At 36.0% G+C, this 72089-nt stretch overlaps 1 protein-coding gene and 1 pseudogene across 5 annotated transcripts; both read left to right on the top strand.

Moving 5' to 3' along the window:
• Positions 1–10097, top strand: part of LOC137005424 (NACHT, LRR and PYD domains-containing protein 12-like) — a 109047-nt pseudogene extending 98950 nt beyond the window's left edge.
• A 16731-nt stretch (positions 10098–26828) lies between these two features.
• Positions 26829–59071, top strand: LOC137005410 (NLR family CARD domain-containing protein 3-like). 5 transcript variants are annotated; one of them, XM_067366292.1, is made up of 9 exons: positions 26840–26975; positions 27155–27210; positions 29975–30071; positions 30333–30446; positions 31201–31314; positions 34455–36182; positions 37306–37377; positions 40814–40987; positions 55398–59070. In XM_067366292.1, the coding sequence occupies exons 3-9, from the start codon at positions 30022–30024 to the stop codon at positions 55573–55575; spliced, it is 2430 nt and encodes an 809-aa protein (XP_067222393.1). In that variant the 5' UTR covers positions 26840–26975; positions 27155–27210; positions 29975–30021; the 3' UTR covers positions 55576–59070. The 5 variants fall into 5 exon arrangements, with proteins under 5 accessions (XP_067222395.1, XP_067222393.1, XP_067222394.1 ...); XM_067366293.1 differs by having other exon boundaries at positions 27137–27210; XM_067366291.1 differs by having other exon boundaries at positions 27113–27210.
• Positions 59072–72089: the final 13018 nt, after the last annotated feature.

Here is a 72089-nt window from a genome sequence, read left to right as displayed (position 1 = left end):
CAAAGACAACGCCAGCGGAGGAGAGCGGAGAAGCACCACCATCAGAAGACATAATGGATAACACTGATCTCTTCGTGAAGGTGGAAAAACAAAGTTCTTAATGACCTGAGGGATTTCTTGTAAAAAGATTTAAAAGGAAAGAAAAGATGAGAGTCGCCTGTTTCTGTCTATTTTAAGTTTTAATTTAAAATGTTTGTGATTTTAAGATAAAGCATAAGTTTAAATGTTTTGCCACTTGCATGAGCAAGTATATAAAATATATAAATCAATATATAAATCAAAAGTATTACTTTATATAAATATAAAGTAATGAATTGAATAAAACGTTTACATGTAGTGCATTTAAACGTGACATCTATTAAATATAGTGTAAACAAAGAGAATCGCAATGCTGACAGGCCATGTTCAGTAAAAACTTTTGGATTTGAAATAAAAATAAGTAAATTTTGTGTTTGTGATAAATAGCAACGGATCAGTTGCACACTGTAAACATGGCATATGTGAAAGCAAAATAGATTATGTGTGAAAAAGGCATTAGTGCGTGTGCACCATTGCACACAATGTTTGTAAACTTTAACCACCTCTAGTGGAGGTCACGAGTCACTGGCATCATTATTTTGGGGGTTGTGGGCTTAAAAGTTTGGTAACCCCTGCCATAATACATCAAACAAATATTCCATTGATTATTTGATTTATGGCTGTTTACTTTACATTAACTTGTGTATTAATCTGGTGTTTTTATCTTACAGTCATGACTCTAAACCTGCTGAAGTCCTCAACACTTTGAAATCAAATCTGAGAAAGAAGTTTGAGTGTTTGTATGAGGGAATATCAAAGCAGGGAAACCCAACACTCCTGAATGAGATCTACACAGAGCTCTACATCACAGAGAGTGAAAGTGGAGAGATCAGTAATGAGCATGAGGTGAGACAGATTGAGACACAGTCCAGGAGAGCAGAAACAGAGGACACACCAATCAAATGCAGTGACATCTTTAGACCTTTACCTGGACAAGACAAACCCATCAGAACTGTGCTGACAAAGGGAGTCGCTGGCATTGGAAAAACAGTCTCTGTGCAGAAGTTCATCCTGGACTGGGCTGAAGGGAAAGAGAATCAGGACGTCCAGCTCATATTTCCACTTCCTTTCAGAGAGCTCAACTTGATGAAGGACAAAACACTCAGTCTTTCAGATTTTCTTCATGTCTTTTTCCCTGAAACAAAAGAAATGGAGATATCCACTGACAAATATAAAGTGTTGTTTATATTTGATGGTCTGGATGAGTGTCGTCTGTCTCTGGATTTTCAGAGCGATGTGAGGTTGTGTGATGTGACTGAATCAGCCTCAGTGGACGAGCTGCTGATGAACCTCATTGTGGGGAATCTGCTTCCCTCTGCTCTCATCTGGATCACCTCCAGACCAGCAGCAGCTGATCTCGTCCCCTCTGAGTGTGTCCATCGAGTGACAGAGGTACGAGGATTCAGTGAGCCACAGAAGGAGGAATACTTCATGAAGAGAATCAGTGATCAGCATCTGGCCGACAAGATCATCTCACACCTGAAGTCATCAAGGAGCCTCTTTATTATGTGTCACATCCCAGTGTTCTGCTGGATCTCAGCCACTGTTCTAGAGAAGATGTTGAGTGAAGCAGAGAGTGGAGAGATTCCCAAGACTCTCACTCAAATGTACACACACTTCCTGCTCATTCAGACCAACATCAAACATGAGAAGGACTATGAGAAGAAAGTGAAAGATGAAGACATGATTGTCAAACTGGGGAAACTGGCTTATCAGCAGCTTGAGAAAGGAAACCTGATCTTCTATGAGGAAGACCTGAGAGAGTGTGGCATTGATGTGACAGAAGCATCAGTGTACTCAGGATTGTGCACTCAGATCTTCAGAGAGGAGTTGGGCTTGTATCAGGGGAAAGTCTTCTGCTTTGTTCATCTGAGCGTTCAGGAACATCTAGCAGCTCTATATGTGCATCTCTCCTTTATAAACAAGAACATCAATGTGTTTGACCAGATTACCAAACCAACTAATGGAGTTTCAATGTCTAATCTCCATCAGAGAGCTGTGGATGAGGCTTTAGACAGTAAAAATGGGCATCTGGACCTTTTCCTTCGTTTCCTTCTGGGTCTGTCAGTGGAGTCCAATCAGAGTCTCTTACAAGAACTAAAGACACAGACAGGAAACAGATCTCACTACAATAAGAAAACAGTTGACTATATTAAAGAGAAGATCAGTGAGAATCACTCTCCAGATAAATACATCAATCTGTTTCACTGTCTGAATGAACTGGGTGATCTTTCACTAGTGAACGAAGCTGAACCTCATATAAATTCTAGAGGATTACGTAATGTGAAACTCTCCTCATCTCAGTGGTCAGCTTTAGTTTTTGTGTTGTTGACCTCAGAGGAGGCAATGCATCAGTTTAACCTTGACAGATTAATTGGAGCTGAAAATGATCAGTAAGTAACACTGAGTACAATCATTACAGTCTAAAACATTATGGACAAAGATCTCAGAGGTGTTTAAATCACGGGGCACAGACTGATTTCTGGGATATTGTACATAATTTGCGGGTGCTTCTCAAATGGAGGCTGTGTCCTAGTAAGGCTACATTTTTCATTTTCATTTTAAAGTGAACTAATCATTTAATTAAAATATTTGAGGGTATTTAATAAGGTATGTAATGTATTATTTACACATTATTTACACAATTAACTTATTTTTTTTATTTTCAAATAGTGTCATACTAAAAGAACAAAATACTGCTGATGAAGTTCTTCAGAAGCTGCTGTCTGTGGTTACAGCAACCAGATCAGCTGAGTAAGTAACACTGAGAATAATCATCACTGTTAAAACATTCTAACATTTCTTACTTAATGGTTTAATAAAAAATATTGATAACACTTCAGCTTTTAAACTCTGACCTGATTTGTGATCTACATAACTGTTTTTATGACATTTGTGTGAAAATTTTATTTTCAAATATATGCACTTATAATGTATGTATACAAACATTTACATTTAGACATTTTATATATTAATTTTAATTTAATATAAACGTTTATACATTAGGTATTTTTAATAACATATAATAACATATGATTTTTCATTATTTTCATTAATTCATTTTTTCATTAATAACATGATTTTACATGAAACACATTCAACATAATCAAAGTTAATGTGTTTGATATCTGAAGCTAAAGCTGATTTCATTCATCTTCACTCTCATCACATCACATCAGTGGTGAGGCTACATTAGGCCAGGGTGACACTGGCCAACTCAGATTGACAGCTACTCCACCCAATCAAATGAGACACAAATCACATATAAATAACATATAAATGACAATAATCATTGCTCAAATACATGAATTTAATAGATGCCACTCCTGGTTAAGAATGAAAAAAGATTAATTTAAATTCTGAACTTTGAGCGATGTGTGGATTCTAAGTTAAACACCTCTGATTGGCCATTGTGTTCAAGATATCAACAGACATGTCTGTGATCGGCTACATTTCTCAATGCTGCAAAGCAGACTGTAATTAGAAACCTTTGACACTCCAACTATGATTATTTATCTTTTTTTATTTTTCATATTTTGTTCATTGGTTATTTTATTTATGAGGGAATTTTGTTGTTTTCATGAAACTGTTAGCTGACTATAAATCACATTTAACTATTCTTAATTATCCTTATTTTTATCCCATGTATTAAAAAATAATGTAATTTTAGAGTAGACATTGAAGTCAGCCCTATTTCGCCAAGGTACGCTCACTTTAAAATTTCTTGCCTCGCCACTGCATTTACACAAAGCGACCTAATCTAATGGAACAGGAAAAAGTACACAAACATATAAAAAAACTAACAATAAACATGATGATGAATAAATGTGTGCAGAAATATAAGCAAAATTAATAATAATAATTTCTGATAACTGAAGAGGAATCTCATTTAATTCACATTTATAATAATCAAGTCAAGTCACCTATATTTATATAGCGCTTTTTAAAATGCAGATTAGGTCAAAGCAGCTTTACAGTGATAACTGGTATATAATTTTGGCTGCACAGCAGCTCTTAAAATATGTACTATTTTTCTCCAGCTTGAGTAAATTCAGTATTGATTCATTCCGTTGTAAGAATCAATAGTTATTAATTTAGTTAATTTATCTATATCAGCACTGGAGTAAACAGTGATGTCATCATCCAGCTCAGTTCAGTTTGCATACAAGGGTGTTGATGCAGGCAGATAAAAACATTGTTGAATATCAAATTAATAATAATCAAATTAATCTTTTTTAAGTCTGTCTCCATCTATAACACTGATAGTTTGAACATGATTAGATGAATATTAGCTACATTATTTCATACAGACATGCTTTATTAGTATTGTTTAAACCAAGTATGAGCTACAGAGAGAGAGTGAAGAGTATGTCATTGTTCTCTACAGGTTGAGGGATTGTGGTGTTACAGATGAAGGTTGTGCTGCTCTGGCTTCAGCTCTGAGTTCAAACCCCTCACACCTGAGAGAACTGAATCTGTCTTGGAATAATCTAAAAGACTCCGGAGTGAAGCTGCTCTCTGTTGGACTGGAGAATCCCCACTGTAAATTGGAGAAACTGTGGTAAGATCATACGTGACTCTCACATGAAGCTGAGTCACTGTGAATTTTGCAATTTCAATCATTCATAATGTAACATCAAAATGAAATAAATGCAGGCAAGAACTATTATTATATTAATTACAAGCAAAACTATTGAAACAACATGATCAAATTACCATTCATCAAATTTGTATTACAACTGTGCATATTATTTAAGAGAATTAATGTTTCTTTTTGAAGCATTTGCTCTTTTTCTCCTGCTGCTGTGAGCTCATGTGATTGATCTGTAAATGATTGAACACATGACCTGCTCCTCATTAAGTTGATACTGCAGTACTGATAGTCACACTGAAAAGAAAAAAAAACACTTTTACATCAACATTTAACACCCTTTAATTTAAACAAACTCAATCTCAGCACAGTCAGGATTTACACAGTCTATTGATTTTAATTGTAAGAGAAAACTGGATAATGTAGATGATGAAATCTTTATCATATCAATGTCACAGATTTTGACATGGTGAAACACTATAGTACATCAACGACACACCTGTCTTATTCACGTGACTGCATGTTCTTTTCCCTGCGATGCTGTCAGGGTGAGACTCTGGCTGTGGGTGGTTGGTTGGCCATCAAATACTGACACAATCAAACTAGTTTGTGTGTAGCAAGCATTTTTCTGAGGAGAGCTACGAGAATTTCTATCATCAATGTCACTATTCATCTTTATTGTCAGTGTTCTGAAGGTACATAGATTTGCAATCTTACTTGTGATCTAACCATTTTTATGACATTTGTATGATAAATTTATTTTCAAATATATGCATTTATAGTGTATGTACTGTATATTAACATTTATGTACAGACTTTTAAAGAGAAAAATAGATAGTATTCAATGTATTTCACATAAATTTAAGTTTGTCAGCTATAAAAATCCTACAATTTCCCCCTGATATTTAGTGAGAGCCGCCATGGGCAGCTGACAGATTGCTCGTACCCCTCTTTTTCCTCTGCCCTGCCCTGTCCTGCCCTGCCCTGCCCCACCCACTCCCTCCCTTCTTCTCACTGTTGTCCACACACATTTAAGATGATTGTGAGGTAGACTTGAGCTGAATAATAAGACTTACTGTGTTGAGCTATATAACATGATTAGTTTGCTGTTGAATGTATCCATCCAAACAGTTGCTCACCTGTCTAATAAAACACATAATATATTAAAGCATATTTAGTGTTTCCATGGTTTCTACAAAATAAAAACCAGTTAACATGGGTATGATGTCAATGATAGGCAACGCATGGACACGGTCTGTGTCCTGGTTAAAATTGCTTATTTTTCTGGATTTAAACATTCTTGGAAACATTTGGATGTGTACACAATTCAACAAAATATATAGGACTAATGTTGTTCAAGTGGTTTTTGGATATTTTAATCCAAAAATGTTACATATTTTGCCTTTAATATTTGGAAACTTATTTATGACAGAAATTCTACAGCCACTGTCATTTTTTGAAAAATAACATTTGGGCATCATACATGAAAGAGGGCGGTTTCATGACTCTTTAATGTTAATTACATTAACCTCTCCTGTTACAATTTTTCTAGATTTTTATGTGATATACAGTTTTAATTTGTTCTCAGTTTTTATATAATCTTTCTCACATAGATATAATCTCTTAGAATAAAAGTTAAACTCACTGACATATTTACAAGTGACAAGATATTTCACAAATTATGAACATACAATTAAAAATATATATTATTCCTGCTTGAATTTGACTGCAGGTGTGTTATGATAGTGTTATGTGCTCTGTGAAACAGATCATGATCCATCTAACATGGTGATTTGAGTTTTTGTTATTGGTGTGTCATTGTTCTCTACAGGTTGAGTGATTGTAGTGTAACAGATGAAGGTGGTGCTGCTCTGGCTTCAGCTCTGAGATCAAATCCCTCACACCTGAGAGCACTAGATCTGTCATATAATAATCTAAGAGACTCAGGAGTGAAGTTGCTCTCTGTTGTACTGGAGAATCCTCACTGTAAACTGGAGACATTGTGGTAAGATCGTACGTGACTTACATGAAACAGTCACTGTGAAATGTATAATTTCATTTATTCATAAAGTAACAAAATGGAATCAGGGAATCAAACCATTATTACAGTTAGGGCTGTCACTAATTATTATTTTGACAATTAATCAAGTAATTGTATATTTTTTTGTAATAATAAAAATAAACACTGGACTTTAAAATGACTTAAAATAATAGTTGATGTGATTGTGTGATTGATCTATAAATGATTGAACACATGGCCTTCTCAGTAAAGTAATACGATCAACATTTCTCAGATCAACACTCTTAACTGAAACACACTTAACTTAAACACTTGCTTTAAACACACAAAATATCAGCAGTCAGGACTTTGATACATGAAGAACAAGAATTCGTTAATGACCATCACATCCATGTTTTTTTTTCTGTGATCATCTTTACATATTATTTAATGTGATATAAATAATTTATTATATAAGTGTTTATATAAGCTTTCCCTCTCACACAAACACACATACAAATAACATAGCAAATCTCACTTACATCAAACATGGTGATCTGTGATTTTTTAAATAATTAATAATCTGAGAGAGTGAACAGTGTGTCATCGTTCTCTACAGGTTGATGGATTGTGGTGTCACAGATGAAGGTTGTGCTGCTCTGGCTTCAGCTCTGAGATCAAACCCCTCATACCTGAGAAAACTGGATCTGTCTGGGAATAATCTAGAAGACTCAGGAGTGAAGCTGCTCTCTGATATAGAGGATGATCCACATTATAAACTGGAGACACTAATGTAAGAATTTTCATCATATTTTTATTTAAAATTTAAATGTCTGTTTTACTCACTAGAAATAAAAGGAAATTGTACCAGGTTTAGTAACACCGTGTGTGTGAATATTTTGTCTGAGATCATCAGATAATGAGTCTTAAATTCAGCTTCAGCTGTAGGTCTCTGAACTTTAAACTGTGTAATGTTGCTGTTAGAGTATAAACAACATCTGCAAAGTTAAGACAATCAGAGTTCAAAGCAAAGGGGATATTTTCTTTTAAAGAAATCACTTTTTAAAGGGTCATGAAACCCCCCTGGTTTACCCTGGTTGTTCACATCTCAAAGCTCAAAAATTTCTGTTAAAATGGGCATGTAAAGTGGGAGTGTAGAGGGCGTAAGAGGGGAGAGAACAACCAATAAAGCACAGACATACAACACACTCATTATACAGTATAGTGTATATTAATATATGAGCACGGAGAAAATGACAACAAACTCCCAAGCACAAGGGAGAAATGCGAAAGAATATTTAATAGGGCTAATAATAGGCTACTTTGATTATGTTTACGAGCACTATAGTCTTTTGTCTATTAGAATAATCGTGTTGTCATGTTCAGTCCACTGTATCAGTGTATACACATGTAATTTTGTATAATATAAGACTTATAAGACCACATATAATATAAGACTTGATGAAATATGTGTGCATACACCGTGCTGGTTAATGTTTGGTGCAGGATAATGTGTGAAATATGTTTATAAAAACTTTAAACACAAATACTTTATTCTGTATGAGCTAGGATTCATGTGGCTGGTGTTATTAAACAAATAGTGGAGCTCCACGCTGAAACCGATCATAACAATAGTATTTTTTATGTGTTCTTATTCAAACTCCAGTTCTGACCGCATCGTGGGCAAAATACAAAACAACACTTATGTGCTGTTGTGCTGAGGTAAAAATACATATAGCTCACATGTTTGAACGCAGCCAGAGCAGGCAGAGGTGAATGAGCTGCACTTTTTTGACATTTGAATTCTCCACTGTAATGCGATCTCATGCAAACATATTTTCTATTTGTGCTGGTAGATTACAGCAAAACAATCCATATGCACCCAAACCTCTGCTCTGGTCGCGTCGCAGGAAAACACATTTTTGTGTTGTAGCACTGAGGAAATGAACACCAACAATATGTCTCAGAATGACAAGAGACCGAGGCGAGAGAAGTGATACTTCCTCATGCATAAAACCACAGTTATAATCTTATGCATACTACAGCACAGTGATTGGATTGAATGTTCTTTTTCTCATGAATAAATACAGAAACTGTTGATGTCAGCATGTTCGACCAGCCCATACTTGGAGCCAACCAGCACTGCAAATCCTACCGGAAGTACACGCTGACGTCAGATTTTGTGATGTTACTCGGACTTTGCTTTTCAAATCACTCTGAAAAATGCAAAAATAACTCATTTTAACTTTTAAATAAAATTAATGAGTACCTTTAGTGTTTTCAATGATGTACAGCCTATACATATATGTCAACAGCTCAAAAAATGTGTTCTGGGGTTTCATGACCCTTTAAGGACTACAACAAATGGCTGGTAGGGACTACATTGAGCTTCTTCCTGAGTTAGTGACATTACTAACCCTAAAATTTACATAAACCCTGCCCCCGGGAACATGCAACAAAAGGGGTGAGACCATGTTGAGAAGAGATGCTTTAGAGAAGAGAAAGAGTTGTAGTGGAGCACATTTGGGAGCCTGCTTAAGCTCTTGCATCCGTATTTATTGCAATACAGTATGTAACACAAATACAATAGCATGTCATAAAAGCATAACAACATAAGTTATAACTGTAATTAAACTAGACTATACCTGTTCTATCTTCATGCAGTATATATTCTCTGGCTCTGTCTGAAATTGGCATCCGAAATGTCGCACGTAAAAAAATAAATACGACCTCACGTTGTGTCAATCACGTTTACACACTGCCTCCAAAACTTTCATCCGTCATAAAAAAAAATTCAGATCAGGTTCGTTCTGCTTAGCATAACATGAGCTCTTGAAACTCTGCCTTCTTCTTGAAAGGGAGCCAGAAGCAACAGCTCATTTACATTTAAAGGGACACGCACAAAAACTATGTGTTTTTGCTCACCCTCAAAAAGTGACAATTTTACATGCTATAAAAATATCTGTGGGGTATTTTGAGATAGAAATTCACATACACACTCTGGGGACATCATAGATTTATTTTACATCTTGTAAAAAGGGGCATTATAGGACCCCTTTAAATTTGTAGTGGGGTGTAATGATAATTTCTGCTGGTTCTGTATCAGCTGTCTGTTGTGTGAAAGTGACCTTTCTTGCCCTTTTTATTTTGTAAAGTGACTTTGAGCATCAGATAGAAGTTATATTATCATGCTTGAGAATGAAAAAATATATACTATATTGCCAAAAGTTTTGGGACATCTGCCTTTACATGCACATGAACTTTAATGACATCCCATTCTTAATCCGTAGGGTTTAATAAGGAGTTCACCCAACTTTGCAGCTGCATCCTAAGGAGCCAAGCCCAATCCCTGAAAAACAACCCCACACCATAATCACCCTCCACCAAACGTTACACTTGGCACAATGCAGTCAGGCAAGTACCGTTCTCCTGGCAACCACCAAACCCAGACGTTCATTGGATTGCCAGACAGAGAAGCGTGATTGGTCACTCCAGAGAACACGTCTCCACTGCTCTAGAGTCCAGTGACAGCGTGCTTTACACCACTGCATCCGACACTTCGCATTGCACTTGGTGATGATGTAAGGCTTAAATGCAGCTGCTCGAACATGGAAACCCATTCCATGAAGCTCTCTACGCACTGTTCTTGAGCTAATCTGAAGGCCACACGAAGTTTGGAGGTCTGTAGCTATTGACTCTGCAGAAAGTTGGTGATTTTGCTGACCCCACTCTGTGATTTTATGTGGCCTACCACTTCGTGGCTGAGTTGCTGTTGTTCCCAATTGCTTCCACATATGATACCACTAACAGTTGACCTTGGAACATTTAGTAGTGAGGAAATTTCACAAATGGACTTAAGCTTGAATTCACTGAGCTCCTGAGAGCGACCCATTCTTTCACAAATGTTTGTAGAAGCAGTTTGCATGGTACTGGATTTTATACACCTGTGGCCATGGACTTTTTTTTTTTTTTTGTATAAATGCACAGTATAAACTCAAAAATGTTGAAAAACTTATGTATACATCATATTGTTTGTGATAATTGTATTGGGTTTGTATAAATGTATTTAGTATTTCTTTTTTAAAAATATAAATGATTTACTAACAAAGATGCTGTATCCTCTTCCACCTGGTAACCAATCAGGAATGACGAGTGATCATGGGAGTCACCTGATCCCAAATGATCAGTGTCTGTCGAGTAGAGATAGAGGGAGGGTCCATCATCAAAGTCCATCAATAATAAATTACTGGATTCAGTAAACGCTCCATGTTAGTTTGACAGGTGGAGATCTGTCTCTAGTGTAGAGATGAGTCTGGACTGGAGCCATAGATATAGAAGAGTGAATGTAAATCTGTGAAAGAAACTTCATGAGCCAACAGATTAAAGCACAGACCAGAGAGACACAAATAAGTTATAAACATGAGGAGAAAACAGACACCTTCAAGTCTTGAAATAATTTGATCATGACTAAATGTTTATATACATTTTCATACGTGTCAAATGACACAAAAGCAGAAAGAAAGATGATCAGGGACATTCAAAAAATAAATGCACAATAGACTCTCTTTCACAATTACAACAAGAGCTTTTGTAATGAAAACGCTATAATGTGTCTTTCACATGATATATTCTGTCAACAATTTTAAATGATACTACTTTAGTTTTATTTGTTATATACAGACCAAGAACTGCCCAAAAAAGTTTCCACAGACATGAGGGAAACATACTAACGCAAACAATTTTATGATGGAGGAGAAGAGATATTAATGAAGAAAAACTGGTTACTGCACTTATCATTAATTAAATCAAATTGATCTAAAAACAAATGTATGGAGACCTTCCTTCCTACAGTGTTACACCAAGTGCCCTAATTTCTGAACAGAGAGAGTATTTTGACAAACAGAATTCATGATATTATTCTTTAACTGAAATATGGCACTTAAATTTAAGACAGTTCATTAATACGAATTCAACTGCTGACCAATTAATAATAAATCAGACTCAAACCAATGTTTAAAAAGCAGATTTTTGGTGTGTGATATTCTTATTATTCCAAATAAAAAAGGAGTGAGGAGAAAAGTTATGTTTAAAAACCAAACACAAGTCAAAAGGTCTTGTCTGTGAAGATTACAATCTAAGATGTATTTTGTTAACATCAAAACTGCATCTAAGGAAAAAAAATGATACCACCAAGTTGATTAAATAAATGTGGTCAGGAAAAATATTCCACAGAGAACAACTAAAAAATTTAACCAATTCATTTTAAAGGTGTTATTCAAAGTTCATTCAAAACATTCAAATAATGCGTATTGCATAATATATTATTCTTTAAACAAAATCAAAGAATATCTTGTCAAACACTTTGATAAATGGTTTTGGTACAAATAGAGCTTGGGAGATTTATGATAAACCTTCAGATTTAGACAATAAAACACAAGTATAAATGGACGAATCTCTCTGCAACCAAGATTTCATCTTTATTTTTGTACTGTTGAGAATGGGATAAAGTTAAGACAAGCATGACAAGTTTTACACCAAAGTATGTGACAACCTCCTTAACTGGGATTTCCTTTTAACACTAAAGTTAACACTCTTAAGTGGAAATATCTCACATTTGATAATATTAAGGTTGAAACTTATCTTAGAGAAATTATTTATGGTACCAATTGCTTTGATGACCTCTGCAGCATATTTTAAAAATACTGTAGTGTCATCAGCCAACTGACAAATGTTTGATTAATTTCCAAACACGTTAATAGCTTGAAAGAAGTTCACATTTACAAAAGGAGAAAGAAGCTGTGTGATGGACAGAAACAGTGAGATTTGGCACCTTGTCTGACGCCCCTAGAAAGAGAAATCTACTGGAGTCCCATGAATCATCTTATTGGAGCTGTTACACTCTGTTCAGGGTTGGAATTGCCTTTCTAAAAACATTTACAAATTTAAAGTATTCTAATTTTGCGATCATGAATTTGTGTTCCGCTGTATCGAATGCCTTATTAAAATCAATAGTATTAGGTTTTCATCGTTGAGAAGGTGACGTGACTGTAATCAACAGGGCTCTAGACTAACTGATTGCACTGGTGCGCCTAACATTTTTTCTTAGGTGCACCCAAAATTAACACCGCACTTTTTTTTTTTTTTTTTTTAAATCGCTGTCTATATAGGCAATATTGACTTGTAAATGATTAACTAACAATCTGGTCAACATAAAGTTATTTATTTGAAGCACAGTTCTACAAGAAATGTAACATACTGAAAAATTGTTGATGCTTAAAGTGCTTCACTGAGCTAAAATTTAAAGGGTTAGTTCACCCAAAAATGAAAATTGTCATTTATTACTCACTCTCATGTCGTTCCACACCCGTAAGACCTTCGTTCATCTTCAGAACACAAATTAAGATATTTTTGATGAAATCCGATGGCTCAGTGAGGCCTGCATAGCCAGCAATGACATTTCCTCTCTCAAGATCCATTAATGTACTAAAAACATATTTAAATCAGTTCATGTGAGTACAGTTGTTCAATATTAATATTATAAAGCCACGAGAATATTTTTGGTGCGCCAAAAAAACAAAATAACGACTTATATAGTGATGGCCGATTTCAAAACACTGCTTCAGGAAGCTTCAGAGCATAATGAATCAGTGTGTCAAATCAGTTGTTCGGAGTGCCAAAGTCACGTGATTTCAGCAGTTTGGCTGTTTGACATGCGATCCGAATCATTATTTGATACGCTGATTCATAACGCTCCGAAGCTTCCCTTTCTAGTCATCACACTAAGTGTTCATAATATTCCTAGTATTCCTCACTATTCAGCAGTGATTAACATTAGGACAGTTAATACGGTCATAGTTCTGTTCAATATACAAAGTAACTTTCATTTTAACTTTGTTTGAGGTTAAAAGAGATGAAAATGGAATGGGGAAATAGTCAATAAATTAATTGTTTCATTGTTTTATTTTGTATTGTATGTAATGTTTATAATAGAGCCGTTAGTCTGAGATCGATTCTTTATTATCCATGGGTTTCATGTGACGTCACTGTATGTTATCGCCGCCATATTTGTGTCCGGTCACAGCTGCACGCCCTGTTTAAGTCAATGGTGATAGCAGCTACAACTACCAGAGGAAGACCAACAAAACGCTCTCAGAAGGTTCACAACAAGTTTACAATATATCTGGGATATGTTGTGTTGTTAACCATTTTAACAGTCGTCAGAGAAACCCCGAACTACAATTTTATTTGATCCCAAAGGAGTTAGATCGGCGGAATTGTTGACTTCAATCAGAAGGGACACACCACTGGCAGCCAAACAGCAACGCACAACATTAATAACTGCTGGGACTGTCATTTACATAATATTATAACGAGAACACTATTGTAATAAAGCGTTTTGAACCCTCTATGTTGTTGTTTCAGCATGTTGTTGTGGGAAGAGCGCGTCTACTGTAGTTAAACATTGATTACACAACTTGTTCAAACTTCACTTGTGCATTAGCGTCATTTTTTTAATTTAATAAGTATAAATATCTGATTAATCTCATAAAGGATGTGTTTCGTTGAGGTAAATAACCCGCAGAGCTGATGATCATCAATAGCTTCAGTGTGAGGGCTCAAAAAGTAAGGCAAAACATTAATATGATTGGGACTGTTTTCTTATACATGATATTTTAATCGTATACACTTGTAATATAACGTTGTGAATTCCTTGGGCTTATTTGCTGTGGAGTTATTGACTACATTACTTCAAGTTCATCTGTGCATGATTTTGTGCAAATACTAGTTGTAATAGAGTACCCAAGGGATGACGTGTTTTTGTAGGCCAACCCGGAATTTAGCGGCGCATGGGTTCCCTCGGTTGAAAGCCTATGCATTTTTCCCATAGACTTTTGGAAAATCGCAGAAAATAAGCTCTGTGTTTAACAAAGGGTTATGACACTTACACGTTTTGTCTATTAAGATAATCTTTACAAGTTAACACAACATTTATAGATTTTGAAGCCTAAATAAAGTGGTCAGATATAAAAAGCTAACAGTAGGCTATAAACGGACTACAGCACACCATGGTCACGGATCAACGTCACCACCAAGCTTCCTCAAACTGTATTTAAAAAACAACTTTATTTATAAACATGCTTGCTGATTATGATCTGCGCTGTGTATGAATACTTATCCACTTTTCCATGAGAAATGCTGTCCAAATGTCCTGTTTTTAATGATGACATCTAAAGTCCCTTTTAGCAATTTGTTAGCAACCGCCGATTTTAAGACACAATAAAGATTTTTAAAAAATCACAAGTGGGTTATAACTGGTGTGTTTTATGTCATAGATCAGGGATTCCCAAAGTGTGGTGCGCGCACCCCCAGGGGTTTGCGAGCTGCCACCACGGGGTGCGCGAGAGGAAAAATGTAATGGCGGTCTGTTTTTTTAAGTGGGATTTTTCCATACAATAAAAAACATGAACAGTAAACATTTCCTTTGTAATTGCTTTTATTTTAAATAAAAAACTATAATTTATTAGTTTTTGATAGAAACGTAGAAGAAGACAGCTGCTGTCTTCTTCTACGCACTACTCTTCTTTTATGCACTGCAGGCTAAAAATAACCGTGCTTTCTGTTACTGGCTACGTTTACATGGACAGCAGTAATCGGATTACTGACCTTATTCTGAATAAGACAATATTATGATTAAGGTGTTTACATGAGTTGCTTTTAGAATATTCCATTCATGTTCCCATTTTACATGTTATAGAACATAGATCGATTAATGGCAAATGTCATTACGTCCCCACAGCACGCTGTCCGACGTTCTCTACAGAATTTCACGTATCATCACCACACAGTTCGTTCCATATACAGTTTTGGGTGTTTTCATTTTTAATCTTACGAAAGCTTCAAGTGCAGTTAATTATTTGACATGCAATACGTGCAAATATATATACGGAGCCCGCACATGACATGCAAGAATAAATAAATAAATTGTGTGCATGATTTACTAATTCGTTCCCTCGATTTATACATAGAGGGAACAAATTAGTAAATCGTTTGCACGATTTAGCCCAGGCTACTATTTATTGTCTCTCTCATGTGTGGGGCTCTGTAAATAGACAACGGTGGATACAAATTCTCCAGCAACAGGCTTCCTGTACTTTAATTCGGCAACTTTTATTCATGCCACCGCGACAAACTCAGAGGTACTAGAGATGAGGTGAGAGGAATTTGATTTGTGGCTTCTTGCTTGACGCTTGCTCTCTTGTTTGCCGTCAAAACGGTTGACCACTGCCGTGTGTGTATTATGTGTCCTGTGGCAAAATGTGGCGAAAGCTCCCCACATGACGTTAATAGTGTGATTAAGGTATGTACATGTGTATAATGCACTCCAATAATGCGACTAAAATAGGAATACTCCACCTGTCTTAATTCGATTTGTGTTTACTTCGAGTATGACTTTATTCGGATTAAGGTAATAAAACATCGCTGTTACTTTCTTAATCAGAGTATTGTCTTAATCGAATTAATATCGGATTACTGCTGTCCATGTAAACGTAGTCACTGAGCCTGTGTCTGTCACTCGTCCTCTTAAAAGTGGAAGCTTGTGCGCAGCTTTGTTGCATTATATTGAAACTTTGTTGATGTTGTTATTGTCATGTGTGTTCTGGTTATTTGCGCATGATTAAACATGAGTCCTTATATGTTGATAAAACAAAGCTTTGTTGCGTTTTTTTTTTTTTTTGAAGTGGGGATTGGGGGTGCGCCAACCCGTTTGGGACATAGAAGGGGATGCGCAGGAAAAAAGTTTGGGAACCGCTGTCATAGATCAAAACGTGAAAGTATTTAGAGGCTTTGTTAACCACAGACCTTATTTCAGGTGATTTAGCAAAAACCCATTCAAAAAACCCATAGACTTTGCGGCGTTGGAACCGGAAGTCCTAAAATGCTAACTCGCTTCCGGGTTTTGCCTACAAAAATGCGTCATCCCTGAGGCACTCTATATTTTTATTTTGTATAAATATCTGAATTATCTTATATAGGATGTGTTCTGTTGAGTAAACCTTCAGTTTATGGGTTTTGATTCTCTTCAGCTTTAGCGTGCGCAGCTCAAAACAGCAATGATTAGCCTACTACTGTAATATTAACTTTCATGTTTTCAAAAAATGAATGCATTATTTTTAATAACTAGCACTTATATTGTTCTCGTATTTTTTCATAAACACATGGTTTGGCTAATAAGGATCACGAACAATAACAGATTTTTTCCTCAAATCATCTCATTTTGATAATAACATTACTGATTGAGCTAACGTTAGGCGCGCTGAATGAACACCCATAAAATGAAATGCTTTGCTAGAAGGTTAATTAACTCAATGGAACACATCTGGTAATTCATATATATTTATACAAGATAAACATAAAATTACAACTTATATTTGCACAAAATCATGCGCGCATGAACTTGAACTAGTAACGTAGTCAGAATAGCTCCTGTTGTGGATGCGTTCATCCAGTAACAACACGCCGAAACAGCAACTACAATTCACAATATTTTAATACAATAGTGTAGACAATTAAAATTGTTATTAATATGACAGCCACAATCGTAGATAATGTTTTGTGTTGCTGTTTGAGCACTCACGCTGAAGCTAAAGATGACCATCAATGCAATGAAGCGCTGCTGTGTAGCTGCATCTCGGACACAAATATGGTGGCGGGTGTAGCAGAAGTGACGACTTTGAAACCCATGGAGAGTAAAGCTGCATTCACGTCACCTCGTATTTACCGGAATCTTGAAATGACAACACGTGATGGAGCTGTTCACGTCCTTTTGGTCCTTGGACTGGGAATTATGCGTTTCCATGGCACCACTATCAACGCCTAATAAATCAATCTACAGCGGTCAGGTGGTACATCTGGGAGCTTTCAGAAAACTCCCAGCTTACAAGCTGTAATTACGAGCTCTACGAGGATGTGAACGCTTTTTACAAGCTAGAATCTTGTAACTACAGGAATTACGAGGCCGCGTGAACGCACCTTAATGTTTGTAGATCCGTTAATCTGAGATCGCTCATGTCTCGCTTTCTCTTTTTCATCACGAGAGTATGAAAAAGAGAAAGCGAGGTATCGGATCACTAAAGTGATTATAATGCAGTTCAATGTTGAGGACATGTATATGTTGAAAAAGAGTAATAGTTTCATTAAGTATGTTATTGTGCACACGAGCACATGGTAGCCGCGGCTAAAGCATGGCTGTGTAACGGTAATGTGATTTCCACCTTGTGAAAAAACTAAAAGGCGTATCTATATATTGTAGTATGTTTCATACCGTGTATTTTTGTAACTGTTTACGAGTATACTCAACTGCATTCATGTTTTATTCACTGATAGTGAGAAAAAATTAGAAATGTTTAAGGTATGGTTATAAGTTAATTATTTGCAACACAAAGGAAGTAGATGCATTACTGTGACCAACCTGTTGTGAATATGAGTTAAGTGTGTTTAACATAAAAAGATACGAATAAATGTATCATTGTAGCATTTCATTCCCTCATCCTGCATTTTGAAAAGCACACTGGGTTCTCCTTCCTTGGGATGTACAGCATGAGAGTATGTGATGGAGAAAGAATGAGTACTTTCTGAAACTAATGCAGATTTTATTCTGTTTGAATATTCTGTCCTGTCGATGAGTAATGGAACATTTTAGTCACTCATGGAGTTTCTGAGAGTGGGATACTCCAGGTGGAGAACGCAGCTCTGTCTTGTCTTCCACTACACCTGCTCCTCTTTCCAGATCCCTCCAGAGGATCAAGGATGAGGCTGTTGGTGTGTATCTAGCACAGCATTCACGATTCAACACACGTTAACAACTCTTTAGTGTGATTCCCGCGCAGATGTTATTAGTGCTGCTGCATGCAGGCCTCACCATAACCATGTAATTATTAACATATATCGATTTTAAAGTTTTGATAATAAAAGAACAACACATACAAACAATGTGCATAAGCATTCAACAATGACGTTTTACTCATTGACTTCCATAGTATGAAAAAGTAGACCTACGATGGAAGTCAGTGGGGACCAGAAATGGTTTGGTCACCGACACCAACATTTTTCAAAATATCTTTTGTGTTCAACAGGACAAAGAAACTCATACAGGTTTAGAACAACTTGGGGGTGAGAAAATGATGACAGAATTTTCATTTTTGGGTGTACTATCCCTTTAAGTAATGTAACTTATGTTAACAAATAAAACCTTATAGGAAAGTGTTACCAATGTCTTTTTATATGTTTTTTTTTATTAATATTTATTTTTATTTCATATAAATATATACTTGACATTAAATATCCATACTCTGTGTCTTTTAATAATTTGTTTCAAAATGAACATGAAGTGAATAATTATCTCATAGTCAAATGGAAAACAATAATGTTATATTGTTACAATGTTACATCTAACTACACTGATCAAAATGAATATCAAAAAATGATCAGAGGCATTGTTATTAAATATTGTACATATATAATCCTACAAAATCCATGCAAAAATAGACTGTATTAAATCAAACAAAAGAAAATTACGCTAAAAGACTGTAGGTGGCGCGACTCTGATAAGACTCGATCTATGGTTTGCAATCATTTCCGGCCTGTGACGTGTGCACAAAGAATATACACTAACAAGAAGCGACACTCAATAGATCGTTCCATTGAAACACCGGCGCCCAGCAGCGGTCCTGCGTTTCCACCATTTAGTTGTGAAAGTCGCAGTCCACTAGTTTTTATGGCAATATCATCTGCTTTGTTAAAAAAAACGTACATTAAAGCTGAAATCCAACCTGAATGATGACAACACAGAATAAAATACTATCTCTAGTGATCATCAAATCCTTTTAACAGTTTATTTTACACACTTTGTGTTTAAGTCTTCCACTTTTTTCACAAAACCTTTGCTCTCTAGAAACCCAGTCAGTTTGGGTTAAAATTCTTTAAAAGGCTTATAAACACTGAATTATTACCAACATATGAAACTAAATTAAGGACATGCATCAGGAAAATTGGGAATGTTGGACAATAAATATATGAATATAACAGCTTGATTTAGCAGTGTTGTCTAATGTCGTTAAAGCAAAAGTGTCCAAAAGTGTGAATTATGGACACAGCAATGCATCATGTATTATAAGATCATTATGTTTGTAGCATGATCCATTAAAACGTACAATATATATTATTACTATTACTCCACTAGGTCTGAAATATATTGTTCGCTGCAAACATGATTATCTTAAATTTATTATTAATTTACTATTAATAAATGTGTAAAGTTGCATAATGGAAATACTCAATAAAGTAGGCTAACTACATTACCTCAGATGGTTGAATGGTTGGATTCCACAACTGGTAAACCGGGGGGCCAAGATGGCATTCATCCCTGTAGACACGTTTATAGGTGTCTTCAGGCATTTCAGAGATTTACATGAAACGATGCATTAAAACCCCGAAAATTTTCTTGATGTTTAGTTTAAGTGTTCCTCTTTTGCTGTGAAGTTCGAATGCCCATATGGGTAAGAAAAGAAACAGAGAAAAGGCTCAAGTTAAAGAAAGCGACATGATGACTGACGAAGGCAAGGAAGTTGACAAAGTTTCTATGGACCCAGAAATAGTTGGCCTTGCTACTCCTCTCCCATGAAGGGTAAATTAAAAGCCAACACTGACAAAAAAATTGATTCACTTCTTGAAGCTGTTGCGGAGCTTACATCGAAATGTAATAGCACATTTCAAAGAGTTGAATCCATGGAAAAGATAATGGAAGAAACGGCCTCTTCCGTCACCGCTCTTTCTACCACCGTTATCAAGTTATTAATTGAGAGCACGTCCCACAAGGAGAAGATTTTGAATCTGGAAAAAAATGTTGCCGCGTTGCAGCAAGAAAATAAGCAGCTAGAGGAGATATGTATGGGGGTGCAGAATTACAAAAGAAGATGGGATCTAAGGATTTACGGTGTTAAAGAAAGTGGTTCAGACAGGGAGAACAACGTACGTGATGTGGTTATCAAGATCCTCTCCAAAGTATCTCCAAAGATTGTGCATACATTTCCAGATGTGGTGGATTCAGTTCATAGACTAGGGCAGAAAAGAGGTGATGGTCGCCCCAGAGTGATAATTATGCAGTTCGCCATACGCCTTTACCGGGACACGGTGTGGAGAGATGCTAAAGATAACCAGTATCTGAAAGAGAATGGGCTGTTCATCAAAGAGGATCTGTTTTCGGAGGAGAGAGCTGCAAGAAAGAAGGCATGGCCACCGGTGAAACGCGCGAGAGAAGAGGGCAAGAAGGCTTTCGAGGAGGATTTGCCTTCATTGAAGGGGTACGCATCAGTGTTCCAGATGTTACCTGAGCGGATGATGGCTGACAGCTGTCTTGTGAGGAACGTTTCGATATAAATCGGGATCAGAGCAAGTGTTTTGAATATTTTGATGTTTCATGGTTTCTCAGTTTTCACTTTCTCCAAAGTTTATTCTTATAATTCTTTGTTTAGTCAGTCCCTTTTGTAACGGCTGATCACAAGTTTGGTAAGTTCAAATTTGTTTCTTTAAATGTTCGAGGCATTCGCGACGCCAATAAAAGGAAAGCTATATTTCTTTTAGCAAGACATACAGAGGCTCAAATTCTAACTTGTGCACCTCTATCAGATCACAAACTGATATCGATTCCTTTGATGGATGTATGGATAAAGGTAATGTGAATCGAGGATACTGGAAATTAAACAACACTCTGCTCTCTGATAATTATTTTGTGGAACAGGTTAAATTGTTAAGAGTGGGAGCTATTTAAATTTAAGGTCAGAGAAACTGCTATGAGAAGGGGCAAAGAATTAAAGAAAAACTAATTTAAAAAAATTACAGAGATAACAGAAGAACTTAACACTTTAATTAAAAAAAACTCAGAAGATGAAAATACTAAAATACATAAACTCAATCTAGAAATAGATAATCTGTATTCGGATTTAGCCAAAGGAGCCTATGTGAGGTCAAGGGCCAAATGGTTTGAGGAAGGAGAAAAAAATACTAGTTATTTTTTTTCTCTAGAAAGAAGAAATTATGCAAGAAACTCTATCTCATCTTTAAAAATAAATGAAAAGATTTCCAGTAACCCTTCAGATATATAGCATCCTTTGCATATTCTTTTTATGAAAAATTATGTACCTCACATACTGATCATGGAAAAATAAGTACATTTTTACATACAGTTGAAGAATTTGTTCCAGTAGCTTCTAATGATTATAGAGATTTATGTGAGGAAGATTTTTCCAAAGCCGAGATTTCTAAAGCTCTTTTTTTCTATGAAAAAAGGCAAAGCCCCAGGAACAGATGGGTTAACTGTTGAATTTTATTGTGCCTTTTGGGAACTGATAGAAAATGCTTTATATGGCATGTATAAAGAGTGTTTAGAAATGAAAGAAATGAGCACAACAATGAAACAAGGTGTTATTAGCTTAATTCTAAAACCTGATAAAGATCCCTTACTTATTGATAATTGGAGACCAATTACTTTATTAAATGTTGACTATAAAATCTTAGCATTAGTATATGCAACCAGACTGAAAGTGGCTTACAAAACATAATTAGTGAATTTCAAACAGGATTTATGGCTAAACGTCACATTAATTCTAGTTATAGTTCAAAGTTATAATCACTTTGTTAATCCAGATGCACTCATTTTGTTTCTTGACTTTTATAAGGCGTTTTGCAGGGCTTAAATGCTTTTGGCTTTGGTAGCAAATTCATTCAAACGGTTAAAATGTTTTATGGAGGCATTAACAGTTCAATTATTTTACAAACTAATACTTCTAGGAGATTTTTTATTGAGAGAGGGGTAAGACAGGGTTGCCCAATTTCCCCAATTGCCAATGGAGCTATTATCAATCAGTATAGTTAAAAACCCAGGTTTTTGTGGTATAACATTATTTAATAAAGAAATAAAAATCTCACAATTAGCTGATGATACAACTTTATTCTTAAAAGATAAGAGTCAAATCAGTGTGGCAATTAAATTAGTTCAGACTTTTTCTGATGCCTCTGGTCTGTTTAAACCTCTCTAAATGTGAAATTCTTCCTGTACATGATTCATCTGAACAATCAACTTTTAACATTCCAGTAAAGGATTGTGTCAAGTAGGAATTTATATTTCTAAAATCTTGTCAGTTAGGCAGCAATTTAATTTTGACAACAAAATTAAGAAAACAAAATTGATTTTTGATAATTACGGAGAGATTTGCTTTGTTTTGTTATCAAAGGCAGAAGGTTTGTATAGGTTTATTTTTCCTGGCCTTTCTTTATTCGCTCTGGATTCTACCTGTAAAGAAATTAATAGGTTACTGGTTAATTTTTGTTGGAAAAACAAACACCACCATCTTAAAAAATCTATATTAGCAGGGAAGAAATCTGAAGGAGGTTTTGAAATGTTGGACTATGTGGATATAAATAATACTTTAAGATCAGTTGGATCAAAAAGTGTATTGGTGATCCTAATTCTATTTGATTTTTCATTCCTCATAATGTTTTTAAGAAAGTGGGTGGTCTTAATTTTCTTTTATCCTGTACTTTTTCGCCAACCAAATTACCCATAAAATTGTCTAAATTTCATGAGCAAGCCATCTTAGCATGGAAACTGTGTTTTGTACATAATTTTTCTCCTCACAAAATGAAAATTTGGAATAACGAATTGATTAAAGTTAAAGGTAAGAGTATTTGGAGAAATGGTTGGATCATGGTTTAAATTACTTGAGTGATCTGAAAATGTATTCTTATGATTCTTTTATGTTTAAGTACAATTTTCCTTTAAAATATAAAGAATTTGTCACAGTAGTTAGAGATATCCCTTCTGGACTTATTAATTTGATGATCAGCCATTATGTCTTATTATACTGTAGATAATAAAGACAATTTTTTTTTTGTAAATGGCAAAAAGTGCATTTTTTATCAAATACATAACAAAGATATTAGACAAGTCTTTCATGAAAAAAATAAAGTTACTCCAAGAGGAAAATTTTACTGGAATTCCCTTCTTAGAGATGTTAATTGGAGAAAGGCATGGCTGTTACCATACAAATTATGTATTTCAAAAGAGAAATTCACCTTAAGATACTACATAAAATATATCCAACTAATATTTTACTCTCTAAGTTTATTGATGTTGGAAAAAAGAATCTTTCTGTAATTGTACTGAGGAGTTTCTCAGCCATTTGTTTTTTGATTGTCACAGTGTACAGACATTTTGGAAAGACTGTTTTCTCACTTTCTCTGCCAAAGTTAAATCAACAATAACTTTAAACCTGAGAGATATTATTTGTTATTATGAACATGAAGACAAAAATATTGACAATTTTGTAAACTTCATCATCCTGAATGTTAAATTCTTTATTCACAAATCTCGATTGTCCAAATCTCTTCCTTTTATATAAGGTTTTCTGCAACGAACTCATTCTTTTAATGAAGTCTCTTAAACTTGTGAAAAATGTAGAAGGTAATTCTACTGTTACATATTATGAGTCTGTATTTGGCGTCTTGTGAATGCTTTTTTTTTTTCTTTTTTTTCATTTATTTTTTTATCATTTATTTTTATTTATTTGGAGCTTTGTTGTTAGTGCCTGTTTTTTGTACTGTTTACAGGGTTCTTAATAAAAAATTAAAGCTGCAAGCAGCGATGAAAGGGCCCTCGCACCCGGGCTCACCGCCACCCGTTGGCCTTAGGAAAACAGTGAACAGTGGTCGACATGCATGTAAGCGAATGAATACAGGAGAAATATGTCATTAAGTCATTTTGAATTGCCACACTTCCTGCTGCCAACAGGTGGCGCTTTGACCATAACCAAATATTGCGATATAGATGTGTTCAGACCAGGACTGTTATGAAACACGTGAAGTTTGGAGCAGATCGGACATCATATGCCTGAGTTACAACAACTTCCTGTTTCATGGCGTTAATCGCATACATTAGCACTTAGCCAAGAGTTGCATGATTTAACGTGTTTTCTAGTATGTTTGGTACTTTGTGGCATATTGAAATGTGGTGTAAAGCATGTGTAAGTGTAAAGCATGCCATTTCCTGTTGCCCCCAGGTGGTGCTATGACTGTAACTGAATATTGTTATGAAGATGTCTTCAGGTCAGGACTCTAATAAAACATGTGAAGTTTGGGGCAGATCGGACATTGTATGCCCGAGTTACAACAACTTCCTGTTTCATGGCGAAACATCGAACTTTGCCAGGCCGCCACGGACACGCCTTTCAGCGAAAACTCTAGATCTTCGCAATTTAACATCTCAAAGGCCTTTAGATTAGACTGACCAAATATGATGTTGATCTGATTAAAGCTCTAGGAGGAGTTCATTAAAGTACAACGCCTGGAAATGGCAAAAACTGCACAAATTTTGCAAAGAAAATTCAAAATATCTCACTTCCTGTTGGTTTTCAGATTTCACTCCAAGAGACTTTTTTTGTAAGTATTGGGCTGTTAGATGTGTGTACCAAATTTCATACCCGTACGTGAAACGTAGTGTCAGGGGCACTTCGTTGAAATTTTTTAGGTGGCGCTATCGAGCCATTTTGCCACACTTAATTCTGAAACCCATATCAGACGTAAATTTTCACCACTTCTGACGTATCTGCAAAGTTTCATGAGTTTTCGAGTATGTTTCGGCCCTCAAAAAAGGGATTCACCTTACATGGCGAAACATCAGACTTTGTCGGTCACCACGGACACGCCCTTCAAAGAAAACTCAAGATCTTTGCAATTTAACATCTCAAAGGCCTTAAGATTAGACTGGCCATATATGATGTTGATCTGGTTCAATCTCTATGTGGAGTTAATCACAGTGTAAAACATGTCATTTCCTGTTGCCCCCAGGTGGCGCTATGACTGTAACTGAATATTGTCATATAGATGTCTTCAGGTCAGGACTCTAATAAAACATGTGAAGTTTGGGGCAGATCGGACATTGTATTCCCGAGTTACAACAACTTCCTGTTTTGTGGCGAAACATCGAACTTTGCCAGGCCGCCACGAACACGCCCTTCAGCGAAAACTCTAGATCTTCGCAATTTAACATCTCAAAGGCCTTTAGATTAGACTGACCAAATATGATGTTGATCTGATTAAAGCTCTAGGAGGAGTTCGTTAAAGTACAACATGTGGAAATGGCAAAAACTGCCAAAATTTTGTAGAGAAAATTCAAAATATCTCACTTCCTGTTGGGTTTACAAACTTTGCACCCAGGGGCTTTTTTGTAGGTATTGGGCTGTTACATCTGTCTACCGAATTTCATAACTGTACGTGAAACGTAGCACGAAGCGCGCTTAATTGAAATTTTGTAGGTGGCGCTATCGAGCCATTTTGCCACACCCAATTCTGAAACCCATATCAGACGTAAATTTTCACCACTTCTGACGTGTGTGCAAAGTTTCATGAGTTTTTGAGAACGTTTAGGCCCTCAAAAATATGATTCATTTTGGAGAAGAAGAAAATTTTGGCTGAGCAATTCCAATAGGGTCCTCACACCATCGGTGCTCGGGCCCTAAAAATGAAAAAAACGACTGGTAGACCGGAGCGCCATCTAGTGGCTGTTACCCAAAATGTATCAAAGTGTCGCCTCTTGGGTTCTATTCTCTTTGGCGTCCATTTCAAGACACTTCGCGGTCTACATTATCCCACAATTCATTGCGCGCCGGTGATGACAGGAGTTCAGGTGTGAATTCACATAAATGTAAGCAATGCCCCACTTTCACCAATATGTAATATCTAAATCGTGATGTCTAAAACAAAAATATTTGTCTCTGAGATGGAGTGCAGTTTAATAAAATCCTAAAGTACTCTACTTTAAATTAAGACTTAAATACAGAGTAAATGTATAAATATGAATGTATATATTTTCACAGTTAACGTTTCATTTAACATAAAAACAAACAAGGTTAACTAGTTGCTAACGATATAAAACTAACATTACATAGTTTAACCATATTTGGGTCCAGTGTCCCACAGTGAAGCGTGTCAAAACCCAATAGAAAGTCATAAAACTTTACAATTCACTCACAAACATTAACTACCTCTGTCTGTCATACAGCCGATAGCCATGTAAAGACGCTCGGCTCATTGTTGCCACATCTGGGATTGGGATACTTTTACATTTGTGCTGTGATTACGCTGCTTTTGGGATGGTTTTGTTGTGCAGACCTGGCAACCCTCCACTCCAAAACCCTTTCATGCACTCAGAAGTCAAATAGAAAAACAGAAAGTGAAAGTGTGTCGCCATTTTAAGTAAGTAAAATACAAATACGACACGGAAAAAAATATATATTCGATATATTCGACAAATATTTATTTAGACGTTACATGTACAGACGATATAACGCGTAATTGCGTGTAATTTCATGTCCTGAAACGCGTGTCTGCAGCTGAATACTGTCATAATGTAACAGCTGAGCTCTGCACTGCAGGATTGTTCGAGTGTTTGAGGAGTTTATCACAGACTGTGTGCGTCCATTCGACTAAAGTGAGTTCAGTATCATTCCTTACATGTTTAGGATTGATTAGATATCTGTGTGTCTAGAAATAATCGAGTAATTTGTTCAGAAATCCACTCGAGAGATATGATGAATCATGGATACTCCCGTGTCGTCATTAACAAATGAGATAAACGTCATTGTAGAAAGCTATAATGTTAAAATTCACATGTAAAAGAATATGATTTATAATATGTCAGAGGAGGGAAGAAAATGAAGAACATCAAATCAAAAAAATATGGAGGGTAGCGATAATTATTCAGATGAACCAGGAAAGTTGTTAGTAAAAGCCACCAAACTACAGGCCTAAAGTGTTGACTTCTCATATGTGTAAACTGATGGAAAGAATGATCAATGAGAGTTTAATGTGTTTCTTGGAGAAAAGAGGCGTGATAACTGAATCTCAGAGTGTATTTAGGAGAGGAAGAGACAGAAAGGAGCAGTGTTGTGTTTAGAGGATGAAGGAAGAAAAGCCCAAGTAAATAAAGAGTGTGTGGTGCAGTATTTTTGATGTGAAGCCATATGATATGATATGGAGAGAGGGGCTAATGATTAAACTTCACAAGATGGGAATAGGAGGGAAAGTTTTTAACTGGATCATGTATGTAGTTAAGAAAATGCAAGAAAGAAGACGACAAGCTGAAATGTGGGGGAAGGAATAGGGGGTTAAGTTTTCTGTGAAAATTTAAAAAATGATGATTTTCTCAAGAAAGAAAGAGAAGATAATAATCTGAAGGTATGAAATAATTTGGAAACATTATGAGGTTTCTTGCAGGAGTAGAATGAAGAATTTATATGTTGCCCTGATAAAGTCAAGACTGGATTATGGGAGTGTGACATTTTTAATCGACAGCAAAATCTGTAATATCGAGGTTTCCATCAGACCGCCTTCCTTCAACTTACGAGGAAAGTGTAACGCCTGAATGCTACGGCAGTTACGCTTTCTTCCTAAGTTGAATATGAAAGGCGGTCTGGCGGAAGATAGTTATTTTAATTTATAACTTGTTAAATAAGGATATTTTTCTTACACTAACACATTGCTTCACTTCAGAAGGACTTTATTTACCCCTGGAGCCATGTGGAGTGTGTTTTGCTTTGGATGGATGAACTTTCTTGAGCTTCAAACTCGTTTTTTCCCCATTCACTGACATAATAAAGCTTGGATGCGTCTGGATATTTATTAATATAACTATGATTGTGTTCATCAGAAAGAAGAAAGTCATATACACTTGGGCTTATTTTTTTCATTTTAAAGTGAACTAATCCTTTACAGGACGTGGAGTAAAGAGTGTACTGGAATGCAGTAAAGGTGTAACGGTTCAGATTACTCACGGTTTGGGTTTTATCACAGTTTTAGGGTCACAGATTTGGTGCGGTTCGGTATGTGCTATATTCAGGACAACTGTCAAATAAAAATAAAGAAAATAAGAACAAATAATCAAACTACAAGCAACAGCACAAATCAAGACAATAGAGCAAAGATTCAAATAAATAAACAGTGTTTTTCAGATTAATTAGGTATCTAACGGTAGTTTTCAGGTGCAGAATTTGAATAAAGTAATCAAATGTAAAATAACATTGCTTATAATCTTCACATTATAAATTAAATATAGTTTAATCATTATTAAAATTACAAAAGCTGTTCAGTCAAGAGCAGAGTAATTTCTTTGTCTTTTGTTGTTTGATTAACATTGAAAACACAGACAGCAGGAATAATAGGCTTCTTTCCCTTTAAGACATAAAGCAGGATCCAGTACATATACTGTTACAGTCTTTCTGCATGTGTACTGTTTACGTTCACGTTCACATAACTTTTTGCTAGGATACTCGACAAGACGGCATGTTGACAATTTTTGTGTGAATTTGTCCTTTTAAGCTCAAGATGTGAAAAAGACTCAGTATTTGCTGTCTCAGTATTCGTGTCTGTAAGACGCAGCTTTCTGTGCTCAAGTTCTCGTTCACGTCTTGCTCTTGAATGTTTAAATTAGCAAGGTTTAAATGAGGTTAGTTTAATCACAGATAGCAACGTGTGCGGTTCTCACCTGCGCTCGTGCGCTATCAACACCTGGGTGATGACGGCGTAAATGACGGGTCATATTCGAGCATACGGCTCTCGCATTGATCAAAGTTTACAAAGAGTGACTGTTTTTCCATGGTTTTTGATTGTGTTGTAATGTACTGGGAAGCCAGAATGCGTATTCATCGACTGAATCTGAACTCTGTCTGTCTGTTTTACATGTTGTTACTTTCAACAAACCATATTATAGACGCGTCGTCAGATTTAAGATGAACCGCGGTGCAAGTGTGTGCCGAACCGTGGGTGGAGAACAACAACGATTCAATTCTTTTTGTGTGTGAACAAGGAAGGAAATAGTTTAAGCAGGAATTTCTGTATATCTTTCTGATGTTAAAGCTGGAGGATTTGAGAAGCTGTATCTTGTAAAAGTTTGATCGAGGTGAGTGTTCATGTGTGGTGACTTCCTCATATTAATATGAATCTCTGGAGGACATTTTAAGTGATTGTTTGATATAAAATCTTTAGTAAAGGGTTTCTTTCACCTCAAGGTTTCTTTTGTGTTTGGTGATGTCTGTGATTCTTCAGAAGTTTAACAGCATTTATGTAAACATGACTGAGCTTGAGTTAACACAGTCACATGATCCTCCTTCTTCCACACTCGAGATATGTTCAGCTGAATTCTGAAGGTTAATTATTTTAATCATTTAATTTTGTGTCTGAATGTTTTGTTGATTCAGAGTCAGTGGAGGAGATCAAACTCATCAGATTCTCCTGCAGCTTCATCATGACTGATTCACAAGGATCCAGAGATGGAGATTTTTCTCCAGGATGCAGGTACTTTCATCAAACACTGATAAATATTGTGTTACATCACAGGAAAAACATCTCACAGATCACAGAAACATTTTACATATATATTATTGCCTATTTCTGCATATGTTTTTGTTCTAAAACTAAAATGAAATATTAAAAAGAAAAGTTTCCTCAAAGTGCTTTTTGATGAAAAAAAATGAAAGTTTATATTAATATATTTCCTATCATAAAGAATGAACACAGTAATCTAAAGGATTAAACTGAATGTGTTCTCTGTTCCAGTTCAGTCCAGCAGAAGAGCTCAAACCCAGAGTCCAGCTGTGTGTCTATGAAGAGTGACAGATCTATGGAGAACCCACCAAAGTTAAAGAGTGGAGACAAACGGCCTGATCTCAGGTATATCATTTCAATAAAAGATGTGCTTATAGTATTAGATTTTGTATTAGAATATAAGGAAGGTTTTAGTGTCTGGGTTATCGGACTCGCATTTGTCACAGACTCAGACGCATTTTTACTCGGACTCGAGCATTTGGGATTTAAAAAAATATTTCCGAGTGCAACTGAGTCCAGCGCTGTCTGTGAAATTTGCTCCAGGAAAGATGATGGAAATGTCAGTGGCCCGACTGTGTCAGAACCATGTCGTCATAAAAATATATTATATGCATGTGTTTTAACTCTTGTCAGTTTAAACGTTCAAGTGATTTTAAATAGTTAAATTGAACTGAAAATTGAATTTCCTTATTTCAGCCGAACAGGGCAGCCACGGCAAAACGCCAAACATAGAACTGACCGTACACACAGCCGCTCTCCTAGCAACGCACAGACCAAATGCAAACGCAAGTAAACTAACACATACTGAATTAAAAACAAGCAAATGCAATGCATCAAAAGGTGGATTAACCCACCTTTACCGACCCACAGTCACGTTCAGCAGGACAACAAAAGCCAAACCACTTCCAGGAAATGACGCCTGCCCAGGTACATAAGCCAATGGCTTTTATAGACGATAATAATCAATGACGCAAATGAATGCCCGCCTTAGATATTCAGAAAGTCATGCCCATCTTACCTGTAATGCCACACACACAAGAGACTTAATGGCTCTGATCATATTGGATCAGGATTAAACTGAATGTGTTCTCTGTTCCAGTTCAGTCCAGCAGAAGAGCTCAAACCCAGAGTCCAGCTGTGTGTCTATGAAGAGTGACAGATCTATGGAGAACCCACCAAAGTTAAAGAGTGGAGACAAACGGCCTGATCTCAGGTACTCAGAATAACATTTCAATAAAAGATGTGCTTATAGTATTAGATTTATGAATTATAAGCAGGTTTGATCAAAGTCAGTCAGTCTAATACTAGCAATGACATCAAGTTAATGTAAGCTGAGATTTTTAGCCCTCTTTATATAATGCAGTAGGTGTAAAAGTTTCTAACTGCTGGTTCAGATTTGCTGAAAGCGACACGGTGTCTGGTCAGAACATGATGTTTCACACCAAGAGTACATTACGAAAAGTTGGTTTATGGCACAAATTACAACTCTAATGTTGAACATCTCATGGATGCACAAAGATTTAAAGACAATGGACCTGATTTATGAAAATTGGGTGTACGGTCATTTTACACGCAAAATTTGGCTTTATCAGTATGAACGTGAGCGATGGCTACGATCAAATCTCAGTTTGTGTTTTTGAGTCAGCGTGACTTGCGTTCAGCAGTAAATCTGGTGGAGAATTGCTATGAGAGCATTTAGATTATTTTCCTGACCGACAATCACTCACTAACTGATCATTAACCATTAAACGACACGATTAAAATGTCAAATTAAAATTAAATTAGAGTAGATGAGTGTCTGTGAGCCATTAAAATACCTTTTTCTTTCCAGGGATTTCGCTTTGCATGCACAAATAGCAACATCAACAGAACATTTGGATGAACATTAGAAAAACAGAATAATATACAAGGAATAAAATAATAGGACTACACAAAATATATTTCACTGAAATAATTAACAGATTAACAAAACAAAAGAGGAAAACTGTGCATCAAGTAGGGCTAGTACAGGCTACGCTCATTCAACGCATTGTATTGATTTGTTTTTCTTTATTTTCATTAAAATATTTATCTTTATTTTATTAAATCCAGTTGATCATGCGGGCGTCTCACACACACACACACACACACACACAAACACAACTTATCAGTTCTAGTGTTGCTAACTTTATATTTCAGCCATTTATCAGCAAACTAAAACGCAGGCAAAGTTAACACTGCTCAGTTTCGGTGCGCACAACGCCCAACCAAACACATTTTTGCTCATGTAAAGGATGTTTTATGTGGATATTGAAACAGGAGTGAAAAACAAAGCCTTGTTTACATAATGAACAGCAGTCAAATAAATGTTACATCATGAATATGGAAACATTTGGATTCTTCCCGAATGAGAGAGGTAGGCTATGTGAGCCCAATTCAGATTTGCTTTAAAAAAAAATAATTTCTGCTTTATAATGAATGCCACTATAGCTTAATTTGGGTTTTAATTTATAATTTAATATATGTTATATATTATAGCTACTTATTTTTCATTCTTGTTCTGTTCTGAATAAAATAAATGTAATTTTTTTAAATAATTTTCTGTGAAGCGAGGAGGGGTACTAAAATAACCAAGTTTGTGTGGTAATAATGTTTGTCAGTATTTAGTTTTATTTACCGGTATTTTCATTTAATATAAATTAATTTTATTGTTTGCACTTACGAGGTTAAGAGGTGTTTTTAGAGTGAAATATATTTCTCTTTCATGAGATTACTTCCTCTTCATGGCCGGGTTACGTTTCTCTGTGTCGTAAACTGTAGGGCGTGGCTTCTAACATTTGGGTCATAATATTTAAATGAGGATTGTTTTCCGCCACCACATGCATCAACGTTTTGATTTAAAGTGGGAGTAGGGTAGGGGTGAGACATAATTTTATATATATATATATATAAGTTTTAAAACTACAATTAATTACTGCACACAATTCTATACTGTTACAACTTACCTGGGAGTGGGCAGAAGTTTATAAGAACAGCAGCTTTATAAGTGGGATTATAAGAATTGAATTTAGAACAATTGTCAAATGGGGTGTTGTGTTCTCAAAACAATAAGTTCAGATCTCTGAACAGTTAGTTTCTTGGGAAGGGTCGCTCCAGCCATTCGTAAGTTCTTACTTAAATTGAAACGTAAAGTCCACACTAGAGGCTCAGGAACTGCTATCTAGTTTGTAACTAACTCTGTCCTTTATTCTGTGCATTATTTGTTCTTAAGGCAGAATGTAGTTAGTAGGTCATAAGCTCTCCGTAAAGTAATGTGCAGTCGCATAATATGACATTTACCCTCAATGATCCACTAACAGCCTTCAAATACGTGAGCAGAAGTTGAATGTTGAAATGCTGTGAATTCAGTTTATCCTTCATTATAACTTCTTTTGCCTCATGATAAAAATATGTTTCCATTCAATACGACATCTACTTAATCATGACTAACATAATAGGTGTTTTTATATGTAAATAACATTTAGAAACTGTATTTTAAACTAAATGAATGAGGATAAATCAATAAATACTGATTATTGATTATGACTGATTTTATTTGACTTGCACAATACGGACCGATGTACACAGAGCTGCGCTGTAGGACGGGTTTGTGTTGATGAGCCGCTAATAAAGTAAAATTATTCACATAATGTTGTCTCTCCTAAAATATAAGTGAGTGTAAATGTCAGCATTATCATATCTGAAGGATTGAAGTCTGTCCGGTAAAACAAGAGGTTATTGATGCAGTTCAGTCAGTCTGCTATTTTATTCCAACCGTCAATCCTGATCGGAGGCTTCCATAAATATCTAGTTTATATGTAGAGTTAAGCTTCAGCTAAGTCTAATGGTGCAAAATAAAAATATTTAGCAGTGTGTAAGTTGTATCTTACTGCCCATTTATGTCAAAACTAGGCTAAGTTGTAATTTACGAACAGCTGGTGCAATACATTCACACACTGTAAAAGCTGTTGGTCTGTTACTCAGTTAATGACACAATTACATCAATATCAGTGTGTCTGATTCGTTACCCTCTTCATTCTGATTTAAGGTCAAATCTTCAATCCAGACCAGTTAAAAACAAAACTGTGATTCAACCACAAGACTTTAATGAGAGCATGAATCCTGGTTTCAGGTAAAATTTGAGACTTTTATTGTTGTTTAATTTTAGGTGCAGCATCACATCACACATCACTCAAACACATGATTAATCACTGAAACATTTGAAACCTAATGATGATCTGTGAAACCCTAATGCAGGAAACAAATTTTTTTTGTAATTTATGGCTGTTCACTTTACATTAACTTGTGTAATAATGTGGTATTTTAATCTTACAGCCATGACTCTAAACCTGCTGAAGTCCTCAACACATTGAGATCAAATCTGAGGAAGAAGTTTGAGTGTTTGTATGAGGGAATATCAAAGCAGGGAAACCCAACACTCCTGAATGAGATCTACACAGAGCTCTACATCACAGAGAGTGAAAGTGGAGAGATCAGTAATGAGCATGAGGTGAGACAGATTGAGACACAGTCCAGGAGAGCAGAAACAGAGGACACACCGATCAAATGCAGTGACATCTTTAGACCTTTACCTGGACAAGACAAACCCATCAGAACTGTGCTGACAAAGGGAGTCGCTGGCATTGGAAAAACAGTCTCTGTGCAGAAGTTCATCCTGGACTGGGCTGAAGGGAAAGAGAATCAGGACGTCCAGCTCATATTTCCACTTCCTTTCAGAGAGCTCAACTTGATGAAGGACAAAACACTCAGTCTTTCAGATCTTCTTCATGTCTTTTTCCCTGAAACAAAAGAAATGGAAATATCCAGTGACAAATATAAAGTGTTGTTCATCTTTGATGGTCTGGATGAGTGTCGTCTGTCTCTGGATTTTCAGAGCGATGTGAGGTTGTGTGATGTGACTGAATCAGCCTCAGTGGACGAGCTGCTGACGAACCTCATTGTGGGGAATCTGCTTCCCTCTGCTCTCATCTGGATCACCTCCAGACCAGCAGCAGCTGATCTCGTCCCCTCTGAGTGTGTCCATCGAGTGACAGAGGTACGAGGATTCAGTGACCCACAGAAGGAGGAATACTTCAGGAAGAGAATCAGGGATCAGCGTCTGGCCGACAGGATCATCTCACACCTGAAGTCATCAAGGAGCCTCTTTATTATGTGTCACATCCCAGTGTTCTGCTGGATCTCAGCCACTGTTCTAGAGAAGATGTTGAGTGAAGCAGAGAGAGGAGAGATTCCCAAGACTCTCACTCAAATGTACACACACTTCCTGATCCTTCAGACCAACATCAAACATGAGAAGGACTATGAGAAGAACGTGAAAGATGAAGATATGATCCTCAAACTGGGGAAAGTGGCTTATCAGCAGCTTGAGAAAGGAAACCTGATCTTCTATGAAGAAGACCTGAGAGAGTGTGGCATTGATGTGACAGAAGCATCAGTGTACTCAGGATTGTGCACTCAGATCTTCAGAGAGGAGTTGGGCTTGTATCAGGGGAAAGTCTTCTGCTTTGTTCATCTGAGCATTCAGGAACATCTAGCAGCTCTATATGTGCATCTGTCCTTCATAAACAAGAACATCAATGTGTTTGACCAGATTACCAAACCAACTAATGGAGATAAAGTTTCACTATCTGATCTCAATCAAAGAGCTGTGGATGAGGCTTTAGACAGTAAAAATGGGCATCTGGACCTTTTCCTTCGTTTCCTTCTGGGTCTGTCAGTGAAGTCTAATCAGAGTCTCTTACAAGAACTAAAGACACAGACAGGAAACAGATCTTACAACAATGAGAAAACAGTTGACTATATTAAAGAGAAGATCAGTGAGAATCCCTCTCCAGATAAATACATCAATCTGTTTCACTGTCTGAATGAACTGGGTGATCTTTCACTAGTGAACGAAGCTCAACCTCATACGAGCCGTGGAGGATTACGTGATGTGAAACTCTCCTCATCTCAGTGGTCAGCTTTAGTTTTTGTGTTGTTGAGCTCAGAGGAGACAATGAAGGAGTTTAACCTGAGGAGATTTATTGGAGGCAGAAATGATCAGTAAGTAACACTGAGTTCAATCATTACAGTCTAAAACATTATGAACAAAGAGAAACAAAGAGATCAGAGGTGTTTAAATCACGGGGCACAGACTGATTTCTGGGATATTGTACATAATTTGCGGGTGCGTCTCAAACGGAGGCTGTGTCCTAGTAAGGCTGCATATCTCGACTGACACGTCATCAAGCGCCTCTGAAGACCGTCTCAATTTGAAGGATCCTTTGAAGGCAGACTTTGTTTCATGTCCTTAATTTAGCTCATTTTGAAGGATGCATCAAGTGTATCCTTCATGTTCTTCAATCTCCCACAATCCTTTGCACACATTCCAATTCAGGAAAAAGAGCTGATGAAAAACGAGTCGCACTGAGCTTATGAGTTCATTATGAAATGTAAGACAAAAATAATGTTTTCTGAGATGAAGTCACACATGTTATCTTTTGTTTTGGTGTAAATGAATCACTGAACACTAATTTGACAATAATGTAATCCACTGGGAGACACAGACGGCTGTCATTCACTGTACTGCATTAATAAACAAGCCACTTAATATAAAGATTTTTAATACAAAGTATGTTTCTAAAATGAAGTTTTAATAGTTTTTTGGTGCCGTGATCATGGGGGCAGAACATGTGTGACGTAGCCATGCACACTTACTAGAGCGTCTCATTCTAGTGTTTAATGCTGAGGAGGACTCGAGTCTACAAGCCTCAGAAGAACTGGACTAGGAAAGACACAACCTCACTAGGATGCAGCCTTCTGTTTGAGAAGATCCCAATATCAATATGTGGGAGAATCCTGGAACTGGAGATGATTGACACAGTGATAACCATAGCAACGGACGGGACAAAACAATCTGATGTCAAAATAGATCTGTGCACTAAGTGTTGTAGTGTAAATGAAGACTAATGAAGACCTGCAACATTGACAAGAAGAAGAAAAAACAAATCTGTGTTTCTGAATATGTTTAGTAGCTTCTACAGTTGGATACTAAAAAACGTTTTCACATGTCCTTTATAAAGCAGTGTTTAATTAAAAATATATGAGGATATTTAGCAAGGAATGTAATGTATTATTTACTTATGATATTATTATTAGCATTAATAATTGTTTTTTATTCAAATAGTGATGCAGTAAACACAGGAGATGAAGTTCTTCAGAAGCTCCTGCCTGTGGTTACAGCAACTAGATCAGCTCGGTAAGTAACACTGAGAACAATCATCACTGTTAAAACATTATCACATTTCTAGCTTAAACATTATAAATTAATGATTTAATAAAAATAAATTTAATAATAAAAAATCACAGTTACTGTGTTTGATATCTGAAGCTAAAGCTGGTTTCATTCATCTTCACTCTCATCTCATCACATCAGTGGTGAGGCTACATAAGGTCATGTGACACTGACACACTCAGACTGACGGCTGCTCCACCCAATCAAATGACCCCAAATAATAATAAAAATCACACATAAGAGACAATAAGTATTGCTCAAATACATGAATTTAGCGGATGTCACTTAAGCATGAAAAACAAAAGATTTTCTCAAATTCTGAATGTAATATATATACTCTAGAGCGATCCCTTTATAATCACTAAAAAGCTGTCACTCATCTTAGTTCATCACGATGATTCAATCTCATGAAGTTCAGTTATAATCCATGAATCTGTCCACACTGCTCAATAAATCTCTTATTTACATAATGTCTACACTTATGGTGGGCCGGAAGGTCCAAAAATAAGACTAATGATGTGTTGTGGGAAGTCACTGTACTATTGCCAGTGTCTACTGCGTTTCCCACTGATATGCCAGCAGTGGATCTGTATCTTGTTTCTGGACCTTCCGGCCCGCTATATACACTGTTATAATGAGAGGATTTACGAGCGTGCAGAACTCAACACTGGACAAAAACTCAAAAAAGCAGTGAGTGGATTCTCACTTAAACACCTCTGATTGGCCGTTGTGTTTCAGAAATCAACAGACATGTCTGTGATTGGCTACATTGCTCAATGCTGTAAAACGCGTTGACGCTCCGCCTATGATTATTTATCTTTGTTTATTTTTTTTTTTCATTGGTTATTTTATTAATGAATGGATTTTGCTGTTTTTGAGAAACTGTTGGCTGACAATAAATCAGATTTCACTAATCTTAATTGTCATTATTTTTATCCCATGTGTTGTAAAATGATGTAATTTTAGAGTAGGCCTTGAGGTCGGCCATATTTCACCAAGGTCAGTATCATGTCATATCTGACGTAATCCTTCCTCTCCGCTAGATGGCGCTGTTTGCCATAGGTTTAATTAAACTACCATTCGAAAAACTTTATTTGTTAATGACTCATAGCGTCAAGCACACAAAGCAGTGAAGCCTCTTCATCACGTTAAAATGTTCATCAATCTGTATATGCTGCCCAACACACGCCTGCAGAGGACAGAATAGTCCCTCACTTTAACATTTCTGACCTCTCCACTGCATCACATGACACCTTTGTTGGAGACTGATTTACACACAACAAAACTAAACTAATGGAACAAAAAATAGAACACAAACTAATAAACACTAACAATAAACATGATCATGGAAAAAGAGGTGCAGAGAGATCAGCAAAACTAAGAATATTAATTTCTGATAACTGAAGAGGAATCTCATTTAATTCACATTTATATTGATCAAATTAATCTTACGCAATTTCAATCATTCATAAAGTAACATAAAAACCCCTATTACATTCATTATGAGCAAATCTATTGAAACAACATGATCAAATCACCATTCATCAGTTTTATATCACGTCTGTTCATATGATGTAAGAGAATGAATGTTTCTGTTTGAATCGTTTGCTCTTTTTCTCCTGCTGCTGTGAGGTCATGTGATTGATCTGTAAATGACTGATCACATGACCTGCTCCTCATGAAGGTGAAACTGCAGGACTGATAGTCACTGAAAAACACTTTTAATCACGATCAACATTTAACACTCTTTAAACACTCTCAGTCTCATCACAGTTCAGGGTTATGCTGGTTACTGCTTGATGATTCAAATCACGAAATGCCTTAAACAATTCACTAAATAAACTGTGAAAAGGTTATGTTTACTAATACTTCAGGGACAGAATGGCGCCATCTGAATTTGAGATTACATAGTACTGTCATAAAATTACCAACGGTTGTGATGTAATTACATAAATATAGGCTATAGTGTGACGCGCTGCATGTTTGCTGTAACAGTGCTGTGTTTTCAGTGTCGATTCACTGTAAATGCTGCTGCGTTTGTGACGCTTTCATTTGCATTTGAGAACGCAACATTCGTCATTAGAATTGTTTATAATTCTGTTGTTTACAAAGAGAAGTTTCAGTGTCACATGATCCTTCAAAAATGCTGATTTGCTGCTCAAGAAACATTCACTATTTATTATTAATGTTAAAAAGCAGTTTTTGCTGCCAAACATTTTTGTGGAAACAATGATACTATTCAAACATTTGTGGAAAGATTTAAAAAAGAGAGAAATTGATACTATAATTCATCATACATTAAAGTGATAAAAAGTGAGAAGAGTGAAGACATTTAAAATTTACAAAATATTTCTATTTAATACATTCTTTAATAAATGTAATATATTTGATAAATGCACATAGTAAATGTTGTTCATTGAACTTTCTCTTTTTCAAATACTGAAAAATAAAATATCACCATTTTCAGAAAAATCTGAAGCAGCACAACAGTTTTCAACATTGATAATAATCAGAAATGTTTCTTGAGCATCAAATCGAATTTTAATGATTTCTGAAAGATCATGTGACTCTGAAAACTAGAGTAATGATGCTGAAATTCTGCTTTGATCACAGGAATAAATTACATTGTATAGTATATTAAAATAGAAAACTTTTTTTTTAATTTGTAACATTATTTTACAATATTACTGTTTTTCTGTATTTTTGATCAAATAAATGCAGCCCTGGTGAGCAAAAGAGATTTATTTCAAAATAATTAATAATTGTTTCCAGACTTTTGGCAGGTACTTTAATAATAGCAATTATATTAATACTTTTATTATATTATATAATATATTAATTATTATCATGATTATTAAATGCTGCAGGACAATAGTATGTATTATTACAATATGTGAAATATCTTTAAATGTGATCAAATAAATATATATTTTTTAAATAATGGGGGCATTGCCAGATTTCCTGCTCTTTTTATCTCTCTCTGATCACACACATTTAAGATGATTGTGAGGTAGACTTGAGCTGAAAGAGGGGGTTTGATGACTCTTTAATGTTCATTACATTAACCTCTCCTGTTACAGTTTTTCTAGATTTTTATGTGATATTCAGTTTTAATTTGTTATATCAGTTTTTATATAATCTCTTAGAGTAACAGTAAAACTCACTGACATATTTAATTAATTGTTTAAAAAGAGATATTGCACAAATTATGATCATATATTTAAAAATATGTATTTCTGTTTGAATTTGACTGCAGGTGTGTTATGATAATGTTTTGTTCTCTGTGACACAGATCAAGATCATCTAACATGGTGATTTGAGTTTATGTTATTGGTTTCTCTGTGATAATGAAGTCTCTGTTGATCTGAGAGAGTGAAGAGTGTGTCATTGTTCTCTACAGGTTGTATAATTGTGGTGTCACAGATGAAGGTTGTGCTGCTCTGGCTTCAGCTCTGAGATCGAACCCCTCACACCTGAGAGTACTGAATTTGTCTTGGAATAATCTAGGAGACTCTGGAGTGAAGATGGTCTCTGCTGTACTGGAGAATCCTCACTGTAAACTGGAGAAACTGTGGTAAGATCATATGTGACTCTCACATGAAACTGAGTCACTGAATTTTATAATTTCATTTATTCATAAAGTAACAAAATGGAATAGGGGAATTAAACTGTTATTACATTTAGGGCTGTCACTAATGCTTATCTTGATGATCAAGTAATCGGGTCGATTATTTTCACAATTAATCAAGTAATCGGATATTTTTATGATAATAAAAATAGACCTAAGCAAACAATGGCCTTTAACATGATTTAAAATACAAATATAATAACAATGGGGCAATAATATCTGGATCAAAAGCAAGTAATCATATGGTTTGATATAACAACACTTTTAAAATACATAATATAATATACATTGTATAAACAATTATATTATGTATTATAACAAATTCCTGCAGAGGGCGCCAACGGCCTGATGATTGTTGTTGTCCCACTTTACATCAAGTCAAGTACTTTATTGTCATTGTGTAACACAACGAAATTGATTTTGTGCCAACCCAAAAGTGCGTTAAGAAGACAATACAAATGACTAACAACATCTAATTACAATAGTTAAAAACATGACATAGTTACTAATAAATAATTGATATCATACAATAGATAATGCTATAAAAAATAAGCCATTAATTAAGACAGTAATTTAAAATATAGCAGCATAAATGTTCTTGTTGAACTTATTGAGCAGTAACTTATTTTACTTGGTCTGGGAGATCGAGTTCAACAAAGTTATTGCTGAGGGGAAAACTGTTTTTCAGTCTGTTCGTGCGACACGGATTGATTGAAAGCGTCTTCCAGATGGGAGGAGCTGAAACAAATTGTGACAGGGATGAGTGATATCCTTATCGACATTATTGGCCCTTTTTAAACAGTGAGTTTTATAAAGATGTGTGCTTGTCCAACCGCCCTGACTAAATCCAGTAACCAGCTACATATGGAAGGGGTTAGTCCTAATACATGGAGTTTGTTGATCAACTGTAATCAACAAAGAGCATCCTGACATAAGTGTTGGACTTTTCCAGATGTGAAAGGGCAGCATGCATGGCTGTACAGATGGCATCCTCAGTCGATCTATTTGCCCGATAGGCAAACTGATGTTTATCTAGCAGGGTTCCCACTCATCCTGGAAAACCTTGAAAACCTGGAAAATTGATGACAAATTTTCCAGTCCTGGAAAACACATGGAAAATTAGAGAAAATGTAAAAGGTCCTGGAAAATCTTGTTTTTGTCCTGGAATTTTTATTTTTATTTTTAATTCTTGGATTTTTCTTTAGTCGAGAACAAAGATTTTATTACTGGCCTAAAACAATCACCATTAGTTGCAGATTTTACCATTTCCAAGCCAATCAATAATAATAACTACTATTAATTTTGTATTTAATCATATATAAGTGATATATAATTGTTCATGAAGGCTGGAAATGAAAAATGCCTTATATTCAGGTGTGTATAATTATTAGGTATGTTTTCTTTTACAGATAAAATGAGCCAAAAAGAGATTTAACTCAGATTGAAAGGTCAAAAATTAATAAATGCCCATGAGAAGGATGCAATACTAATGCAATACTAGAAATTTCATGACCAATGGACAGCAAAACGCTCATTGGGTCAGGGTCATACAAAAACTGGTGAAGAAGTAAAAACACATGTTAACTGCAGAAGAATTAAGAATTAAGGTGAAGAATTAAGTGTGAAACCATCGGGAACCCTTTAGTCTCCAGCGCCACCATTTTCCAGAACTGAAACCTACCTGGAGTCTCCAGAAGTGCAAGGTGTCAGGATCTCAGAGACTTAGGTTAGGTAAAGAATCCTACAAAATGCCCCCCATTTAAGAATCACATACTGAATTGTAGTAAAATACAAGACGATAGATTGTTTTTATAGGCTTTATAGACAGACAGATTGAGAGTGACTCTTGAAGGACCAGCACCACATCCTCTTGAACCACTGTTTGAAGAATTCATCTTCCAGAATCTGGCAGTAAGGTGTGTCAGTTCACTTTTAGTCCATCTCTTATCCTGAAAAGTCTTGCAGACATAATAATCTTCCAAAACCTACTGCCAAAAAATAGTCTGCATTTACACTTAATGCACACGTCTAATAGAACTGCCACATATTTTATTACGTGTTATGGATTTCTTTGTTGTTCACTGACTTTGTCTTTGACTAATATTTTTATTTTCAAATAGTAAAACAAAACATTAAAATAGTTCCAATGATTGACACTGGCAATGAGAACAATTTGTCATTATATACGATTAATAAATTTTTTCTCACAATTGCGAGTGTATATCACGTGATTCTGACCTTTTTCTGCAGTTTATATCTTGCAATTCTTAATTCTTTTCTTAGAATTGTGAGATGTAAACTCAAAAAAGTCAGAATTGCGAGATAAAAATTTAAAGTAAGTCTCAGTTACCTTTTTTTAATATTTTATTCTGTTAGCAGAAACAAGCTTCCACAGTCGTAATGTATGATTAAGAGCTCTTATTAAAACTGATTTCATAGTTAAGTCATGGCAATAAACTGTAACTACACCTTTTACAGACTTAGAGAGCAATATATTAGGCTACTTTTGTACGAGATCCCAGTCTTTTATTTCCGTTGTGGTAAAGTTGAAAATGTCCTGGAAAATGATGGCTGGAAAACAGTGGGAACCCTGTCTAGATCAGCTGGTACAGAGTCTTTGATGTGAGTGATTACTAGCCTTTCAAAACATTTTGCAGTAACAGGAGCGAGAGCAATCGGTCGATAATCGTTGAGGCGTGTTACCATGTTTGTTTTGGATCAGGCACAATGGTCGTGATAATAAGAATGCCTTGCCACATTCGCCGTGGATTAGAGTTATTGCTGAAATCCTCTTCAATCCGCTGTTTCTACTTTAATTTTGCAGACCTGATGCCACTCTTAAGGCTAGCTCGGGCAACTTTGTAAGCAGAGAGATCTCCTGATTTAAAGGCTGTGTCCCTTGCCCTGATCAGCTGTTTGACTTCATTATCCATCCATGGTTTCTCATTTGGATACACTCTGATCTCTTTATTAACAGTGACATTATCCACACAGTAACCAATATATGACATCACAGATGAAGTAAATGTCTCTAGGTCTGACTGATGGGAGAATATGTTTCAATCTGTGTTTTCAAAACAGTCCTGGAGTTGGTTAATGGCAGCTTCAGGCCAAACTTTAACAATCCTATAAGTTGATTTAGCACTGTTAACCAAGGCTTCGTAAGCAGGAGCGAGAAACAAAGAAAGATGGTCTGACTGTCCCAGGTGGGGGTGTGCTATAGCTTTATAAGCATCTTTTATGTTTGTATAAACATGATCTAGGCCAGTGGTTACAGGATGAGAGGGAAAAAACCTGTTTTATCACTAAACTACTGTCATAAAAAGTTAGTTTTGTCAAGTCAAGTCAAGTCAAATTTATTTATATAGCGCTTTTACAATTGGTAATTGTTTCAAAGCAGCTTTACATATTAGAAGCACAGAAAAAAAGGGAAGTGGTTAAAACTGTACAAGCAAGCGTGGTAATATGTAACATATACAAGATGGTGCTACATTAAGCCAATGTCGGCTGACTTCCAGGGGTGGAAAAAACCCCCTAGGAGAAAAACCCAGCGTGCTAGCACTGGGAAAAAAGTCCTAGGAGGGAAAAAACCCCTTGGAAGATATATATATGTAAATGTATATGGAGATCAAAATCTGAATTGTACATTTTTATTATAGAGATTAAAAATCGATTATATATAAATATATGTAAGCGGATACGGGGATCCTGGGCTACGTTGTAGTCAGGTCCAGACGCAGGTTCTCCATCTGACCTGGATACGGCCTGGATCCAGCACCCGGCAAACCTCAGGATAAGCAGAGAGACAGATATTAGCGTAGATGCCATTCTTGTTCTGATGTACAGGTATATCTAGTGTTATAGGAAATGTTCTCGGTTCCGGCCGACCTAATTATTGCAGCGTAACAATCCTTTAACGGATTTGAAAAATGTTAATGTATTGATAATGTGTTATGTGTATGCAAGAGCAAAGAGATGTGTTTTTAGTCTAGATTTAAACTGACAGAGTGTGTCTGCTTCCCGAACAATGCTAGGAAGATTGTTCCAGAGTTTAGGTGCTAAATAGGAAAATGATCTGCCGCCTTCAGTTGATTTTGATATTCTGGGTATTATCAACTGGCCTAAATTCTGAGATCGCAATAAACGTGAAGGACTATAATGCATTAAGAGCTCACTTAGGTACTGGGGAGCTAAACCATTTAGAGCTTTATAAGTAAGTAGCAAGATTTTAAAATCTATACGATGTTTAATAGGGAGCCAATGTAATGTTGACAGAACTGGGCTAATATGGTCATACTTTCTGGTTCTAGTAAGAACTCTAGCTGCCGCATTTTGAACCAACTGTAGTTTGTTTAAAAGCCGAGCAGAACAACCACCCAGTAGAGCGTTACAATAATCTAGTCTTGAGGTCATGAATGCATGAACCAACTGTTCCGCATTTGTCATTGAGAGCATATGTCGTAATTTAGATATATTTTTTAGATGGAAGAAGGCGGTTTTACAGATACTAGAAACATGACTTTCAAATGAAAGATTGGTATCAAAGAGCACACCCAGGTTCCTAACTGAGGACGAAGGTTTAATGGAGCACCCGTCAAGTGTTAGAGAGTATTCAAGGTTTTTTCGTGAGGAAGTTTTTGGTCCAAAGATTAGGAAATCAGTTTTTTCTGAATTTAATAATAAGAAATTTCTTGTCATCCAGTTTTTAATGTCAGCTATGCATTCTGTTAGTTTTGTGAATTTGTAGGTTTCGTCAGGGCGCGAGGAAATATAGAGCTGAGTATCGTCAGCGTAGCAGTGAAAACTAACACCATGCTTCCTAATTATCTCTCCTAAGGGCAGCATGTACAGAGTGAAAAGCAACGGTCCTAATACTGAGCCTTGTGGTACCCCATATTTAACCTGTGATCGATACGACATCTCTTCATTAACTACCACAGACTGATAACGGTCAGATAAGTATGATTTGAACCATGCCAAAGCAATTCCACTAATGCCAATATAGTTTTCAAGTCTTTTTAAAAGAATGTTATGATCGATAGTGTCAAAAGCAGCACTGAGATCTAATAACACTAATAGAGAAATACAGCCACGATCGGATGATAGGAGTAGATCGTTTGTAACTCTAACGAGAGCAGTCTCAGTACTATGGTATGGTCTAAATCCTGACTGGAAATCCTCACAGATTCCATTTCTTTCTAAAAAGGAACACAGTTGTGTTGAAACTGCCTTTTCTAGTATCTTTGACAGAAAAGGTAGATTCGAGATTGGCCTGTAATTTACTAAATCTCTCGGATCTAGTTGAGGTTTTTTAATAAGAGGTTTGATAATAGCCTGCTTAAAGGTTTTTGGCACGTGTCCTAGTGTTAAAGATGAATTAATTATATCAAGAAGTGGACCTACGACCTCTGGAAGCATTTCTTTCAGTAGTTTAGTCGGCATTGGGTCTAACATACATGTCGTTGATTTTGATGATTTGATAAGTTTAGATAATTCTTCCTCTCCTATAGCGGCGAATGATTCTAGTTTTACCTCAGGGACACTACAGTGCACTGTCTGAAGAGAAACTGTAGACGGTTGCATGTTTATAATTTTCTCTCTAATATTATCAATCTTGCAAGTAAAGAAGTTCATAAAGTCATTACTGCTGTGCTCTATGGAAACGTCAGCAGTTGAATCTCTGTTTCTAGTTAATTTAGCCACTGTGTCAAATAAATACCTAGGATTATGTTTGTTTTCTATTAAGAGATTTGAAAAATAAGTAGATCTAGCATTTCTTATGGCTGTTCTGTACTCAATCATTTTTTCTTTCCACGAAAGGCGAAAAACTTCTAGTTTTGTTTTCTTCCAACTACGTTCAGCTTTTCTAACAGCTCGTTTTAGAGCCCGAGTGTGCTCATCATACCACGGCGTTGGATTAGTTTCCTTAATCTTCTTTAGACGTAAAGGAGCGACCGCATCTAATGTGCTGGAAAAGAGAGAGCCAATAGTTTCTGTTGCAGCATCGAGTTCTTCTATGTTGTCAGGTATACTAAGGCGATGAAACTGCTCGGGGAGATTATTTATAAAGCAATCTTTAGTGGCAGACGTGATTGTTCTACAATATTTATGGCTGGGTGGTGGTTTTGTAGCCTTGGCTAATTGTATTATACACGAGACTAAATAATGATCTGATATATCATCGCTCTGCTGTAGAATTTCAACAGCATCAATATCTATTCCATGCGACAGTATTAGATCTAGGGTATGATTACGACAATGAGTGGGTCCTGACACGTGTTGTTTAACTCCAATAGAGTTTAAAATATCTGCAAATGCCAATCCAAATGCGTCTTTATTATTATCTACATGGATATTCAAATCACCAACAACAAGGACTTTATCCGCAGCCAGTACTAACTCTGATAGAAACTCAGCAAATTCTTTGATAAAGTCAGTATGGTGCCCTGGTGGCCTGTATACAGTAGCCAGCACAAATGTCAACTTACATAATGTTACATAAAGCACCATCACTTCAAAGGAATTATATTTGAAATTCTTTTGAATGATTCTGAATATATTACTATAAATTACAGCAACACCTCCCCCTTTGCCTTTCTGTCGAGGATTGTGTCGATAATCATAACCTTGAGGACTAGATTCATTTAAAGTAATGTAATCGTCTGGTTTTAGCCAGGTTTCTGTCAAACACAGCAAGTCTAGTTTATTGTCTGTGATAATTTCATTTACAATAAGTGCTTTTGAAGAAATAGATCTAATATTCAGTAACCCAAGCTTTATCATTTGTTTATCTGATTTATCTGTGATTTTCATTTTTTGAACATCAATTAAATTTTTACCCTTAAAAGGTTTTGGAAGTTTTTTGTATTTACTAGTTCGAGGTACAGACACAGTCTCTATGTGATAATATCTAGGTGAAAGTGTTTCTATGTGCTGTGAATTATCTGAGTTCTGTGACGTGAGGCGGCTAGCAGACGGTCGGTTTAGCCAGTTTGTCTGCGTCCTGATCTGGGCCCTGGTTTGTCATGTTTCAGCTCTAAGACTATTTGCCAAATTTCTAGAGAGAAGAGCAGCACCATCCCGGGAGGGATGAATACCATCTCTTTTCAACAGATCAGGTCTGCCCCAAAAGCTTTTCCAATTGTCTATGAAACCTATATTATTCTGCGCACACCACTTAGACAGCCAGCCATTGAGTGATGATAACCTGCTAACTATCTCATCACTCCGACGAACAGGAAGAGGGCCAGAACAAATTACTTTTGCTGACATTGAATTTGCGAGTTCACACACCTCTTTAATGTTAATTTTAGTGATCTCCGACTGGCGAAGTCGAACATCATTTGTGCCGACGTGGATAATGATTTTAGAATATTTACGTTTAGCATTAGCCAGCACTTTTAAATTTGCTTTGATGTCAGGTGCTCTGGCCCCCGGCAAACATGTGACTATGGTGGCTGGTGTCTCTATTTTCACGTTCCGTGTAATAGAATCGCCAATTACTAGGGCACTTTCAACAGGATTCTCAGTGGGTGCGTCACTGAGTGGGGAGAACCTGTTTGATGTTCTAATCGGAACGGAAGAGTGGTGTTTGTTCTTGCCATTATGCCGCCTCACAGTCACCCAGTTAGCCTGCTGCGTGGCTTCTACAACCGGAACCGAATGTGTAGTGTTTACTAGGCTAGTCGCATCCAAAGCAGTATCTAAGGCCCTTTCATTCTCACTATCCTCAATTAAAGTTTGGATGCGTGTCTCTAATTCTGAGATTCTCTCTGTCAGCCTGACAATATCCCTGCACTTATCACATGTGTAAGTCTCACTGCTGACAGAAAGAGCTAAGCTGTACATGTTGCATTTACTACACATGATAATCGTCGGACATGACTGACCGTGTGTTTGATGAACGCCGTCCGAAAAACTGCAACGCACACGGGACTCGCTGGCTGGATGTCTCGGTCGCTTGCCGGTGCCTGGGGCGAGGGTGATGTGCGGGACGCTGTACCTCGCGGTGGATCGATGAATGCCGGGCAGCAACGTCTCCACAGCTTCCCGATCTGGCGAGGACAGATCAGAATAACATACATCGGATAAATCCGCCATTCAATCGACAAGGAAGGTTGGTTTAGAGGAAAAAAAGAAAGTAGACGGTAGCTAGCAGGCTATGGCTAACACTATAGGTGATTACGCTGGTGGATTGCTAGTAATAAATCGTTCCGTTTAGTAATACTATGCAATAGGTTAAGTAATCTGGTGAAAAATAAGAAAGTTATATTATGCGAATAGGAATAAAGAGAAGGATTTAGGATAATCTCCACGAAGCTCCGAGCGTAGATCAGACAGCTGGCAGGCAGCAGCGTTGAGCAGCGTTGAACCGGAAACCGGTTCTCAAACTCAAACGATTTTGTATATACATAACTCCTGAATAAAAATTAAAATGTGTTTGGACTGATTAAAAAAAACTGTTTTGAACAAATTTGATTGGTTTGTCGATAGTGAGCGCAAATGCAGGTGATGAGCGGTTTTATTAAGCGAGTCATTGAGTCGTTCATTCACGATTCGTTCAAACGGCCGATTCATCAAGAATGAGACAGATGTTTGTGAATGGGTCATTGAATCTTTGACTCAAACGATTTGTTCAAAACACTGAATCATTCAAAACACGGTTGAGTGTTGCTGTGAGATGTTGTGATCTTTGTTTGGATTCATCGGATCTATTTTCGCTGCTAAAATTATTTCGTCTAAAATGTAAGTGACTTAATATTATTAACTTGTTTGTTGAACTGTCATATCAGTGTCACATTTTCAATCGCGAGGTGATGGTCAATTGTCAGCTGTCTTGGTCGTCAGGTCGTGTGATGTATGTTGCTGAACTGTATTCAAATGTTATAAATATAAAAACACCACATTTTGAAATTTAACTGCAGTATGTCAGTTTAGTTTATTTGTGTGTGCTGCGCTCATAGACTTCAGAAAACGGCGCTCATTTGTTTGATTTCTCCTCGAGAAGCTGCTCAAGCCTCACAAGTTTAAGGTCCTTGAACCCTGACTGAGTCCGAAACTGTCGCATTCGTTTTTTCATATCCGTCATTTGGTGGATCGATTGTCAAAAACCCCTCAAAATATTTGCTACGGATGCGAAAAATGCAGAAAATCGAACCATCCGAATTAATTTTTATGACGGACGGAAGTTTCAGAGGCTGCAAACGTATAAAACGTGAGGTCGTATTTAGTTATATATATCGTATATAGTTATATATATATACACACAGGGTGTGATTTGTAGGAGGGGATGGGGGGAATTTCCCCTCTTCTGGTCTATGTATCCCTCCCTCTGCTGAAATATTTTTAAAAAATATTCCCCCCAGGTGATGCTACTCCACAAACCACCAACAGAGCATATAAAATATCAAAAATAAACATATTATTTTTAAACATCGCCAAGTAAAACACTGCGTTTATATAGAACTGTCTCTTTACCACCACAACAAACGGGACACTTTTCAGAGGCGCATTCCGTCTCAGCGCCAGGCTCAAGTCAAACGAGCGCGGAAAAGGTGCAGGTGACGACGAGGGAGCTTCAGTTGAACAACAATGAATTGCGGTCAGATGAGATTTTGTCAGGCTATGTCTGTAAAACTCAGACAAATGAACAATCAGCGTTGTACTGTGCTATGGAGTGCACTCAAGAATTGCATGCGTAAATGCGCTGCATAATGACTTTATTATAGCTTAAATAAAGCGCAAAAGAAACTACGAGCAATGATGGTCGTTGTTCTGTTGTAAGTGAAGTCATGAAATTGCCAAACATGCGATTAAAGCTGCCTCAAAACTGTGCATGCATGTATATATGTTGACATGGTTTTAAAGCTATTGTTATCCAATTTGTTGGCCTTGAAACGTCTTAAAATGCCCATATGTACACCAGGGAGATCTAAATTTTCTCCCCTACCCCCCTAGCAAACAACATTTTCTGACCTCGGGAATTATGAAACCCTGCGTACGGTCCAGCTTAAATTCTGTATAATAAAATCTGAGGTAAACGTGTAAGCACTGTGATCAAAAATAAATGGGGCCAAACGCGATTGAATGTAAAGGTTTGTGTCTCGTTATTCTATTAATAACTACCGATTGATTTTGCATTTCTATCAGAAATTAAGAATTATTAATGTCATTTTAGTGGTGCAAATATCTAAGCTATGTAATACTTCAAATCTCAAGGTTAAATCAGAAGATTTTTAAAAAAAAAAATGTTTCTGTAACAGCTGCCAAAAAATAGTATATATAGCACTGTGGTTTTTAACAAATAAAAAAAAAAATTTCAAAACATCCTCCCCTCTGGTTTTTTCACAAATCGCACCCTGTATATATATATAAACGAATAAACTAGTCAGAATATAGGCTACAGTTAAAGCTTTCCTTTAATTTTTGTGAAATAATAATAAAAAAATGTTAAAGGAAACCCTAAACTGAAAGTTGACTTTTTTCCTTTTAACTGTTTATTCATTTTTGAATGTAGCTTCATATTAATTTTTCCTTGGCACAACATGCTAATGAGAGGGTGTCAATCAAACATCAGAAGGCGGTCTCTATGCCTCGATTGGCTGATCATTGTCAGAGCCATAGAGAGAGAGAGTTGCGACAACAGAAGTTCAAAACGCTTGATCGTCATCAGTGTTGCCAGACGTACGATAATTATCGTATTTGTACGATAATTTCGACCTCTGTACGATGTACGATCAATAATGAAAAAAATCCCATAATGTACAATAATTTCAGTATTTTGTAACACTTAAAATGATGGTCGTTATAATCGGCTCATTGATCTAGCTGTGTGGATCCTAACGTGAACTTTGTTAGGCACGTCTTCCATCTCATCTCATGTTACGTCTTCTCGGCCAATCATTGTGGAGAATGAATCTCTCTCACGAGCTCAACCCTGCATCCCAGTATGCATACTGTCCACCCTATCCACCCGAAATAGTATTGAAAATGACTGTCACATACTATATAGGATGGATAGTATGCACATTGAGACTCAGGCCAATTTAACGTTTCTGCAGCGGCGCTTAGGTCAGTTGTTTCCCACTAAGGCACACCTAATAATTATTTATGTATTGTGGTAATTTACAGTTCATGTCAAAAAGTTGTTGGTCTATAGATAAATAGCTGTATTCTGTAGGCTACGTTTGACTCTCATGTCACCTTTATTTATACAGCTCTTTATACAATGCAGATTGTGTCAAAGTATAGCTTTACAGAGATAGAGGGAACATTGGCTGTACAGCAGCTAAAATAGTGTGATTGTCCAGCTTATGTTAGTTCAGTATTGATTCTTTCCGTTCTTTCGTGTACGATAATTTTCTTTCAAATACGATAATTTCGAGCTTCTGGTACAATAATTGGACATTTCCAATCTGGCAACACTGATCGTCACGTGATTTGTGTAGACTTCAGATAGTTCCAGGAAGTGCTTCGGCGGCAATTCAAATGATAGGGTTAGAGAGACAGAACCGTGATTTTTGGTCATTTGTAGTCAATAAATGCATCGGTTCACAATATGTTTGTAATACACCGACATGTGACTGTAGTATGTGTATGTAGTTACAGCAATGTTGTTTTTAAAAGATAAAAACCTGCTAATATAGTGTTTTCAACCAGCGTTGCCTGCCTTGTTAACATATTTCTGGCTAACATTACCTTGTTAAAGACCGTGTTGCAGTTGTTTTGAAGTATTTTTATGTTTTTAAACTTGTATGTTAGTGAAGGGCAATCATGTCATGTTCACTATGGTTTCACAGGAGACCTGCAGGTGACAGGTGATTGCCTTAAAAACCCATTGCAAACAACTGACATATAAAAATTTAATTAAACTTAATGTTTACAATTCTTATGCACTTATTACTATATAAATTCTTGCACAATATATTCAATTCTAAGATTCTAAGAATTCTAGTGAAAACATGATTATACACACACATTGACTTTTGCACTGATTCAGTACAATTGATTTATAAATTTGTAATAAACTGCATGTCAAGCATTTCGTCTGTCCTTTCCTACATGTTCTTGTAGTCTCCGCTATGGTTTGCAGTGTTGCATGAGGATGATCCAGTCTCTCAGAGAAAGCAGTATGAATGCATGGTTTCCCCACTGACACGGAAAGGAGAAAGTTATGTTCAAGTCAGCAGGAGCAATTTAAATAGAGCTAAAGATTGTGTGCCAAGTTGTGTGTTAATCATATATAGGTGTATCTGCCTTTTTTAACAATAAAACAACACTGGGAACTTTTATGTTTATTAAAGGTTTATTATAAATAAGGTGCAAAGAAAAGCTTGCAAAATCCAAGGAGCAGAGACTGGCGGTGACAGCATCATTGCATGGAGTCTTCAGGATCTGAATCCCTTTGTGCTTGTATTGAAAGCAAGATATAAGGAGACAAAAGCAGGAGAAATTAAATACAGTAATAGTATATAATAAACAGTTTTGGTATTTAGTATGATTTCCCATTTAGCCTAGTGTGTATGTAAGCCTTTTCCTCCAATTACACAACGATGAATAAAGCTGTTTTAAACTATTGTCTAATCTACTATCTGATAACATCCCCTGAAACTATTTATTTAGTGAGCAATATCAGCTGGCATGCTTTAATACACAAGTTAATTTGATCCAGATGCACTGATAATACAAAATCTTATAATTTAAAAGTGCATCACAAACGGTCTGTTCTGCTGTAACTCTACGGTGCGGCTGCTACTTCCGGGAACTATTGAGAGGCTCCACGAGCCGCCATTGCTGTAAAAACTGTTCCATTGGAGTCGCAACTCTCTCTCTATATGGCTCTGATCGTTGTAAAAGAGCCATTGGCTGACACTGATGAAAATAGTAGTCTGACAGACGCAATGACTGATCATTGGACAGAAGAGTTTTTTCTCGCGTGGCGCCATCTGCAGGACATCTGCATGTTTGCTGTAACAGTGCTGTGTTTTCAGTGTCGATTCACTGTAAATGCTGCTGCGTTTGTGACGCTTTCATTTGCATTTGAGAACGCAACATTCATCATTAGAATCGTTTATAATTCTGTTGTTTACAAAGAGAAGTTTCAGTGTCACATGATCCTTCAGAAATGCTGATTTGCTGCTCAAGAAACATTCACTCTTTATTATCAATGTTAAAAAGCAGTTTTTGCTGCCAAACATTTTTGTGGAAACAATGATACCATTCAAACATTTGTGGAAAGATTTAAAAAAGAGAGAAATTGATACTATAATTCATCATACATTAAAGTGATAAAAAGTGAGAAGAGTGAAGACATTTAAAATGTTACAAAATATTTCTATTTAATAAATGCTTTAATAAATGTAATATATTTGATAAATGCACATACAGTAAATGTTGTTCATTGAACTTTCTCTTTTTCAAAGAATACTGAAAAATGAAATGTATCACCATTTCCAGAAAAATCTGAAGCAGCACAACAGTTTTCAACATTGATAATAATCAGAAATGTTTCTTGAGCATCAAATCGAATTTTAATGATTTCTGAAAGATCATGTGACTCTGAAAACTGGAGTAATGATGCTGAAATTCTGCTTTGATCACAGGAATAAATTACATTTTATAATATATTAAAATATATTACTGTTTTTCTGTATTTTTGATCAAATAAATGCAGCCCTGGTGAGCAAAAGAGATTTATTTCAAAATAATTAATAATTGTTTCCAGACTTTTGGCAGGTACTTTAATAATAGCAATTATATTAATACTTTTATTATATTATATAATATGTTAATTATTATCATGATTATTAAATGCTGCAGGACAATAGTATGTATTATTACAATATAAGATATATCTTTTAATGTGATAAAATATATATTTAAAAATAAGTTTTGGGGGCGTGGCCAGATTTCCTGCTCTTTTTATCTCTCTCTGATCACACACATTTAAGATGATTGTGAGGTAGACTTGAGCTGAAAGAGGGGGTTTGATGACTCTTTAATGTTCATTACATTAACCTCTCCTGTTAGAGTTTTTCTAGATTTTTATGTGATAAACATTTTTAATTTTATTATATCAGTTTTATATAATCTCTTAGAGTAACAGTAAAACTCACTGACATATTTAATTAATTGTTTAAAAAAGAGATATTGCACAAATTATGATCATACATTTAAAAATATGTGTATTATTCCTGCTTGAATTTGACTGCAGGTGTGTTATGATAATGTTTTGTTCTCTGTGACACAGACCAAGATCATCTAACATGGTGATTTGAGTTTATGTTATTGGTTTCTCTGTGATAATGAAGTCTCTGTTGATCTGAGAGAGTGAAGAGTGTGTCATTGTTCTCTACAGGTTGGAGGATTGTGGTGTCACAGATGAAGGTTGTGCTGCTCTGGCTTCAGCTCTGAGATCGAACCCCTCACACCTGAGAGAACTGAGTCTGTCTGGGAATAATCTAGGAGACTCGGGAGTGAAGATAGTCTCTGCTGTACTGGAGAATCCTCACTGTAAACTGGAGACACTGTGGTAAGATCATATGTGACTCTCACATGAAACTGAGTCACTGAATTTTATAATTTAATTTATTCATAAAGTAACAAAATGGAATAGGGGAATTAAACTGTTATTACATTTAGGGCTGTCACTAATGCTTATCTTGATGATCAAGTAATTGGTCGATTATTTTCACAATAATTATTAATGATTATTTTCGCCCTCAACCTCTGAATCAGCCAATAGCGAGTCTGCAAGGGTGAAGTCACAGCAGCACAAAACCAATCATTTAATGTTATTATAAAAAACATAATTGAAAAAGACACTGAAACGTTTTAATATTTAATTTTTTTTTTTTTAAAAATTGCTTTGCATTGTGCAAAATTATCACAAATTAGTATTGATGGTGTGGAATCTTTTTCTATTGATATATGTCTCCTCATTTACAGTTAGAGCAATGATGTGTCATGAGTTCATCAACGGCTCCAACAACTGCAGTGAAGCCCACAGTCAACATAAAAGTGTCTTTCTTTTGCCACATGGTTTGATGGTCAGTTGGAAAGTCAATGAAGTGCCATAGAGTAGAGGCCAAATGTGATGTCCAGCCATATGAAAACTGACATCTTCAACCTTAATTCAACTTAATTAAACTTTTAAAAATGTGTTAAAAGATCTAAGCACCCGAGTGCGATTCCTTTGGTGCGGTTCGTTTGGGAAGGTGTGAAAGCAGCAATCGCACTCGGGTGCGCACCAAAAGCGGACCAAACAAGCGTACCGAGACCTGCTTGAAGAGGTGGTCTCGGTACGCTTTCAAACGAACTCTGGAGCGGTTCGCTTGAGATGTGAAAGCAATCCGACCCAGTTAACGGACCAACGAACCAAATGATGTCATAATTCATAACGGGAAATGTGATATAAAAAGCGGTAGTGTCTGATTCTGTGAGTGAGCACATTATTTACCATAGCTGAAAACCAACGAGCGCCTCTGTTGTGTAATTGCACTTCTCCGTGTGAGAATGCTGTCCCGACGAAGCCTTTTTTCTGCTCTGCTTCATTAAAAAATGTATATGGTCTCTCTCGACACACTGACAACAGGTCGCCTACTACACCAGAGACAGACTGAGAGAGAAAAAGAGCGTGCGTTTGAATTTGCCGCAGCATTAATATGAATGTAGTATATAATTTAACAGCGGGAAAGACGGCTACATTTATAAAGTGTTTGTGTGTGTCTCGACAGTTACAAATAAAGCCACAATAATCTCATGGAGCGAACTTGTCAATCATTATTTTGATGGATGACGCAGAGAAAACTCTGACCAATAAGAGGACAGTTTTACTCGCATGTGACTTGCCTAAACGCATTTTGGTACGCTTTGAAATGTTGCCATGTGAAAGCGAACCGAACCAAGAAGAAAATGCAACATTGTAACAAATTTAGTCCCTGTTTCGGAACAAAACAAGCGATCCATAGGTGTGAAAACACCCTTAAATAATTTAGGAGCTGAGACCTAGTCTTGACACTTATGAACCTTTATGAATCACATTTATTCTTAAGTCTAAGAATAAGAGTAAAATTACGTAATTCTTAGAATTTTGACACACTTAAGACTAAAATTTTACTCTGAGCGGATTTATACATACAGGCCCTGATCAAATCTCTATTTAATATTGGCCAAACAACATTATTTTAAAACTTAATGTTTAATATTTGGCAACTTCTTTATGACAGAAATGCTACAGCCACTGTAATTTCTTGAACAAGAATATGTGGAAATCAAAACATGCAAACTCAACTCAGATTAAACTTTTATTTTGAAATTGTGATGAACAGTTCACATATTTCAAAAATATTGACGTATTCTCCTGTGTTGGTGTAGATTAATAAATGATTACCTTACAAATCTGATGAAATGGCACACATTGGGCCTCATTTATGAAGCGAACGTACGTCAGAAAACGGTGCATACGGCCGTTTCCACGCAAAACTTGCCATTTATATATATGGACGTGAGCGGTGGCTACAATCACATTTTTTTTGAGTTATCCTGAACTTGCATGCAGCATTGTAAATCTGGTGGAGAAACGAGAGCATTTTGATCATTTAGATTATTTTCCTGATAACAACTGAAGCTCATTAGTCGATCATAACCCGTTAAGATTAGAATGTCAAATTAAAATTAAATTAGAATAGATGGGTGTTTGTGACCCATTAAAAATACCATACAATAATGTTTTTTTCCAGGGGTTCAGCTTTATATGCTCAAATAGCTGCATAAACAACAGAACATGAGGATTCACACATCGTCACATCACACGCCTGCAGTATGGAGGACGACACCTGCAAAAACAATAAATATATAAATACGCAAATAAATAAGTGCATAAATAAATCCACATAATTATACATAAATAAATAAATAAACTTGCAAATAAATACATTAAATCCACATATTCCTGCATAAATAATTACATAAATAATTGAATGTGTGAGGATATTAATAAATAAATGAAACAAATGTTGGGGAAAATAATAACCATAAACTGAAAGTTGACTTTTTTTCCTTTTAACTGTTTATTCATTTTTGAATATAACTCCATATTAATTTTTCCTTGGCACAACATGCTAATGAGAGGGTGTCAATCAAACATCAGAAGGCGGTCTCTATGCCTCCATTGGCTGACACTGTTGAAAATAGTAGTCTGACAGACGCAGTGACTGATCATTGGACAGAAGAGTTTTTTCTCGCGTGGCGCCATCTGCAGGACAAACATCAGCCAAGATGGAGGAATATCTGATCAGAGCTGTGCACGGATACACATTATTAAATAAATCTAGTATCAGAGCTACTGCAAGTGATTTTTGCTGGAAATCCACATATCCTTTGCTGAAGAGCGCAGCTCATGGTTGCTTAGTAACAGCAGACGCCACCGGAGCGCTTTGGAAAGGAGAAAGCGGCGCGGACGCGTTTTCCATGCGTTTTTAGACGCGACAACGGTTCCAAAAGGGTTCAAATGGTTCAAAGCACCAAATGCGAGTAGAATCAGCGCTGAAACTTGTTACTCGCCGGTAACTTTATGAATGTTGCTGAGAATATGAGATTACATAGTACTGTCATAAAATTACCAACGGTTGTGATGTAATTACATAAATATAGGCTATAGTGTGACGCGCTGCATGTTTGCTGTAACAGTGCTGTGTTTTCAGTGTCGATTCACTGTAAATGCTGCTGCGTTTGTGACGCTTTAATTTGCATTTGAGAACGCAACATTCGTCATTAGAATCGTTTATAATTCTGTTGTTTACAAAGAGAAGTTTCAGTGTCACATGATCCTTCAGAAATGCTGATTTGCTGCTCAAGAAACATTCACTCTTTATTATTGTTAAAAAGCAGTTTTTTTGTGGAAACAATGATACCATTCAAACATTTGTGGAAAGATTTAAAAAAGAGAGAAATTGATACTATAATTCATCATACATTAAAGTGATAAAAAGTGAGAAGAGTGAAGACATTTAAAATGTTACAAAATGTTTCTGTTTAATAAATGTAATATATTTGATAAATGCACATACAGTAAATGTTGTTCATTGAACTTTCTCTTTTTCAAATACTGAAAAATAAAATGTATCACCATTTCCAGAAAAATCTGAAGCAGCACAACAGTTTTCAACATTGATAATAATCAGAAATATTTCTTGAGCATCAAATCGAATTTTAATGATTTCTGAAAGATCATGTGACTCTGAAAACTGGAGTAATGATGCTGAAATTCTGCTTTGATCACAGGAATAAATTACATTTTATAATATATTAAAACAGAAAACTTTTTAAAATTTGTAACAATATTTCACAATATTACTGTTTTTCTGTATTTTTGATCAAATAAATGCAGCCCTGGTGAGCAAAAGAGATTTATTTCAAAATAATTGTTTCCAGTCTTTTGGCAGGTACTTTAATAATAGCAATTTATTAATAATAATTATTAATATAATATTTATTAATTATTATATTAATACTTTTATTATATTATATAATACATGAATTATTATCATGATTATTAAATGCTGCAGGACAATAGTATGTATTATTACAATATGTGAAATATCTTTAAATGTGATAAAATAAATATATGTTTTTTTAAATAATGGAGGCGTGGTTTGGGGGCGTGGCCAGATTTCATTTTTTCATTTCAGTTTTCAACATTAAACTCATAGCATTATTTAAATTGTGATATGTACATCTCATATCTTCAACTTGCTGAAATCTTTCCTTCCAAACACATTTATTTCCCATCTAACCTGTCGCAGTCCAGTGTTCGTCTTCTCATTAACTGTGTTTTTCTCTCACTGATCACATTTCTTACCTGTTGAATTTACATTTATAAGTGAATTTGACTGATAAACACCCTTCATTAAAATTAACCATGGTTTTATTATAGTAAAAGTGTAGTAACCATGTTTTTTCACGAATCGATTACCATTTGTATTACCACCGTTTTACTACAAAATACCATGGTTAAAATATGGTTAGAAGGACCATGGTTAATTTGTGGTTACCATGGTTGAACTATAATAACCATGTTTTTAGTTTTATTTGTAGTTAAACCATGGTTAATTTTCGTAAGAGCAGTTTTAAAATAGATGAATGAATGTGCGGTAACTGCCTTAGAGAAATTTAATGATGTTAAACATTTAATCAGTCGTAAACAGTAACGGTTTGACAGTGTGAATACTTTGAATATTAATTAAGAATTTTGGCATGAATGTGTGAATTACATACAGTGAAATGATCTTCAATGAAAAATGACACAGAATAATGACTAAAATATTTATTACAAATGAATAAATATGTTGATTCTGATCTTCTTCATCAGGGGTCGTATTCACAAAACATCTTAAGGCTAAAAGCTCCTAAATCTGTGAAACGATAGGAGTAGTCAAGAGGACTCCTGAGTCACTAAAACCAAATCACAAACAATCCTAAAGACACTGAACACCATGAGACGACAGCGATAGAGCCTTGGGTGCTGAACCTTTCCTTCAGAAATGCAATACATAGTTTGATTTATAGATTTGAATCTACAATGAGATGCCAAGAATAAATCTTTAATTAATAAATAAATAATGTACTATTACCTGTGGCAGTTGTTTTCACAAGTTCACATTTACAAATGATCGAATAGAGTAAATATATAATAAGTGTATTTTTGTATCTTTGTTTATAAAGCATCATTTGTGACTTGAATTCTGCATTCTAGAGACACAGACATGTAAGAGGCAGACAATTAACTGAACATATACTAGTTTAATTAGTGACACTTAGTCTACATTTTAAAATCTTTATTTGAATATGAAAACATGATATCTCATTCCACAATATTTCTGATTAAATCACTGACAGAGACTCCTCCCATCAGCCAATCACTGTGGTTATAGTTAGTAAGTGTGTTGACATCATCCATAGCAACGAGGTCAACCCCGCCCTTCCTCTTACCTTCAGACTTCTGTCTATTCCTTAAAAGATTGTCTCAGCAGCTTTGTGAACAGGTTTAAGAGAAACTCTTAACTAAGAACTTTTACTGCAGTTTAGGAGAACTCTTAGTGGTGAGATCAAATGTTTTGTGAATACGGCCCCAGGTCTCTCACACTGCAGCGTCGCGTCACTATTGGTTTAGACGAGCACACTGACATAAAAACTGCTGAAATAATCACATGTTTATGAGCCTCGGCTTTCTCAGATCGGCTTATGTTGATTAAAACTACAAGTTCTGTTTATTCTGAACACATTAATCATAAGAATAGCTCTTCTCTCTCTGAAAATGTCTGGAGTTTGAAATCATCCTGCAGATGCTCATTTTAAGAGGCGTTTATTGGTGATAACAGCCCATTGAAAATATACATAACCGGAAGAATCGATTCACTGCTTCGACGAGCACTTCCGGTAATCAATCCCGCTGTGATGAAGCTCTGTCGATCCTTTCCACAGACTGTGATGACGCTTTTAACGCTCATCAATACTGTAAATCCTGTAAAGTTTAAATTTTTTATGTGAATTTACAATATATTTAGTATTATATTACATTTGCATCAAATTACATAAATCTAGTTACCGCTGCTGTGAGGGTGTTTCTATGGGAGTGACGGTAAAAATGACGTCTTTCTCTCTTCTGACTGCCGTTATCATTCGCTCTCTATTTTCTCCCTCTTTCTGAAGGTTGTAAAAACACTATCATTGAGTTTTTCTTTTGATATTTGCTCAAATAGAAACACAAAATATATTTAATGTAGTCTCTCATTCACCGCTATAAAAGTTTACCCAACTATGACGACTTCCGCTACTGAGAAACACAGAAATGTGAAAAATGTCTATTGAGGATTTTTTAAATCGAGTACTCAAATTTAAACGAGGAATCATGAAAGTCCTAATTACATTCATTAAAACAGCGTGTGGCAGGAGAGTCAGCTGACAATGTCGATTGTCCTCCATTTGTTTTCCTTAAGTCTCGTTTGATCTCGTGAGTCCCTGTGAGATTTCGTCTCGCTGTGAAATCGAAGGGTCAATAGAGTACCTCAGGGATGACGTGTTTTTGTAGGCCAACCCGGAAGTTAGCGGCGCACGGGTTCCTCGATCGAAAGCCAATGCATTTTTCCCATAGACTTTTGGAAAATCACAGAAAATAAGCTCTGTGTTTAACAAAGGGTTATGACACTTACACGTTTTGTCTATCAAGATAATCTTCACAAGTTAACACAACATTTATACATTCTGAAGCCTAAATAAAGTGGTCAGATATAAAAAGCTAACAGTAGGCTATAAACGGACTACAGCACACCATGGTCGCGGATCAACGTCATCATCACCAAACTTTATTTAGAAAACAACTTTATTTAAAAACACGCTCTCTGATTATGATCTGCGCTGTGTATGAATACTTATCCACTTTTCCATGAGAAATGCTGTCCAAATGTCCTGTTTGTCATGATGATGTACGGTGTACATTTTAGGACTTCCTCACACCTCAGTCATACAACGAACAGGCTTCAGTCATCGGACAAAACGGCATCGCGCCTCAGACTGAAAGGCTTCAGGTCTCAGGAAAAACGGTGTCAGGTCTCGTACAAATAGGCATCAAACGAAACAGCCTCAGACCAAAGGCATCAGACGAAACGGACTTAGAAAGAGTGTAGAAATCATATGTTTCTGTGTTCAAGTGTTTGTTGTTGAGGTGATGGAGTGATTGATCTGTAAATGATTGAACACATGAGCTGCTCCTCAGTAAGGAGATACGATCAACATTTAACACTCTTTACTTTAAACACACTCAATCTAGTGTTGTCAGTTTCTGACCTGAATACTGCTGTTAGACCCACCTGAAAAAATAAAGCAGTCCATTTCATTTCCATCTTTATTCTGTTGTATTTATCTGTGCTATTGTTCATTTGTTCTTATTTCATTACTATTTACTTGTCTGTTTTAATTCACTTTACCATTTGAAATCAAGCTTGTGCTGTGTGTGTGAGATATTGCTACAAAATTACCCCAAAAACAAATACATTGAGTTACAAATATTTGTGAGATAATTGTAATAATTGATCAACGTTTATGTATGAAAAAATCTTAAAAGCTTTATCATATAAAGTGATCTCTTCAGAAGATTGGATAGACTTTCAATATATGGATAAAAAAGAAATAATATTAAAAATATGACAGTATATACAGTGTTTTCGGAAAAATGTTATTGAATATTGAGACTTTTCAAGGTTTCGTATGGAAGTTATAAATTCCAGTATCGTGACAACACTAGTCAGGACTTTGATACATGAAGAACAAGAATCATTAATGACCGTCACATCCATCTCTTTTCTGTGATCATCTTTACATGTTATTTAATGTGATATAAATGATTTGTTATATTTGTTTTTATATAAGCTTTCCCTTTCAGACAAACACACACAAATAACATGGTAAATCTCACATTAAACATGGTGATCTGTGCTTTTTTAAATAATGAAGTCTGTTGATCTGAGAGAGTGAAGAGTGTGTCATTGTTCTCTACAGGATGTGGAAGTGTGGCGTCACAGATGAAGGTTGTGCTGCTCTGGCTTCAGCTCTGAGATCAAACCCCTCCTCACACCTGAGAGTACTGGGTCTGTCTGAGAATAATAAACTAACACACTCAGGACTGAAGCTGCTGAAGGATCTGAAGGATGATCCACATTATAAACTGGAGAAACTAAGGTAACAATAGTTTTTAACAATTTTCATCATCATATTTTCATGTGAAGTTCAAATGGCTGTTTTACTCACTAGAAATTAAAGAAATTGTACCAGGTTCAGTAACACCACGTGTGTGTGTGTGTGTGTGTGTGTGTGTGTGTGTGTGTGTGTGTGTGTGTGTGTGTGTGTGTGTGTGTGTGTGTGTGTGTGTGTGTGTGTGTGTGTGTGTGTGTGTGTGTGTGTGTGTGTGTGTGTGTGTGTGTGTGTGTGTGTGTGTGTGAACATTTAGTCTGAGATCATCAGATAATGAGATTAAATTCAGCTTCAGTTTCTGTAGGTCTCTGAACTTTAAACTCTGTTTAATATGAGTTTAATTCTGCTCATATTGTTGTGACTGATTGAATCAATAATATTAATGTTATTTTCAGCTTTTCTCCTTTAACTGTCTCTGTGTGTGTGATAATCTGAGATTTGGGTTGTTTGATATTAACAATATTAAATCTGTAGTGGAGTGTAATGATCATTTCTGCTGGTTCTGGATCAGCTGTCCGTTGTGTGAAAGTGACCTTTCATGACCTTTTGATTTTGTAAAGTGACTTTGAGCATCAGACTGAAGCAATATTATCATGTTTGAGAATGAATTAATATAGATTATCTAGTCAGTGCTCAGTTTTCTTATGAAAAGATGTGACAGATGTAATGTCTCATACTGCATATGTGACTGTTTGTGTGTTTTATTTTAGTATTTAGATGATCTTCTGATGATCATCTGATGGTGAATAAGGATCCACTACAGAGACTCACAGTCAACAGAATCAGAGACTGAAGATACAGTGACTTCACTGTTATAAATTAAGACTTCATTTAGATTTCAATGATCCTCTGACAGACATGATGAGGCGGCAGAGAAACACCTTTTATTTCAGAGCAGCAAATTACAGTTTCTCATTCAGAGATTAACCATTTTATTTGTATAAAGGCACAGTATAAACTCAGAGTTTTGTTACAGAGAAAATATAGAGCCTGAATATGTTTGTGTTTGTGTTGTACCAGCAGAGGGAGACAAAGACTAATGAAAGATTCATTTTTAATGATTATGGGGGAAAAAACAGTTCAAGCTCACTTTAAGAAAACAAATAAAGGAAGCTTGAGTTTATACATCATGTTTTTAATAATAGTTGTATTATATTTGCATTAATGTATTAAAGGGGTCATATGATGCGCTTTAATGTTTTCTCTTTCTTTAGTCTGTTATGTATCTGTTTGTGCATGTATAAGATCTGCAAAGTTACAAAGCTCAAAGTCTCCAACAAAAACATTTATTCTGTCTATGCCTGATACACACTGTATGATTTTGGGCTGTCCCAGACGAAAGATGAGCATAAAAACCACAATTACCAAAGTTCAAAACATCTTGCTCTGTTTGTTTATCACTAGAGCATGTTTGTGGGCGTGGTCTGTAAACCCCTCCCCCTCGCTTCCTATTGGACTCACACACAGACTCACTGCAGAACCGCTGGTCGGGCCTGAGCACAGGTGAGACACACACACACACACACACACACACACATCATCTGACCATCATCTCTGCTTCCACAGACACACAATTTTGTGTGTGTGTGTGTGTGTGTGTGTGTGTGTGTGTGTGTGTGTGTGTGTGTGTGTGTGTGTGTGTTCACCTTCTCCAAGGTCTGTGTGGTTTGTCCATCTGTGTCATACTGGGGGATTTAAGTCCAATCCGTCTGTCTGCATCTGCAAACTGCTGACAGACACACGGCAGATTAACAGAGAGACAGACAGGCGAGACGATCACACGCTGATGCTGAGTGTTTCAAAGACCAGAGAGACACATCTGCATGTTTGTCCAGTTACAGTAAAACACTGAAGTTGGTCACCATGAAATCAAAATGGAATATTGCAGTGTTTATTATGAATGATTTATCTGTGATTGTGTTAAATTCATGATCCTGGTCATCTTGAATCAGAATAAAAGTGACTTCTCTTCTCTGATGACGAGGGCGGGGCAACCTGTCACTCACATGAGATCCACCAATAGCAAACCACAACCATCCAATCAATTCCCCACAGACACAATCAAGCCCCGCCCTACATTTGTTCTTGTTTGAGAAGCAGTTTCTATACGGCACTATAGGGAAGAAAAAAGTGCAACTTCCCTTTCATGTCGACTTTAAAGGCCAACTGAAGTGAAAGGCGCAGCATTATTCAATGTGTTGATGTCATTTCCACTGAAACAGGAAGAAATATCTGAATTATCTTATAGGATGTGATCCGTTGAGTTAATTAACCTTCGAGCTTCAGTTTACGGGTTTTGAAACGATGATGATACTCCAAACAGTCATTAAAGATGTTTACCATTACTGTAATAATAAAAATGTTTCATATGTTTTCAAAAACATTAATGCATTATTTTTAATAACTAGCACTTGTATTGTTCTTGTATTATTTTTATCAACATATGGGGTTTGATAAAAATAATTTCCTTATTGTCTGTTCGGAGGCTATTTAATTTTATTTATCCATCATGACACATGCATTTTGTTTCTTTATAGTCTAAGTAATGCTGTCAAATGACTTGTTTGCATTTAATGTTATTTTATTTTTATATGTTTGTTAGGTAATAGATTTTTTGGTAACACTTTCTCTATGGTGATGGATTATGTACAAGATATCCACCTTATTCTCGTGGGCACTACTGTAGAAATGTTTTTAAGGGACAAAACACAGTTGGAGGTAATAAAATAAGGATCACAAACAATAACAATGTTTTTTCCAAATATCAATATTTTTCCCAAATAGTCTCATTTAGATAACATCATTGCTGTTTGAGCTGCGCGCGCTGAAGCTGAAGAGATGAACACCCATAAACTGAAGCGCTCTGATAGAAGGTTCATTAACTCAACACAACACATCCTATATAGGATCATTCTGATATATTTATACAAGATAAACATAATATTACAACTTAAATTTGCATAAAATGGATAATGCACTGTCTGATTGTTCCACATCCCCTATATAGTGCACTATGTGCCAGTCACCATGTAGAAAATAGTAAATGTGTGAACAAGTGAATTTCAGCCGTCAGCGTCTGTTTATAATGTAGGGGGCGGGGCTTCAGATTCTAGAGAGCATTTGATTGGACAGAAAATCTGATGAGAAGCTGAAGTGCAGAGTGATGTCATCAAAATCATTCATCCATATTGGCGGAAGTGAGAGACTAATTGTTTTGAAAATTATATCTTCTAAATGTGAATTTTGTCATTGTTTTGGAGAACTTATTGATAACATTAAGGCTAACATACAGTATTCACACTAAAAGCCAAAAAACTTAAATTTTGAATTAATGGGGACTTTAAGAGATTTACTAGTTACACACATTAGGATATCATCACTAACTGGAGATGAAAATGTAGTTTGTGTTTTAAGTGTAAGAGTGTGTGTGCGCGTGTGTTTAGTGTAGGGCATGATAGAGATTAACCTTGTACAATCTTACAACAGAACTTCACTGAGAGACTGGTACCTGTGTGTGTGTGTGTGTGTGTGTAAGCTTCATGTGTGTCACAGGTCACACTGCACTACAGACAGATGGAGGAGGAGCCTAGAGTGAGAGACTCTTAATAAGAACAGCTGTCTCTCTTTCTCTCCACTTAGTTTTCATTTTAGTGTAGGATATTTAAAATAAAATAGTGACTTATGCACTAGCAAGTGCCTTTTTAGTACTATTTATATACTATTATTAGTATTAGTATTTGCTGATGTGTTGAATAAGTTTTTATTTTTATATGTTCAGTTTTCAAGTCAGCTTAATTTCTATAGCACTTTATACAATATACCTTGTTTCAAAGCAGCTTCACTGTAATAAACAGGAAAATAACAGAATCAATGATGCAAACTTTATCAAACTTGAGACAAATTCACATTCGGCTCTAAAAGGACAATAGAGTCATTAGATCACTTCAGGTTTTGTTCTCATCTGATAGTGTCAGTGCAGTCAAATATTAATTGTCCATTAGTTTGTTCTAGTAATGTTGTTAAGTGCTTTTGTTTGTTTTTATATGTAGCTGTAATTTATTTTTATTTCCGTTTTAGTAATTTCAGTTCTTGACCTTATTTGATTTCAGTCAGTTGCCAAGGAAACATTTATAATTTATGTTTAAGTACCAGTATAAGCACAGTTATGGCTAAGCATGTTTATATAGTATTTTAGTTGATGAAAATGACTTTTAATAGTCTCATTTAGCAATTACAGCACTGATATACATAAAGCCATACTTGAGAAATCAACAAAACAACATAAAACACTTCATACTCCAGCGCTGTTTTCTGATTGGTCAATTCAGTGGTAAAACTAGTTCCTGTTGTTTTTATATAAAGTCAGTTATAATGATCATAGAGTAACCCAAACACATGCATGTAAAAACACATCTTTTCCATTCTCTATAATTCATGTTTTCAGTTTCTAGCGTCCCCATAAGGAGGTTTTGTCTGATTGTCTCTTGCTGCAGCACTTTTATTGGTGGAAACTGTGGCTTGTCTGTGTCACATGACACATTACATCACTGGATTGAGGTCAGGCCTGGATTAGACAGAGAGAATGGAGAGATTAGGAGCTGTTAGTGCTCAAAAACAGGAGGAGAAACCAAAGAGGGAGAAGGAGTGAGACGACAGCGAGACACACTGAACATATGCACTCACTCAAACAGATTTAGTGATTTAGTTTGTGTTCACATGCATCTTAATGGCCTGTTGATGTCTGTTGCTTGTTTGGAAACAGTTTTTCCAGCTTCAGGATGAAGGTCCTCAGTAATTTAACGTTACTTTTATATTCAGTGATTGTTTCATGATGTTCATCCTCACTGGAGGATTAAACACAGATTTCTTTGCAAAATAGCGATACAGTTCAGTTCAAAACACATGATGTGTATTATTGTGAAAATGAGTCACAGCCAGAGAAAAATAATATACAGATTAGAAGAATTTAATAAAATATGTAAATGTTTTGAAAATCATTTTTATTTTTGTTCAGACATGATTTCATAAACACTCTATATGTAATACTGATGTTTGATTAACGATTAGAGCTTGATGTGAAGAATTATAGAGAAAATGATGTAGAAATATTTCATCAAACATGCAGTAACTGTGCATGAACAGCAGGAGAGTTTCAATAATGTTTGTTTGAAAATGAGAGAAGAGAATGAATTCTGACTCTAAGAGAGTCACTGCACATATACTGTACACTGCTTAACATTTATATGCATCTCACTAGTAATATTCCAACTACAATATGTATTTTATAAATATTTTATATGTATACAAGACCATTTTAGGACCATTAACGTATTATGAAATTTAAATAATATTAACAATATTAACTATTAAAAATAACAATAAATATAGCTGCTAGCAGCGATGTTGGGGTCCAAGCCCCGGTGGCTTTTAAAGGGGGTAAATTTAAAAAGGACTGTCAAAGTCAGGGCCGTTTCTAGCTTTTTTGGCACCCTAGGCGAGATCCCTATTGACACCCCCCCACCCACACACACACACACACCCCGCAATATGTTACGTTATCAGCTATTATTACTCAGTAATAAGTATTATTATTCAGTAATACGCAGTTCTCACTTTTCAATAAAACAACTATGCACATCCATTTTCAAAGGAAGTAAATGGAACTGGTAAACAACTACAAGGACTTAAAACAAATTGACCATGGCATATTTGAGCATATGTTTACTATTTTCAATAGCTTTAAAAGTGGACACGCCTAGACTTAATTGCTGCAAAAGTGTCAATAATGTCATCATAGGACATCTGCCTGGAAACATCCCTGTTTATGCTAATACAATCAGACATGGCATTGCCACATACCATTTTAAACACTTTTGAAACTATTCTTTATAGCTAAAGAAGTAAACACTTACAGTTAAGACTGGGGCTTTCCTCTGATGATTCTCTTCCTACAGTAGCACCTGCCTTAATTGTGATTCTCTAAAAATTTGTTGAGTGCACCTATCATGTACAATTAATATAAAACTCTCTAGCATAAACAAACAAATTCTCAAAATCTACACGCCCAAATCACAATGCCTGTCTGTCTGTGGCTTCAACTGCACTATTACAGCATAAAGAAATGCATTTATTTGATATTATATGCTATAATATCCTAGCTAACAATTTTTGGTTCCCAGAATGTTCCAGGAACGTTGTTTATGGTCCCCAAAACGTTTCCAGAACAAAGATTGTAACGTTCCCTGTTCGTTTGCCAGGAAAGTTTTCTTTACGTAAATAGAACGTTCCCTTTAGGTTACTAAAAAACAACCAATAGAGGATGTTCCCAGAACGTTCTTATTTGGTTCCTCCAAAAAATAACCAAACGGGAACCATATTGAAACGTTAGGGGAACGTTCTGTGTTTACTGGGATTCTGCTGCGTGACTTATCCGTGTGCTAATATGCAGTATCATGTTTTGCTCATGATGATGGACAGCACAATTAACCAATTAGTAACATACCTGTATATTTCACTTTCTTTTTCTCATCCTCATTTTTATTATTATGATACTGAGCCCCTGATGGTTTTGACCTATTCATGATGATGAAACTAAAACACTTAATCCAGGTAAGCACGGATGACGACGTTCCCTGCCGCCTTCTACATCTCGTTTCTCTACTCTCTTCGTAACAGCAGTGGCCACTATCACCAGGAGACTTGTCACTCAGATAATACGCAAGTAATCATAATGCCTTGAAATGGCAAAAGTACGAAATAATAATTTTAGTAATAATCATTTTTATTCAGTTTTATTTTATTAGTGTTTATATATATTATATAAATCTCTTGGTGGGGCAGGGGCTCTAACTGGCGCCCCCCCAGCTGTTTGCGCCCTAGGCGACCGCCTAGTTTGCCTATGTCTAGAAACGGCTCTGGTCAAAGTCATTTGAATAAGCCACATTTACTGCAGCCAACCACAACAGCCACATTAATGAGATCATTTAAGTTTAGATGATTTTCATGTCATGACATGTTGACCGACTTCACATGAATTCACAAGAGGCAGTATTAAAAGCACATGCACTTTTCACAAAACCCTGAAAAGCTGACTTTCTGTTGGGCAGACCATATAACTTGCCATTTGATAAATGTTAAACTCAATAAGATCTATATGTGTACTGAATTTCATACATATACGTGCAGGTGGATATGATATATGGACAAGGTTTTCAGAGTGGAAAAGTTTAAAAGGATGCTGTAGAGCCCCCCAACACGGGTATCAGCTCCTGCCCTGCCCTAATGGTTGACGATTCTGATGTATAATGTATGTTCATAATTATTATTATTATTTTATTGGATTTTACTCTATTCATTAGAGTAATTTTGGTGTAATTGAGTAATATACAAAATAAAATGACATATTATATAATATATAATATGCATATATGTGTATGTGTGTATATATATACACATGTATAACATTATCAATATGACCGCACTAATATATATATTTTTACTTTAGTCATTGCGGTAATTTTGATGTAGTCTTGAAAATAATGTCACAGAAAAAGTCTTAATGGTTGAATGTAAAACTGATCTTTAATTAATATTGCTGGTCATCAGCAGGAATGATGAATGTCTGAACCGGTTTAATCTGCACTGAACCGTCTCACAGGAGGTGGAAACTGAAGGTCTTCATGAGAGATGGAGATCAGGTAACGTCTGTCCAGCATCAGTCGCTCATGAAACTCACTGACTGACACAAAGCTGCTCTAGTTCAGATGAGAAGACACTGAAGAAACATATGAGAGTGAAAGAGACTGAGAAAGAGTGAAGTGAGAGACACAATAATCCAGACTAATTCACTTTGTACAACGCTGGACCGTAAGAGGATTGAAACATTTTCTAAATTAGATCAGTAAAAATAACAAACTGCAAACCAACACAGAGACAGACAGACATACTGCAGACAGACAGAAAGACACTGTAGACAGACAGACAGACACTACAGACAGATAGACTCTGTAGACAGACAGGTACTATAGACAGACAGATAGACACTGTAGACAGACAGATAGACACTGTAGACAGACAGACACTACAGACAGATAGACACTGCAGACAGATAGACACTCTAGACAAACAGACAGACACTACACAGACAGACACTCTAGACAGACAGATAGACACTACAGACAGATAGACACTAGATGGACAGATAGACACTCTAGACAGACAGACAGACACTACAGACAGATAGACACTGCAGACAGATAGACACTCTAGACAAACAGAAAGACACTACACAGACAGATAGACA

The sequence above is a fragment of the Chanodichthys erythropterus genome, chromosome 17 (genome assembly GCF_024489055.1).
Source record: "Chanodichthys erythropterus isolate Z2021 chromosome 17, ASM2448905v1, whole genome shotgun sequence".
Classification (NCBI taxonomy): domain Eukaryota; kingdom Metazoa; phylum Chordata; class Actinopteri; order Cypriniformes; family Xenocyprididae; genus Chanodichthys; species Chanodichthys erythropterus.
Note: the sequence above shows the minus strand (reverse complement) of the source record. Positions and strands in the feature narration are given on the sequence as shown.

Excerpts from the sequence above, each read along its gene's own strand:
- LOC137005410 (XM_067366294.1), top strand. The coding sequence starts at position 30,022 with ATGACTGATTCACAAGGATCCAGAGATGGAGATTTTTCTCCAGGATGC. Across the intron at positions 30,072-30,332 it reads GATTTTTCTCCAGGATGCAG|TTCAGTCCAGCAGAAGAGCT; the intron begins GTACTTTCATCA and ends TCTCTGTTCCAG. Across the intron at positions 36,183-37,305 it reads ATTGGAGGCAGAAATGATCA|TGATGCAGTAAACACAGGAG; the intron begins GTAAGTAACACT and ends TTATTCAAATAG.